The 69996-nt window shown below is 44.7% G+C and overlaps 6 protein-coding genes across 9 annotated transcripts; 2 read left to right on the forward strand and 4 right to left on the reverse strand.

Annotated features, from left to right (window-relative positions):
* Positions 1-8275: 8275 nt before the first annotated feature.
* LOC106595893 (mitochondrial import inner membrane translocase subunit Tim29) lies at positions 8276-10957 on the reverse strand. The gene is given in 3 exon segments (XM_045716069.1): positions 8276-9815; positions 9817-10047; positions 10566-10957. Coding segments are annotated over 3 exon segments (978 nt in total). The 5' UTR covers positions 10671-10957; the 3' UTR covers positions 8276-9173.
* A 105-nt stretch (positions 10958-11062) lies between these two features.
* Positions 11063-15358, forward strand: LOC106595894 (protein YIPF1). 2 transcript variants are annotated; one of them, XM_045715428.1, is made up of 9 exons: positions 11063-11358; positions 11696-11761; positions 11934-12082; positions 12214-12294; positions 12450-12537; positions 12738-12854; positions 13042-13208; positions 13468-13650; positions 13988-15358. In XM_045715428.1, exons 2-9 carry the CDS (start codon positions 11731-11733, stop codon positions 14075-14077), a joined length of 906 nt encoding a protein of 301 aa, XP_045571384.1. In that variant the 5' UTR covers positions 11063-11358; positions 11696-11730; the 3' UTR covers positions 14078-15358. The 2 variants fall into 2 exon arrangements, with proteins under 2 accessions (XP_045571384.1, XP_045571385.1); XM_045715429.1 differs by lacking the exon at positions 11063-11358 and having other exon boundaries at positions 11740-11761; positions 11936-12082.
* Positions 15359-16043: 685 nt separating this feature from the next.
* LOC106601713 (coactivator-associated arginine methyltransferase 1) lies at positions 16044-30716 on the reverse strand. 2 transcript variants are annotated; one of them, XM_045715426.1, is made up of 16 exons: positions 30485-30716; positions 27896-28021; positions 27432-27538; positions 27170-27274; positions 26891-27001; positions 25369-25546; positions 25067-25157; positions 24787-24868; positions 23853-23938; positions 23111-23200; positions 22597-22734; positions 19115-19204; positions 18889-19001; positions 18371-18448; positions 18183-18251; positions 16044-17795 (listed from the first exon to the last, which is right to left on the reverse strand). In XM_045715426.1, exons 1-16 carry the CDS (start codon positions 30624-30626, stop codon positions 17638-17640), a joined length of 1764 nt encoding a protein of 587 aa, XP_045571382.1. In that variant the 5' UTR covers positions 30627-30716; the 3' UTR covers positions 16044-17637. The 2 variants fall into 2 exon arrangements, with proteins under 2 accessions (XP_045571382.1, XP_045571383.1); XM_045715427.1 differs by having other exon boundaries at positions 27896-28018; positions 30485-30694.
* A 782-nt stretch (positions 30717-31498) lies between these two features.
* On the reverse strand, positions 31499-43717 carry LOC106601714 (guanine nucleotide-binding protein G(I)/G(S)/G(O) subunit gamma-5). The gene is made up of 3 exons (XM_014194063.2): positions 43190-43717; positions 33667-33793; positions 31499-33350 (listed from the first exon to the last, which is right to left on the reverse strand). Exons 1-2 carry the CDS (start codon positions 43280-43282, stop codon positions 33668-33670), a joined length of 219 nt encoding a protein of 72 aa, XP_014049538.2. The 5' UTR covers positions 43283-43717; the 3' UTR covers positions 31499-33350; position 33667.
* A 320-nt stretch (positions 43718-44037) lies between these two features.
* LOC106601715 (ATP-dependent Clp protease proteolytic subunit, mitochondrial) lies at positions 44038-49409 on the forward strand. Its single transcript, XM_045715430.1, has 7 exons — positions 44038-44169; positions 44702-44803; positions 44998-45069; positions 45860-45956; positions 46515-46702; positions 46967-47072; positions 48413-49409. Exons 1-7 carry the CDS (start codon positions 44158-44160, stop codon positions 48622-48624), a joined length of 789 nt encoding a protein of 262 aa, XP_045571386.1. The 5' UTR covers positions 44038-44157; the 3' UTR covers positions 48625-49409.
* Positions 49410-51321: 1912 nt separating this feature from the next.
* Positions 51322-59048, reverse strand: LOC106601716 (aldehyde dehydrogenase family 3 member B1). Of its 2 annotated transcripts, none has more exons than XM_014194065.2 (10): positions 58832-59048; positions 57892-58055; positions 57196-57309; positions 56923-57043; positions 56610-56695; positions 56370-56451; positions 55783-56175; positions 55395-55561; positions 55124-55223; positions 51322-55020 (listed from the first exon to the last, which is right to left on the reverse strand). In XM_014194065.2, exons 2-10 carry the CDS (start codon positions 58051-58053, stop codon positions 54821-54823), a joined length of 1425 nt encoding a protein of 474 aa, XP_014049540.1. In that variant the 5' UTR covers positions 58054-58055; positions 58832-59048; the 3' UTR covers positions 51322-54820. The 2 variants fall into 2 exon arrangements, with proteins under 2 accessions (XP_014049540.1, XP_045571387.1); XM_045715431.1 differs by lacking the exon at positions 58832-59048 and adding an exon at positions 58732-58750.
* Positions 59049-69996: the final 10948 nt, after the last annotated feature.

Consider the following 69996-nt stretch of genomic DNA (forward strand, 5'->3'; position numbering starts at 1 on the left):
CCTGGCAGTGCCTTCTGATGGAGATAATCAAAGGTAAGGGGATATTTACAATGTTATTATCGATATTAGATGATGCTAACTGTATAGCATAGCCTATTGTTCTTAGCATAGCACCCCGTTTATTGCAAAATGTGATTTCCCAGTAAAGTTATTTTGAGATCTGGCCATTCGGTAGCAATTACGAGATGATAATATATTATTCTTTGAATGACAATATTATAATTTACCAATGTTTTCGAATAGTAATTTTGTTATGTTCACCGGAAGCATTTCAGAGAAGAAAAAAATCTGAATTTCACGCTACTGTAAAATGCTGTTTTTGGATATAAATATGAACTTGATGGAACAAAAAATGCATGTATTGTATAACATAATGTCCTAGGAGTGTCATCTGATGGAGATTGTCAAAGGTTGGTGCATAATTTTAGCTGGTTTCTGCTTTTGGTGACGCCTGACCTTGAATTGAAACTGGATGTTTGTACTTTTGTGGCTATGTACTGTCCTAACATAATCTAACTTTATGCTTTTGCCGTAAAGCCTCTTTGAAAATCGAACAATGTGGTTAGATTAAGGAGATGTTTATCTTTTAAATTGTGTAAAATAGTTGATTGTTTGAGAAATTGAAATTATTCGATTTTTGATGTTTTGAATTTCCAGCCTTGTTAGCAATCCCGTCTCGGGGTTCATTGCTAACCTGTAGCCCCAACAGGTTAAACCCTTTACAATGGAGATCTGTGAAGTTGTTGCATGTGTTGTATATGTTACAAATTACAATTTGTACAATATGCTACGAATTGCAATTCGTACAATACGTTATGAATTACCGTTGTTTTGGCAAACATTAGCTAGGTGGCTTGGGGTTAAGGTTAGCTAATATGCTAAGTAGTTGAAAAGTAGCTCAAAAGTAGTAAGTAGTTGCAGTGGCATGTATTCATTGATTCCAATGGAAACCAGGCTGTAATATTCATATGTGAATACATACTGAATTATAATTGGATGCATTTTACCGCCGTATCATACTGTGCGGTGATTGGTTAAGACCACCCAGACGGTTAGGTCATGGGCAGTTGATCGTGGTTGGAGATAGGCTAACATGTAGTTGTAACTAGTTAATAAAGAGTTATGTTAAGAAACATCCTGTGGTTCTGCGTTTTATTATTTTGTACAAAGCGTACAAAACAAGACATGGTGTCAGAGTAAATGGTCTTAAAAGATGGATTTTTCTGGAGTTCCTTCACCTCGAATGGACTGGGAGTCTACAAACTTACCCGATGCATGGCGTAAGTACAAACAGCATGTGGAGCTAATGTTCACGGGTCCTCTGAAGGAAAGAGGAGAAGAGGAAAAATGTAGCTACCTGCTCCTCTGGATCGGTGAAAAAGGGAGAGATATTTACAACAGATGGACACTTACCGAGGCGGAATCAAAGGTACTGAAAACATACTACGATCGTTTTGAAGCATATGTTTTGCCGAAGACTAATACAATTTTCGCTAGGTACAAATTCCATGAGAAAGTACAGGGAGCTAGCGAGTCTTTTGAACAGTTTGTGACTGAGCTGCGTCTGCTTGTGAAAGACTGTGATTATGCAAACAAGGATGAGATGGTCAGGGACCGTATTGTATTTGGAATACACTCACCGCGAGTGAGAGAGAAACTTTTGAACGTTGGGTCTGAGCTAACGCTGGACAAAGCTATCGACATAGCCAGATCTCACGAGCTAGCACAGGCTCAGATGAAAACCATTTCGCGCGGCAGCACGAGCGCATCACGTGAACAAGCAGTGCACGCAGTCAGGCAGACATCAAAGCACACCTCCGGTGCCCAGAGAGAGCGTTTCAGAACGGAGAGAGACATAACTCCAAAACAGAGCGACACAGACTCAAAACGCCCCAAAACATGTGGATATTGTGGATACAAAGTGCATGGCGAACAAGGAAATTGCCCAGCTAAAGGCAAACAGTGTACTAAATGTGGTAAATGGAATCACTTTGCAAAAGTGTGCAGAGCTTACCGTGGAAAAACAGTACACACAGTGAGTGAAGATGAAATGTCAATCAAAGAGTCAAATGATGATGAACTGTTTATTGATTCAGTGACACAGAAAAGTCACATATCAGAGACAGAGCATGCCTTTGCTGACATTGAGATAGGAACACAAGGCACAAAGCTAAAGTTCAAACTAGACACTGGTGCACAAGTAAACATTATTCCTCTGAATAAGTACCGCAGCTTGACATCTGAGTGCGAGTTACAGCCCACCATGCGCAGACTGACTGGTTATGGTGGTGAACAGCTCCCAGTAAAAGGCACATGCACTTTCAAATGCAAATACAAAGAAAGTGACATGATGTTGGACTTTTACGTTGTTGACACTAGAGCACCTGCAGTGCTAGGTCTTAAAGCATGTTTAGACATGGACCTCATCAAGCTAGTTTTATCAGTAACAGCACCAGTAGAGACAGAAAATGTACTGGAGGAGTTTGCTGATGTCTTTACAGGAATAGGATTATTCCCAGGAGAATGTACCATTCACCTTGACCCAGACGCAACCCCTGTGGTCTACCCACCGAGAAAGATTCCCCTTGCTCTCCATGCCCGTCTGAAGAAAGAGTTGGAGAGCATGGAGCAATCTGACATAGTCACCAAGGTTACAGAACCGACTGATTGGGTAAACGCGTTAGTGGTGGTGGAGAAACCACGCACAGGCAAGCTCCGAGTATGCCTCGACCCAAGAGACTTGAACAAGGCTATCAAACGGCCCCATTACCCTTTACCGACGCTAGATGGTATCACGCACAAGCTAGCGGGAGCACGCTACTTCAGTGTCATGGACGCTAGATCAGGCTACTGGGCTATCAAGCTCACAGAAGAGTCATCTAAGCTCACAACATTCAACACACCGTTTGGACGCTACAGGTTCCGTCGCCTGCCTTTTGGGATTATCTCAGCCCAAGACGAGTTTCAGCGAAAGATTGACGAAGTATATGAAGGCCTCGACGGAGTTGTGGCAATTGTGGACGACATCCTTGTTTATGGTCGAACCAAAGAGGAGCACGACCGAAACCTCCGCGCGATGCTGCAAAGGTCCCGCGAGAGAGGAGTCCGGCTCAACCCCGAGAAGAGCACAGTCAGCGCTACAGAGGTCAGCTACTTCGGACATCTTCTCACAGCGAATGGAATCAAGCCAGATCCACAGAAGATCTCAGCCATAAAAGAAATGGAGCCACCAAAGAACCGTGCAGAGCTGGAAACAGTGCTTGGCATGGTCAACTACTTAGCCAAGTTCGCACCCAGCCTCTCCAATGCTAATGCACCCCTGCGTCAACTGCTAAAGCAGTCCAGTGAGTTTCTTTGGGACAAGCAACACGACATTGCTTTCCAGAATGTGAAAGACTTGATCACGAGAGGACCAGGACCAATCCTTGCCTACTACGACCCAAACAAAGAGCTCAGACTCCAAGTGGACGCGTCGAAGTATGGACTAGGTGCAGTGCTACTGCAAGAAGGAAAGCCCATCGGCTACGCTTCCAAATCTCTCACAGACTGTGAAATCAACTACGCCCAAATCGAAAAGGAGCTCTATGCCATTCTGTTCGGATGTAAACGTTTCCATCAGTACGTATATGGACGAGAAGTCATTGTGGAATCCGACCACAAGCCCCTTGAGTCAATCATGAGGAAACCACTAGCTGCAGCCCCGCCAAGGCTACAGAGAATGATCCTTCAACTACAAAAATACGACTTCACAATCACTCACCGTCCAGGCAAAGACATCCCTGTCGCAGACACACTCTCCAGGAAGTTTCTTACCTACAAGGACAGCAGCCTCAGTGAGGGCATGGACATGCAAGTGCACACTGTGTACAGCAACTTACCAGTTAGTGACACGAAACTGAAGGAGATCCAAGCTGAAACAGACAAGGACTCACAACTCACACAGCTGAGGAAAGTCATACAGGATGGATGGCCTGAGGAGAGGAGAAAATGCCCTCAGAGCGTCTCAGAATTCTGGAACCATCGTGATGAACTATCACAGATCAACTGAATCATTTTCAAAGGAGAGAAAATCATTATTCCTACCAGTCTCAGAGAAGAGATTTTGACAAAGATCCATGCTGGACATATGGGCATGGAAAAGTGCAAACAGAGAGCACGGGACATTTTGTTTTGGCCTGGAATGTGCAAACAAATAGAGGACATTGTTGGTAGATGCACCATCTGTCTTGAAAGACGCCCCTCAAACACCAAAGAGCCAATGTTACCTCACTGTATCCCAGACCGACCCTGGCAGGTTGTGGCAACCGATCTGTTCACCTGGAACAACGAGGACTACATCGTAACAGTGGACTACTACAGCAGATACTTCGAACTCGACAAGCTTCACAGCACCACATCTGCAGCTGTGATACACAAGCTGAAAGCAGCCTTTGCCAGGCATGGCATTGTAGAGACTTTAATATCTGACAATGGGCCCTGTTACAAATCAAATGAGTTTGAATCCTTCACAAAAGCATGGGAGTTCACACGTCACCACAAGCCCACATTGCCCTCAAAGTAATGGCCTTGCTGAAAAATCTGTGCAGATTGCTAAATCACTCATGGACAAAGCAAAAGCAGACAAGAGAGACCCCTACCTCAGTCTCCTTGAATACCGCAACACTCCAGTTGACAATTTCAAATCACCAGCCCAGCTGTTGATGAGCCGCAGACTTCGCTCAACCCTTCCCAGCACCAACCTGCAGCTGCAACCTGAGGTTGTCAGCTACAAGGAAATGCATGAAAAACGTGCACAGAGACAACAACAACAAAAGCGATACTACGACAGGTCAGCTAGACCACTGCCACCACTGATCGACGGAGAGTCAGTTAGAATCCAGGAGCATGGCCTCTGGAAACCAGCAGTCGTCATCCAGCCAGCTGACACTGAACGTTCATATCACGTCCGCACAGCAGAAGGAGCAGTGTACCGCCGCAATCGTCCTCAGTTACTGAACACAAAAGAACAACACACTGATGAGATGAACTGTTCCCCTGAAAGAGAACGTGATGGACTAAACACACACACAGCACAACATACACCACACTTACCTGCAACACCACAAGAGCTGTTGACTGACACAGAAGCATGCTCAACATCATATCGCACAAGGTCAGGAAGAGAGGTCAAGCCCAGAGCTCTCCTTGACCTATGAAATGTCAAAGGGTGTAGGCGGATCGCTGCCCTAAAAGAGTTCCAGACTGTAAACTTGTTATTGAAAGTTGACTTGACATGCTTTGGTATTGTATTTGTTTGAAATGTTAAGATGTAATTTCTACAGTGAAGCTGAGTTGCTGAGAATCCCTTGTTTGAAAAGTAACAGTATGTTGGATCATTGTTTCAGAGTCTATGTTGGTTCAGTTGGTGTAGTATGCAATATAAATGGTTACTTACCTTGAGTTCAAACTACAGAGCATGTATCCAAAAGAAAAGCTTAGAATATGTAAAACATTTGTATTTTGTTTAAAAGAAGGGGGATGTAATATTCATATGTGAATACATACTGAATTATAATTGGATGCATTTTACCGCCGTATCATACTGTGCGGTGATTGGTTAAGACCACCCAGACGGTTAGGTCATGGGCAGTTGATCGTGGTTGGAGATAGGCTAACATGTAGTTGTAACTAGTTAATAAAGAGTTATGTTAAGAAACATCCTGTGGTTCTGCGTTTTATTATTTTGTACAAAGCGTACAAAACAAGACACAGGCTTTCCCCAAAAATGTACCAAAAGAACTCTACATATACAAATGAATCTTTCTGTGTTTCATACATTTCCTTCAATTCGCAAGAGGCTGAATGTATCTCACCGGAGAAAGTATCCGAGCAGGCGAAACAGCGCGTCTCTGTATGTGTAGGCCATCTATCTGATGCTGTTTGGTCCAAGAGTATGACATTGTTGCCGCCCATAGCATTGAATGCAAGGGAAGGGAGCGAGCATTTGGCTTCCCTTGATTAAAAAAATGATAAAATAATAGCCTATCAGCTTTGAGCTAAACTGAGTGAGCTCAAATGTGAATGGTCCTGGAGCACCAAAAAAAAAGTGTCAAGAGAAGCCAGTTTGGATTTGGCTTCACTCCTATCAAATCGTGTCTAGAGCACACGTCATTGACAGAAAACAACGTGAATTGTTGCATCTCGTTGTGTTGTCCTCTGGAGGCTAGCTAGCTAAAATTGTCCCTTTCCATCCAAGGCTAAAATTAGCCATGGATGGAAAGAGGGATTTGGACTTGTGGTTTTACTTAATTCTCCGTACTGGCCAATGATTATAATGGTGATTCTGATCCAACCATTAATTCATACCTTGTCTGAGAGGATGGAAGTTCAATATGTAGCTAGATGTAGAAGGTTAATGTTAACTAGCTAATGTTGCCCATGAAAGGAAGTTAAGCTAGCGAGCAAACATTTTTGCCATTTTACCTTTTGTCTTATGTAACCATACCAAACGTAACATATCATACTAATGAGTGTCCCAGACTTTCCGTTACTATGTTATGTCCAGTCTATGAGACCAGCCTGATTGACCAGCAGTGGTCATCTGCTGATAGACCACACAAACTGACAATGACCACACTGACCCGTGGTAGAGAGAATGACCATCGGCAGTCAATGGATCAGCAGTCAATAGATTGTAGACTGGTATTATCACTGCCTATACTGACTTGACCATAGAAATAGAATCTCATTCTAGTTCTGTGGACTTGAGACACATAAACAGAGTGTATGAGTACCTGCATCCATCCCAAAACAAGACTGTTTGGTTTGAGTAATTTGTATTATTCATGAGCATTAGGATCGACAAGGGGTTTTGAACCATAAAATATTAATCCTTCAACTAAGGCAGTTTTGATCCAGAACACTTGTCTCTCATTGGTGACATTCGACCGTCATCAACAGTGGTTTGTAAATGACAATTGTTTCACCTTTTGACCCCTTTGGGCTCCAGAGTGGCGCAGCGATCTAAGGCACTGCATCTCAGTGCTAGAGGCGTCACTGCAGTCCCTGGTTTGAATCCAGGCGGGATCACATCCGGATGTGATTGGGAGTCCCATAGGGCGGCGCACAATTGGCACAGCATCATCTGGGTTTGGCCGGGGTAGGCCGTCATTGTAAATAAGAATTTGTTCTTAACTGACTTGCCTAGTTAAATAAATAAAAAATAAGGTCCGTTTCAGGTTAGTCATTGGTTCCATCCTGGGGTTGGGTTACGAAGAATCTGAACATCAGGGGTGGAGATCCAAAGGGGGGCCAGCCTCAGGGCAGTCAGTCAGAGGCCCTCAGTCACCTTTTGAAACTCTTACTCTGATAACTGCTGCCATTGTTAGTGTGTATGCTTTGCAAGATGCCATCATCCAGATACAATAATGTTGCTGAGCTGTTCAGAGATATCATGCACATCTGGCATGCGCTGAGTGAGATGTAGGCTATGTGTATATGTCTAGACATGTTTGAATATGTTTGAGAGTCTAGTTCTGTTTGAGAGTCTAGTTCTGTTTGATCATGTTTGAGAATCTAGTTCTTTTTGAGCATGTTTGAGAGTCTAGTTGTTTGTGTGAGAGACTATTAGTCCACCTTGACTCGTGTTGCAGACCTCAATAGCTCCCTGTCCCTGTGTGAATGGCCCCTGATCAGGATGAATGATCCTGTCCTACAGATCAGATGGTGATCAGTAACTGGAGCCAAAGCAGGATCAGTGTCAAGACAACAGCAGGATCAATAACAGACATGAACAGAGAGAGAAGAGAGATGGAGTGAAAGAGAGAGATAGAAGGGTATGAGAGAGATTAATCTGGAGAGGATTTTTCCACAAAATGAGTTAAGCTCCACAATGATAGGGGAGGTTGGTCAAAGGCAATACAATTAACGGAATAATTACTCTCAAACATTAGGAAGAAAGGATGCCCATTCTATCTGCCTGAAGGGCAGCACAGCAATACACAGCTTCTATAATCCCAGGAAGAGGCGGCGGAAAAAACACTGATTGACTTACGTCAGGGAGACAAACACTCACTTCTTATGGAAGAAGTCACACATTGAGAATTAATGCTACTGTGACAATAGTCCTGAGGAGGAAAGTATTGAAAAACAGTCTGGACTGGAGGAAGCAAACATGGCTACCCGTTCTACTTAAATTGAATATCTTGGTATATTCTTCCCTGGATAGTGCCTCTGCTTTGTCTAAGATCAAATCATGGGGAGGTTTTCAGAGTAAATGATCATCACAAAACTCAAATTCATTACAATAGTACTTTAATTTGACAGTAATTCATAAACGATAAATCCAGACCATTTAGAGGAGGCTTATTGTATTGTTAAAGATGTGCGCCGGAACTTTGGCGACTTCTAAGTATTTTTTAAACCTACCGCTTTGGGCTGGATGTGTCAATGTGTAGTTCATACATGTATAATCTATGAGCAGAATTACTGTTTCACCTCAATTAACCACGAAATCTCTAGTTTGAAAGCAACTGTTTTTCTGGAAGCTGTGCGTCGCCATTTTCCTACATTTTTCCCCACCTGGGCCAACCCCCTAACAATTCTAGTTCTAGCTAATGAGCTTCAGCCCCTCGCCATTTGAGTGACAGCTAACAAGATGCACACACAGCAGAGCGAGAGCAATGACATGGTGCACATATGTGACGTAGTACGCAATTTCCGGGGACCACTTTTAGCTCGTGAGCTCTACTTTCAGAACTACTGGCTAAAATGAATTCAAAAGTGCCAGAGAATATCAAGTTAGTTGAAGTTTGTAGTGGCTATTTAGAGAATCTCTTTAACAGGTTTCTGACCATGGGATCAATTATCATATCTCAGTATAGAGCACTATATACCAAATAAGTATCATTAGTAAACTGTTAAGAGAAATGTATTTTATAAAGGAGACCCTTTATCATCATGTCATGTGTAGCTATAGTCCAGAGTGTTAATAGGCTTGGGCGCTATATAACACGTTACACAGTGCAGAAGGTACTCTTATACACATCTCTCATACCATCTTGTCAACATTAAATAAATATGTCCATTCAGAGATTCTTGTTCAGCCATCTCATTATGTGTCCACCAGTCATTGTCCTGCTAGTGTGAGTCCATTGGTCCATGACACATTAGGTCTTTGCTTGAGCTTGTGTCTGCTACTCCTGTGTCTCCGTCTCAGTCTCTGTCAGCTCCTGTGGTTCTGGGTCAGGTAGCTCCTGTGGTTCTGGGTCAGGTAGCTCCTGTGGTTCTGGGTAAGGTAGCTCCTGTGGTTCTGGGTCAGGTAGCTCCTGTGGTTCTGGGTCAGGTAGCTCCTGTGGTTCTGGGTCAGGTAGCTCCTGTGGTTGAGCTACAATGCCTGTCTTTATTTTTATTGTTTCTACAAGATCTAAACTGCCCATCTTTATCTGTTCTACAATGCCTCCCTCCTCCTCTACGGCTGCCGATGCCTTTTCCTTCTCCTCATTCTCCTCCGTCTTCAGAGGCATCCATGACTCTTTGTGCAGCCTCTCGTTATTCTCCACCCCCTGGACACCAGGGGGCACTGTGGTGGCCATAGCAGGCGGCAGGTGCTTGAACTCTTCGTCGTTCACATCATAGTCCTTCATCTTATGGTCCAGGATCCACCAGCGACCCGCGAAGCCAACGTCCAGTACCCACGTGTGGAGCTCCCTCCAGCGGACAGAGAGGTTGGAGCACTGGGCCTCGTAAAGACTGGCGTCTGGGTTGTAATCGGCGAAATAGGTGAGTGAGACCATTCCCAGGCTGAGGTGATGTAACCTTCCCTCGTTACGAAGCTTCGAGCTTCGCCAGCTTCTGCATGTACCCATCCGATGTTCCACTGCGTATCCACGGCGTCAGGAGCCCGAGCTGATTGGCTGTATCCAGGACGGTGGTCTCAAAGGAGGCGCCGTCGGGATTTGTGTAGACGCAGGTGCCGGCTCCACCCAGAAGGCTGAGATAGATGGAAGCTTTGATTGGCCTCTCCCACGCGCCCACCACAATCTCACGACATACCACTAAACCACACACCTGATGGAGAGGGGAGAGAGAATTGTGAGAAAAAGACAGACAGCATTCACACGAGATAAGATAGATGGTTTACTAAAACAAAATCAAAACAGACTGCCACAATATCCCTAGACATGGTAGATAGGCATGCACACAATTATAATGTTTTGTGTGCCAACATTGTATTGCATTGCATATCCAAGCTGACAGGGATTGTCTCAGAGAGTCACAGCAATAACCTGTCACGTGCCTTCCTCCACCCTGTGATTGCAAGCAGGGGCAACTGTGAAGGATCAAAAGCTAACAATGCCTTTACATAGACGTGTATGAAGTACATTTTCAAATCTTACTAGTGTAAAAGCCACAACGTGATACAGTTTGTTTGAAGCTAATGTCACATAATCTGATAACCTCAGGGGAAATGTTTCATGTCTCATCTCCAACACCTTACTTCATAGAAAGATCATGAATTCGTTCAGGTTTGTAAAGGCGTGGTGGGCTAACAAGGCAACCAAGAAATATAGCGATTTCTTACCCTATTTGCTATTTTTCAACCTCTCCCATCGGGTGCCACTGACGGGTGCTGCTCCTGCTTCTGCTACAGAGGTGGAGCACCATCTCCTGAGCACCCACGAGGCAGCCATGTTCGTCGGACAGAAGCCGATCGTTCCGGAAGTTCACATTCGGACTGGCACGGACCCGAAAAACACAGCGGGCTTCTTGATACATTAATTTCCAATGTGAAAAAAATGAATTTATTGAGACAAAATGGCATATCAGTGAAAAGTTGTATTGTTATTATTTTTCCCGTAAAAAAACAAATATCCAATATCCAGTTCTGCTTAAAAAGAATGTCATAAAATCCCTGTAATCCCTGTAATCCCTTATAAACTAATAAATCTCATGTAAGTACAAATGTTTTTTTACATTCGGAAACCACCCATATTACAAAGAAAACGCTCACACTTGGCGCGCCGCATTATCTTACGTCTGTACCTGGTCACGTGAACACGATGATCCGTCTTGAGCCAACACAGGATCCGTTGTGTACATAAGGTGACGTGGAACAGGCGAGTGATAATGTGAATTTAGTGCATCATAGTTGAAATGAACACCATTAGCTAGCTAGTTTATTCCGACATCCAACGCAGTACACATTTTTATTTTATTGTATTTAACTATGTGCTGCTGTTAGGTGAGTTGATATTGAGATATAAAGCGAGAAAACAGTGCTAGCTCGACAGCTGTCAGGCTAGCGAGGTGGTCGTGTCAGCACTGCTAACATAGCTGACTGGCTCGCATTGCAGATACAACAGAACCTGCGACAAACAGGTAAGTCTCGGATCACGACGGCCAACACATGACTATAAATCTGAAGCTAGCTAGCTAGAGTTACAGTAAATTATAGGCATAAACATGACACAGACTGCTAGCCTGCCAAACAGATCAACACAATCTGTAATTTGTCAGATAAAAAAATTGCACCTGCATATTCGATGTCGCATGCCTACACATGATGCTGTTACGTATGCTTTAGAAGGCAGCCAACAAAGAGAACATCTTGTCCATATGTAGCAAAAGCTAGCTGGGTACCCTATCCGGGAGAAGAACACAGACTGTTGCCATATGTCAGACAACAGTTAAAGTACATTTTCTCGTCTCCTTCCAGGTCTTGCATGAGGTGGTCATCTTTCCAGAGTTACTATGGCGAGTCCAGATGATCTGAAGTTCCAAGGTGAGGCTCATGGAGTGGCTCCCATCCTCTCTCTGTTTATCCTCTTTCACCTCCTCTTCACTCTTCCCCTCTCTCCTTGTCTCTACATCTCTCACTGCCACTGTCCCGCACCTCCTCTCTCTCTGTCCCTCCCTCATTCCCTCACTCTAACCTCTGTCTTCTTCTCCTCTAGAGTTTGAGGAGGCCACTGACCTGCTGTTAGCAGACCCTGGGGCCTCCACCCTCAGTATGTCTGGCTCCAGCAGTACGGCCCCGGCCGGTGCCACTGGGGACATCAAACTGGACATGTCCGATGATGAGGGACAGGAGGAGAGTTCAGAGGTCAGGATGATGAATGAGTCCAATCATATCGCTCCATTGATAATCTTTAATTTTGCCATTGTAATGACGTTTGCCCAAACAGCCAAAAACCAAGCAATATGGGGACAACTGATTGGCATTACTGTTTACAGCTCCTAAGAGGGGAGAAACAAACTAGCGGCTTCTGGACCTTTGAGTACTACCAGTCATTCTTCAATGTGGATACAATGCAGGTACAATATGCTTGAAATGACACAGTATAATCTGCACTCATGAGACTGGCCTATATGTTGCTGTTTAACATCAGCCATAGAGAAACCGTAAATGTAGTGGTGTTAGTTGCTGTACAATGTCCATTGGTTGACTGACTTCCTGTCATGGGATGCAGGTGCTGGACAGGGTCAAGGGGTCAGTGATGCCTTTACCAGGACGGAACTTCATCAAACATACCCTCCAGTCGAGTCCGGATTTATACGGTAATGGGACACAAATCACCACTATAGCTTAGATACAATTGTTCCTAGATAGTTAGATCTGAATTAGAATGGACCTTAGAATGTTAACTTTTATTGCCGTAAAACTGGAAGACAGTTTGCCAAACTCTGCATATCTTAGGTTGTAATGTGAACCACCTCTAACCAGACTAACCTTACCTTTTGGTCCCCCATATGTCCAGGTCCCTTCTGGATCTGCGTGACGCTGGTGTTCTCTCTGGCCATCAGTGGAAACCTGTCCACCTTTCTGAACTCTCTGGGGAGCACCCATTACCACTACAGACCCCAGTTCCACAGAGGTATGGTACCTGGGGGTTACAGCTTGGCTCCTTCTCAATGGTTTCATGTGAGATTTGCTATATAGACATAAAAAAAGGGGATTGTTGACTTATCTTTAAGTTTCAGCACAGAGGCCTTTTTCAAGACCATGTTATATTACATGCAAAAAGCAGTGTTGATGTTTCTTGCTTTTTCTCACTCCCTCAGTGACGATAGCTGCAGTAGTGATCTTCCTGTATGCCTGGCTGGTGCCCCTGGGTGTATGGGGTTTCCTGACCTGGAGGCAGAGGGAGGAGAGGCAGCAGAGTGGTTACTCCTTCCTGGAGACGGTGTGTGTCTACGGCTACTCCCTCTTCATCTACATCCCCACCTCAGTGAGTCAGCAGACACACACTAGTGAATGTCTGGGTCGTATTCAGCTAGCAAAACATTCATCCCCCTAGCTAAATGTTTTGCAATGGAAAATGAAGTTCAGATGGTACCTACTTTACAGTTTCATAGTTTTATGTTTTTGTGCCTAGTGAATATGACCCTGTTCATCATAGTATATTTCTATCTGATTGGGACCCAATCTGAACCAATTAATGCAGAACATTTTATTCTCAAGCAACAAACCAATCACCTCCCTCTCAGGTGTTGTGGATCTTACCATTCGAATGGCTCCGATGGCTCCTCATCCTGGTCGCCATGGTGATCTCTGGGTCGGTCCTGGTGCTCACCTTCTGGCCCGTCGTCCGCGATGACACCAAGGTGACTGCTTTTGCCACCGTGGCAACAATCGTCGTTCTCCATGCGCTGCTATCAATTGGCTGCAAGGTAAGAGCCCACTATAAGAGTGCTATGGGTAGAAGTTACCTAGCCCCATCCTCCTAGGCCCTGTTCAAATACTTTGAAGAAGCAGTAATCATGGTCTTGACATGAATATAGAAAGTAGAGTCCTCATTTCACTTATCCAGGGAAGGATGGACTTTAAAAATGTTTGAACCAGGCCCTAATCATAATCTAAATGGTAATGTCTCAGCTGTATGCCCCTCAGGGGAAATGTTTCATGTCTCATCTCCATCACCCTACTTCATAGTCTATGGCTAGCTATAAACCTCATAGTTCTTTGTTAAATCACGTTAAGGTTCTAACCCTTTATGCTGTCTTTCAGATGTATTTCTTCCAGACAGCGACTCACACACCAGTTCCTACACTCGCACCCAACCACACAGCAGCAATATTTACCAACAAGACCCACTGACCAAGAGGAACCAGAGGGAGGGAGATGTGTCCCAACACTTAATGCCCTCTTCTCATAGTCAATGTTTGAGACCACTGGGGAATCTGAAAGGACTAGATAAAAGGTTTAGGCTTTTGTTACCTACTCTGAGCATTGGAATAGTAGCTAGCTGGCTAACTGCCAAACGGATGATAGCGATCTCGCCATTGACTAACTACATCGTTGTCATGTGAGTAGGACGATATGAGTCAAGGGAAACGTTGGATGAAATCAGAGTTTACGACCCCCGTGTGGACGTTGTTTTGTGTTTTCAGCTCAGTGGGTCACACATGATCCAGTCCTTTCAGATCAGAGAAGGAGATGTAGCAAAGTAGGGCCTGCATACTCTGATGCTCTAACCAATAATAAGCATACACAGAGGACCGACAAGTGGTCAGAAAGGTATCCATAACGTTGGAGGTTCTGGGTGTGTGAGCCCTACTCTAGTACATTATGGACTTAACTGGACCAGCAGCCCATTAAAAGTGCTGTGCAATTGATTACATATGTTATCACAAAGAGAAGGGACAAGGATAGAGGCCTATGAGTATAAACAAATTATGGGGATTGCATTGGGGGAAATGTCTTGCTTATTCTGCACTTGTATATTGCAATACATCAATATTTATCATGGAGAAGTTGGGTGCACCTCAATAGTCGGAAGAGACTTCCTCTTATCTCTACTTTTATCTGCACTAAAAAAAAACAGGCAAGGAGGAAGCATATGAGATCTGCTCTACCCAGCTCAGTTCTGTCATGTCAGTGCAGATCAAGGAAAGGAATTCTTTAGACTTGAACTCCTCAGCTGCAGTCTGATCTTGAGATGCACCTATTGAAGGGAAATGCTGTATGAATGTTTAACTAATACTGGGGTGGCCAACCTTGTGCATGCTTTTGTTCCAGCCAAGCAAAAACACCCGACTCTACCGATCAGTCTACAATCAAACCTTTTGATGAGTTGGATCAACAGGTATGTTACAGCTTGGCTGGAACCAAGGCCTACTACACCCATGTCAGCCCTCTGTGGGTGAGATTGTACACCTCCGAACTGTGAGATTGAAAAGGGTTGTTCTAGAACTCAAACCACTTCTATGACCTGGAACATGTGTAGTACTGTGCTGACTAATGTATCCACACTTTTTCTTTTTGTAAATTAAGGAAAGGGTTTGTCAGTGTATTTAATTATTTCCTGTGTTGCCTTTTTTATTTCCTCTTTGTTTAGACTTCTGGGTTTGTGTGAATAAACTGTCATTCTAGTCTGAATTGCTTCGTCTTCTTGGTGTTGACTACAGCCTGAGGGCTGTGTCTTGGCAGGCTTTTGTTCCAGTCCAGCACATCTGATTTAATTAGTTGGTAGGTACTGGGCTGGGACAAAGGCCTGCACAACTAGGGGCTGGAGATGAAGGCTGCGAAATATCCACCATTTCATATGAGGAAGTTGAGAGATCCCAGGTATGCAGCATTGGTTCCAGCCCTCAAGTTGTCAGTGCTCTGCTTACTGTACATGGATTCTTGTTTGTCCTGAAGCCTCAGAGGTGCTAGCCAAGCAATGATCCCTGAGATTTATGGGACAGCCGAGCACTCCAGAGGTAGTTGCTTTGTGTGCGCTTGGACATTAATTGGGCACGTCAATGTCTGCTGACCATGTAGGCTCATAGTGTAAGGCACAGGATTTGACTTACCCTCAAGGTGACGTTATAAAATCAGATTTCATTAGTCGTCCCTAACTGCTGGTTTTGGTTAGGAAAATCTGATCCTAGATCTGTGGCAATTTCTTACCTTGAGCAATAAAAACAATGAACAGGAGACGGCAGTCTTCCTGATGCACTTTCCATCAATTGAGTTCACAGAGAAACTAGTGTTTGAATGCTAAGCTAGCAACTATCACAACATTGGTGTTAAAATTCTAACTGTAATATCAAGTTAATTATAAGACCTGATCCAAAGATTTTTTGGGGACTTCTCCACCAACATTTAATTTACTCCTTTTATACTTGTTTTTTGTTTGTTGCTTTTCTGTGAAAGAAATAAAGACAACTGAAAAGTTAACCCTACAAACTAGCAAGACATTTTCTCTTCATAAAACTTGCTAAATCAAAAAAATGTAATTAAACTCAGTCCACAAATTGTGACTGGAAGCAATGCATACAATGTCCATTAAGTCTTTGTCTGAAGGTTGGGCAATCGACTTGCCCGGGAAAGGAGGGAGGAGAGGTTTAGATATGTTAGAGTCTGGATATCATAGGTAGTGAGGAGGGAAAAAGGTGACTCCCAAACTCCCCACCTCAGTCTGAACGGCAGTCTCAAAATGAAGGAAAGGAATCGGGGGAAGAATGTAAACTAGGATACAGCTGCTCCAACGGCCGACATCAGTGTCCTTGGTCCATACTGTCAGTTCATCCTGCTTCCACCAATACCATCGGCTCACTGCAACCCTGATTGGCTATGAAGGGGAGTGGGGGGCCGGGTCTGCTGCTGTGTTCTCGAAGCTTATTGGCTTTGGACAACACACCTCACAAGTAAATCGGAGGTGAGGTTCTAACAGAGTTCCAGAGTTGGTGTTCGTCAAGATCTCCTACACACTGACATCGAGGCTACGTCTCAAATGACACCCTAGTCCCTATACAGTGCACTTCATTTGTCCATGTGGCTCTAGTCAAAAAGTAGAGCACTGTATATGGAATAGGGTGTCCTTTTGAGATAGCCTAGGTCTACTGGGCTAAAGACTACCACTATGGATGACCAGACAAACACCTTGGGGGAGGAGCTAGCTATCGCTCTGGAATGGGGCCGTTTAAGGAGAGAGGCTCTACAGGCAGGTGGAGAAGTGCCTCTATGAAAACAAAATGGCGTCAGTGAGGGGTGTTCAACTGTACAGGAAAGCCCCGTCCTTTCAGTGCAGATCTGTAGTGGGGGACATCCAATCCAGCGATAAGGGGAGGGGGGATAGCGACTGGCTGTAGTGGATGGGGTTGGGTATTTGTTTGGTGGATGAGGGGGGCATCACACTGGTACTAGGGGAGGTGGAATGTCCAAAAGGGAGGGAGGGAACCCAGATAAAGGAGATGATACCTGCTGTACAGTCGTGCAATGAGTTATTCTTTGCAACAAAAGTCTCTGTGTTCAATGTGTGTGTGTAGGTGTACATGTGTCTGTAAAGCATAAAAAGGTCCAGTCAAACAAAGTTCAGTTCAGCTCTCCATTCAGAAAAACTGCCAATTCTTTGTGCTGATCAGTCTGTCAGTTGAACGTAGAGGTGCTGCCACCCTCTGGCTGGACTGGTGATATCATAGCAGCTGCTGCACGATGAGAGGGAGGGAGGGAGACGGGGAACAGCTCTCAAAACGGAGACAGCGGCGGGGAGGGACGGATATGAGAGAATAACTCCAGTGATAGAGAGATGGACAGTAAAGGAGAAAGAAAGGTGCTGAAGGGACAACACGACAGCACTGGTTTTGGTATTCTGGTTCTGGCTGTGGTCGGTCGGGGGGAGGTGCTAGTAGAGGTCATGCAGGGGTTCGGAGGTGAAGGGTGACGAGGTCTTAACTCCCATAATGCATGGTGTTGCTAGGGATGGCCATGGGAGAGGCCATGGAGATGGCGGGTCCCCCCATGGTGAACTGGTTGGTGACGGGATAATTCTGCTGCTGCTGGTTAGAGCTGCTGCTGCTGCTAGGACCTGATTGGCCAGTAGAAGCTCCTGGAGAGATGGGGGGGAAAGAGTGAGGGGGAGAAAATGGGAGAGAGAGGGAAAGAGTTATCACCTTCCCTTGATTGGTTGTGGACCAACTATGTCACACTTCAGAATCCATCCACTCCATTTACACAAATGATAGGCGTTCAGAAACTTGACCTGGTGTAGTTTAGTGCAGGGTTTCCCAAACTCTGTCCTGCCCCCCCCCCCCGCCCGGGTGCACGTTTTGGTTTTTGCTCTAGCACTACACAGCTGATTCAAATAATCAAAGCTTGATGAGGAGTTCATTCTTTAAAATCAGCTGTGTAGTGCAAGGGCAAAAATAAAAACGTGCACTTGGGGGGGGCAGGACCGGGTTTGGGAAACCCTTGTATAGTGTATAAAGAGACGTACCCTGGACGATTCCGGTGCTCATGATGGAACCCATCCTGGAGTGGGTGTGATTCACTATCCCTGTGTTCACTGAGGGCAGGAACAGAGGAAATAGTGAGACTGTGTATTAACGCACACACAAACGTGCAAACACATACAGTCAGTCACACGGTCTGTGCTTGTCTGTCAGTCAGTCCGTAGTATCCTACCGAGGGGGATGAGGTTGTTGTGGGACACCGTCGAGCCGCTGCCCATGACCGTACTGAGGTCATAGGCTGTAGGCATCCCTGAGAGAGAGAGAGAGATGAAAGGATGAGACGGGGAAGAGAGTGAGATGGGGAGGAGAGAGAATGAGAGAGATGGAGAGAGAAGGAGCGAAATGGGAGAAAAGCACAGGAGAAGCATAAGCATCCTTTCTCTCTCACACACCGTTTTCCCCTCAGAGAGAGCATGCATCCCCCGCCTATCAGCTGCTCTGTTAGCCTGCTCTATTCTGTGATATCCCTACAGTTTAGTAAGACATTTGGTCATGATGTTGTATGGATGCCTTTCGCCTGATGATGCTATCATGGGTCAGATTGTGTGTGTATCGTCTGTGTGTTTACCTGTCACAGCATTGTTCTGCCTCATGCAGTGTGTGTGTGTGGGTTCTGCCCCGTGCAGTGTGTGTGGGTATGTCCTCTGTGTGTGTGTCCTCTACCGGTGTCCTCTATGTGTGTGTATTTACCTGACACAGCCATGCCCTGGCTCATGCTGTAGGCCCCCCCAGTGTTCCACATGGTCTCAGAGGGGGAGGTGTAGTGCGACCCAGGAGGGGGGGTGGGGGTGCTGCCTGTGTACCTACAAAAACACACACATACACAACAACATACACGCCATGAGAGGGAGCTCCCCTTCCCCCCCTCGTTATCCTGAATGGCACAGGCCGAGGGCAGCGGAACAGACTAACTCACCTGAAAAAGGGGTTCTTCAAGTCCAGGAGGTTGCTGGACTTGGAGCCTGTCTGGTCCACCTGGGCAACAATACTGATGTCGTAGCTTTGTCTGTGAGGAGGGAAGAGAGCCGGGGATTGGTATGGGAGGAGGTGAGAAGGGAGGTGGATAGATTAACACAGACCAACACAGACAGACAGAGAAGCACAGATTCAGAAAGCACACATCTGTAACACACATATATACAGTGCTTTCGGAAGGTATTCAGACCCCTTGACGTTTTCCACATTTTGTTACACAGATTTTTTTTTATTTTTATCCCTCAATCTAAACACAATACCCCATAATGACAAAGCAAAAACAAGTTTGTAGACATTTTTCCTGATTTATATACAATTTAAAAAAACTGAAATATGACATTTACATAAGTATTCAAATCCTTTACTAAGTACTTTGTTGAAGCACCTTTGGCAGCAATTATAGCCTAAAGTCTTCTTGGGTAGGACACTACAAGCGTGGCACACCTGTATTTGGGGTGTTTCTCCCTTCTCTGCAGATCCTCTCAAGCTCTGTCAGGTTGGATGGGGAGCGTTGCTGCACAGCAGACCACCATAGTCCCTGTTCCCAAGAACACTTAAGGTAACCTGCCTAAATGACTAGCAACCCGTAGCCCTTACGTCTGTAGCCATGAAGTGCTTTGAAAGGCTAGTCATGGCTCACATCAATACCATTAACCCCACTCCAATTTGCATACTGCACCAAAAGATCCACAGATGATGCAATCTCTATTGCACTCCACACTGCCCAGTCCCACCCAGACAAAAGGAACACCTATGTGAGAATGCTATTCATTGACTACATCTCAGCGTTCAACACCATAGTGCCCTCAAAGCTCATCACTAAGCTCAGGACCCTGGGACTAAATAAACACCTCTCTGCAACTGGATCTTGGACTTCCTTATGGGCCACCCCCAGGTGGTAAGGGCAGGTGACAACACATCCGCCACGCTGATCCTCAACATGGGGGCCCCTCAGGGGTGCATGCTTGTCATGGGTCCTCAGATCCTCAAAAAGGTTCTACAAGCTGCCAGCTGCACCATCGAGAGCATCCTGACGGGTTGCATCACTGCCTGGTATGGCACTGCTTGGCCTCCGACCGCAAGGCACTACAGAGGGTAGTGCGTACGGCCCAGTACATCACTGGTGCCAAGCTTCCTGCCACCCAGGATCTCTATACCAGGCGGTTTCAGCGGAAGGCCCTAAAAATTGTAAAAGACTCCAGCCACCCTACTCAGACTGTTTTCTCTGCTACCGCACGGCAAGCGGTCCCGGAGCGCCAAGTCTAGGTCCAAGAGGCTTCTAAACAGCTTCTACCCCTAAGCCATAAGACTCCTGAACATCTAATCAAATGGCTACCTAGACTATTTGCATTGCCAACCCCCCCCCTACACTGCTGCTACTCTCTGTTATTATCTATGCATAGTCACTTTAATAACTCTACCTACATGTACATATTACTTCAATTACCTTGACGTAGGTGCCCCCACACATTGACTCTGTACTGGTACCCCCCGTATATAGCAATTGTTATTTACTGCTGCTCTTTAATTATTAGTTATTCTTATGTCATACTTTTTTAAAATTGGTATTTTCTTAAAACTGCATTGTTGGTTAAGGACTTGTAAGTATGCATTTCACAGTTTCACAATTTGATATGATTTTCTTGTCTCTCCAGACATGTTTGATCGGGTTAAAGTCCGGACTCTGGCTGGGCCACTCAAGGACATTGAGACTTGTCCCGAAGCCACGCCTGCGTTGTCTTGGCTGTGTGCTTAAGAGTCTGAGTGCTCTAGAGCTGGTTTTCATCAAGGATCTCTCTGAACTTTGCTTTGTTCATTTTTACCTCGATCCTGACTAGTCTCCCAGTCACTGCCTCTGAAAAACATCCCCACAGCATGATGCTGCCACCGCCATGCTTTACCGTAGGGATGGTGCCAGGTTTCATCCAGATGTGACACTTGGCATTCGGGCCAAAGAGTTCAATCTTGGTTTCATCAGACCAGAGAATTTTGTTTCTCATGGTCTGAGAGTCCTTTAGGTGCTTTTTGGCAAACTCCAAGCAGGCTGTCATGTGCATTTTAATGAGGAGTGGCTTCCATCTGGCCACAACTATTAAGGCCGGATTGGTGCAGTGCTGCAGAGATGGTTGTCCTTCTGGAAGGTTCTCCCATCTCTACAGATGAACTCTGGAGCTCTGTCAGAGTGACCATCGGGTTCTTGGTCACCACCCTGACCCAGGCCCTTCTCCCCCGATTGCTCAGCTTGGCTGGGAGGCCAGCTCCAGTCTTGGTGGTTCCAAACTTCTTCCATTTAAGAATGATGGAGGCCATTGTGTTCTTGGGGACCTTCAATAGTGCAGAAATGTTTTGGTACCCTTCCCCAGATCTGTGCCTCGACACAATCCTGTCTCGGAGCTCTACAGACAATTCCTTCAACCTCATGGCTTGGTTTTTGCTTTGACATGCATTGTCAACTGTCTGATCTTATATAGACAGGTGTGTTCCTTTCCAAATCATGTCCAATCAATTGAATTTACCACAGGTGGCCTCCAATTTAAGTTGTAGAAACAGCTCAAGGATGATCAATGGAAACAGGGTGCATCTGAGCTCAATTTCGAGTCTCATAGCAAAGGGTCTGAATACTTACGTAAATAAGGTAAGTTTATGTATTTTTTTAAATAAATTTGCAAACACTTCAACAAACTTGTTTTCACTTTGTCATTATGGGCTGGTGTGTGTAAATTGCTGAGATGTTTTTTTATTTAATACATTTTAGGCTATAACCTAACAAAATTTAGAAAAAGTCAAGGGATCTGAATAGTTTCCGAAGGCACTGGGTAGCTCCAAAAGTATTGGGGCATCTCAATTCTCCAAAAGTACTGGGGCAGTGAGACATTTTGTTGTTTTGATACATGAGGTTGCAGACGCACAAATATCATCCACGACCCCCCACCCCACCAAATGCTAACCTTCCCTGTTATTGTAGTGGTGAGAGGTTAGCATGAGGTTACACTAACTTCCTCACTCATCATTATTTACGATTCATTCAGGATTATATGTAACCATGGTAGCATCCACAGTATTTAGAAACATTATATTGTTATTTACAATAAAAGTGACAATTCATTATTTACCATTAATTTCAATTGGGCACAAAATAATTGGAAACAATTTCTAAACTGTTCACCCGATATGGATGAAAATACCCTGAAATTAAAGCTGACAGTCTGCACTTTATCCCCATAGTCATTGTATGAGGCAATGTTTTAAAATAATTGTTGCTGTCCCAATACTTTTGGAGCTCACTGTATATCACCTACACACACATTCAGTCAGATGTGTCATAATATAACAAGTCTGGGCCTAGAGGTGAATGACAACACACTAACACCAAAGCCTCCCATCCCCAACAGACCCCCAGTAAATCCCTCTACAGTCACTCACCTCTTGTTGGCGATGAGCAGTGCTGTGCCGGAGAGTGTGTCTCCTGCCTTGGTGAAGAGGGGTGACTGGAGCAGACAGCGGACCTGGTACCAGTGGGTCAGGGGCTCTGTGGGGGCTGTAGAGAGCCACACTGTCACCCTGCAGAGAGAGGGGGGGGGGGTTAGAGGTCAGGATACTTGAAGGTTCAATCAGCGTCATCCTACTACAGTACAAGCATGGTCAGATATTCAGTAGGAACAGACATTTACAACTTATTGTGAAATGTTTCTATAGTGAATGTATTGTACAATATTGTATTGCTTTTAAGTTGCACCCGCTTTCTGTCTTTGTGTTTATAACAATGTCTGTGAGAAAAAAAAGGGGAAAAAAACAAGTGATGAAAGAAAAAGGAAATTGACGGTGTAGCTACAGTCAGCATCCATATGGGTCAAGAGTCCTGGAATCAAGTGATCAAATTCTACTCCTGACCACACACACACTTCTGCCCTGGTTAAGGCAGCTCAGGCCGACTTACATTGATCCCATGAACGCTACGTCAAACCAGAAGGCCAGGCCGTGCACCAGCCCTGAGTGCATCATATGGAACTTAAAGGGAATCTCTATCCTGAAAGAGAGAGCGAGAGAGAAAGGAAGAGAGAGGGAAAGAGAGAAAAGAGTGGGATAAGTGTTAGTCTAGTTAAAGGGGCAATCAGCTGTTGCTACATCAATTTTTTGGGACTAATAAATTAATGATATATACCCACTGAGTCTTGAAGAATATAATTTATAAATGCCTCATGAGCTTAGTTCAACTGTCACACTCCATCAGAACCCAAAATATAAGTTTGTTTTACTCCAATGTTTGTAAACAAAGTAAATGTAAACAATATATATAATCAAAACATGGTTAAAACTATAATTCTCATATCATGGATGGTCAGTCCTTGCATCCATAGCTCAGTCTATGAATTTGAGAGTGGTTCCATTTCTCCAGCCCCATCCCTCCGCTTTTTACAGAAAGGGTGGGGAATTCGCTTTGTTATCGTTCCTACTAAGAGTCTTGCTGCTTTAAGGTTATTTTTACACACTAGAAGGAATTATGTAGTATTTTTGCTGATGTAGGAAATTCAAAATCAGAAGTAGCCCCATATTAGAGAAGTAGGACATCCCCACATTCAGTAACATGTATCTACGCATCTCAATTCTCAACTCAATCTATGAATAACAATTCAATAATAAATATGAGGGAATAACACACACAGACAGCGCACACAGACCTGTACAAATCCTCCTCTTTGGCCTCCAGGAAGTTAACTGTGTATTTGACAGACTTGGCCATCAAGATACGGATATCAAATGTGTCCTGAGAGGGGGAGGGAAAGAAAAAGGAGGAAGGAGAGAGACGGGAAAGAGGGAAGCAAGAGTATCCAGGTAAGTCCCAGTGAGGTTGAAATGTTTTACGGCAGCATTGGCTAGAGTGGGTACGAAGACAGTCTATGCCTTAATTGAATGATCTAGAACAGAGGCTGTACCCAGAACCAGGCACTCCGGCCGGGCCTGGCTCTCCCAGCAGAGTAACAGAGGAGCAGGCACGGAGGAGGCCTACCCAGATGACTACCGCTGGAAAATGATGTGTGTGTGGTATGTCGCTGTGTGTGATAAAAGGGTTGAGATGAATTCAATGAATACCCCTTATGAGCAGTGATAGTACTGTTGAAACCTCACTGTTGGTTCTGTGGTGTTAGACTGGGGGAGCTGAACTGGGCGAAAACATTGGGATCCTCAACTCAGACCGCATCCAACTTATTTATCCCAGCTGTCATAACACACACAGTGTGACGGTGGTATCTTCTACCACAAACACACACTCCCATACAGTCAATCTCCTATCCTGCATCAGCGTTTGCCCATAAACACACACACCTCATGTACCACCCTTAGACATAAACAAACACACAGGCCAGTCCGTACTATGCAACCCAATTTTCCACAAACAGCTCGTCCCCACATAACCCCTGACTAAACATCCCTCCCATAAACATTTCCTAGTTAACCGACCCCCCTGCACCCCAATCATCTTGGGGGGGGGGTCGGTTAACTAGGAAATGTTTGGGGGGGGGGAAATCGCTTTAATCGACATGGTGGGAGGTGCAGGCAATGTCAGAAGATAGGTGTTCAAGAGGCTGACATATAATTGAGAATTCTACGTACCACAATGGGCTGGCGAAAGTACTCGTCCACCGCTGCGCCTCGCAGGGCTGAGAGGTCCACACCATGGAAGGAAGGCTGGTACCTGAATGAGGGAGTGAGAGAATCATTATCATCAACTCAATCCCATCAACTACAGCAGCCCAATGAAAAGTGACTGATATCTCCGTACATTCACTGCTTCCACTCCGAGCTTCTTCTCTTGCCATTTCCCCCTCCGTCCCTCCAACCCCATCCTTCCTCCTACTCTCCCTGTTTCTCTCCTCCCTCCCCTCCTACTCACCAGAAGTTGGCCTTGGTGAACTGCTCCATGTAGAGCTGTTCGTCTGTGAATGGGGCCAGGTGCACGTCACCGATGGTGGGGAACATTTTACCTGCGACACACATGAAGTCAGTTAATGATGGTACAATCACCAGTGGCTAGTCATGATGAATCTGTCTCTCAGTTTTAAAATGTAAACTTTAATATTATTTACTGCTTGGGATTCAAAATATTCGTCAGACCTTTTGACATGTTCTCCCTTTCTCCTTCCCTCCCACTCTACCCCTTTCTATGCTCTCCCTCCAACCTTCCCTCTGTCTCACCGCTAGGCTTGAGGAACTTCTTGGCGTGGAGGTAGCTCTCTAGCATCCTCTCGTTGAAGAGCATGTAGCCCATGGGCTCTGAGATGATGATGTCCACCTGCTCAGGTAGCGTAACCTCCTCTACTTTACCAGGGATCACCACCACACGGTCCCCCAGACGGTTAGTGTTCACCAGGACCTAGTGGAAGGGACACCAGAGGATTAGTGTTCACCAGGACCTAGTGGAAGGGACACCAGAGGATTAGTGTTCACCAGGACCTAGTGGAAGGGACACCAGAGGATTAGAGTTCACCAGGACCTAGTGGAAGGGACACCAGAGGATTAGTGTTCACCAGGACCTAGTGGAAGGGACACCAGAGGATTAGTGTTCACCAGGACCTAGTGGAAGGGACACCAGAGGATTAGTGTTCACCAGGACCTAGTGGAAGGGACACCAGAGGATTAGTGTTCACCAGGACCTAGTGGAAGGGACACCAGAGGATTAGTGTTCACCAGGACCTAGTGGAGGGGACACCAGAGGGTTAGTGTTCACCAGGACCTAGTGGAAGGGACACCAGAGGATTAGTGTTCACCAGGACCTAGTGGAAGGGACACCAGAGGATTAGTGTTCACCAGGACCTAGTGGAGGGGACACCAGAGGATTAGTGTTCACCAGGACCTAGTGGAAGGGACACCAGAGGATTAGTGTTCACCAGGACCTAGTGGAAGGGACACCAGAGGATTAGTGTTCACCAGGACCTAGTGGAAGGGACACCAGAGGATTAGTGTTCACCAGGACCTAGTGGAAGGGACACCAGAGGATTAGTGTTCACCAGGACCTAGTGGAGGGGACACCAGAGGATTAGTGTTCACCAGGACCTAGTGGAAGGGACACCAGAGGATTAGTGTTCACCAGGACCTAGTGGAAGGGACACCAGAGGATTAGTGTTCACCAGGACCTAGTGGAGGGGACACCAGAGGGTTAGTGTTCACCAGGACCTAGTGGAAGGGACACCAGAGGATTAGTGTTCACCAGGACCTAGTGGAAGGGACACCAGAGGATTAGTGTTCACCAGGACCTAGTGGAAGGGACACCAGAGGATTAGTGTTCACCAGGACCTAGTGGAAGGGACACCAGAGGATTAGTGTTCACCAGGACCTAGTGGAGGGGACACCAGAGGAGTAGAGTTCACCCGGACCTAATTGAAGGGACACCAGAGGGTTAGAGTTCACCCGGACCTAGTGGAGGGGATGCCAGAGGGTTAGAGTTCCTCCGGATCTAGTGGAGGGGACACCAGAGGGTTAGTGTGTGTGTGTATTAGAGTGACACTGATACATCTGCCAGACTTATGGCTACATAGCATGTCAAAACGAGGATAGGGTTAGAGCAGGGGTGGCAAACTTTTCAGCATGAGGGCTGTTGAAATTCAACAGAGGACTGCACAGATTAGTTTGTCAAAATCAATTTGCGGGACAGAAAAAGTGCAGTTAATTGAAAATATATAGGTCACTTAATTTCAACATAGTTTAGTGTGTCTGTTACCTCTGCGTGCTGGGCCATGGTGCTGGCCTCCACAGCGTAGACCTTCCTGGCCCCAGCCTGAGCAGCAAAGAACGACAGAATCCCTGAACCACAGCCCACATCCAACACCACCTAGAGAGAGAGAGGGGAATGGATCCTAATTCATCCCTGATAAAGACATCAATGAAATACAACAGTGTCTACTGCCCAAACCAATTAAACAACAGTTTAGTTTCAAATACAGCAAAGGACTCAATTCAGAACAAGCTATATTTAAGTCCCAGGACAGTGCATCAGGACCTTGTCCTTGAAGTCTGTGTGGTTCTGGAGGATGGCCCTCTGATAGGTTCCTGTCCTGACGTAGTCCTGCATCATGTTCTGCTGCTGGGAGAGGTAGCCATAGAACTGGAGGAGCGAAGGAGAGAGAGAGAACAAGGGAGAGAAAGGAAAATAAAGAGACAGAACAGATTATTTTTCATGAGGTGTTTTAATATTGTCACTGAACTAATAAAGGTTGGAATAAATAAATTATTGCAATGCATGGCAGATTCTGCGTGTGCACCTGGAAGTACTGTACTGCGGATGATTCCTCTGTCCTGTCGCTGAAGACCGACTGCTCTCCACTGTGGCCGCGGCAGTTCTTCAGGAGGTTATAGAACGATGAGAACTCTGAGTAGATAGTCATAATAGGTTATAAGCAGGACAAATCAGACATAAGTTATAAACGGTCCTAAGCCAGTCATAATGGGGAGAACTCCAACGCACGGTAATAACCAATTATAACAGTTCACAAGGATGACAGAGGCAAGACAAGTATGAGAAACAATAAGAATCTCTTTATGAGGACAGGAACATGTGCACTAGGACAGGGAGTCAAAGACACAGACACATAGGAGACAGAGGGTCAATGACAGAGACAGATATAGCCTACTGGGAGGCAGTCAAAGACAGACGGAAAAAACAGACAGACAAACAATGACAGCATTCTCTGAGAAAGAGCGCCGGTGGTTGCCGGGGGTTAGCTACCTGCAGGTGAGGTGAACTGTAGCAGGACGCTGTTGCAGCCCAGCGTGATGATGAACGACTGTTTCCCCACGCGACTGCACTCTGTGTCCCGGGAGACCGAACACTTGAACACGCATGTCTCCTCTGCTGTGGGAGGAGTCATACATTAGTTAGGGCCCGGCAACACGCCTACAACAGGTCATTCATGGAATAAGCGTGGCACAGGAGTACGTGGCTTACCGTACGCCACACAACATGAAGAACAACATGCTAACAGAACTGGCCTGATCACACACAGCGCTTTATTGACTAAGTATTAAAGCATCTCAACCATAGCAGCAAGCAAAGAGCTATTTTTAACCTCCTTTAGCCAGGGAAAGTGCGTAATTTCTTCTGTTGAAGCTATTTCACACACACTCCTGGATGATTAAGATCACATGGTTTTAAAGACTGGATATGTGAAAGCAATATATTGGCAAGGTAGGTCTAGTGCTGTGCCCGCATGGCAGTGAGATAATCTATGGGTTAATCTAGCAGTTGTGATGGGATGCAGCATGTTTTATTAACAGACCAAACTAGCTATTGACACTGGATTAACCCGCGATAAATATGAGAGCGGGAGTGTGTGTGTTGCTTAACAAGTGTGTGTTCGATGTAAGGGCTGAGAGATAGAGTGCATGCTTTAAAATATGTAGGCTACAACCATCTCTCTCCACTAGACGTTGCCTGTCTATGTGGGAAATGACAATGACAGATGGGGGACAAGGACTCACTATAGACATGTTACAGATATGTAACAACCAGATGATAGCCATGTCAATGTTCTAACTGGTTAATGTTAGGTCATAATAGACACTTGTCAAAGTGAAGAGCAAAACTGTGATATTTTTGCTGGGCCAAGGCATTGCCCCTCACAGACAAGATGTAAATAGGGGCGGCAGCGTAGCCTAGTGGTTAGAGCGTTGAACTAGTAACCGTTCGAATCCCCGAGCTGACAATGTACAAATCTGTAGTTCTGCCCCTGAACAAGGCAGTTAAGTTAACCTGCTGTTCCTAGGCCGTCATTGAAAATAAGAATTTGTTCTTAACTGACTTGCCTAGTTAAATAATGGTAAAATAAAATAAAACGATTGTGTGGCAAGACACTGAGGTTATTTTTCCAAGTGGAAAACATAAAATTGGTCAGATGACTTGAGACTATGTAGCAATTCAATCGGGAGTTCATTCCTGCCTGGTGTGGAAACGTTTATCTTCCATCATGGGAATGTTGGAAGAGGAAACGGCTGTTGGGCCTATGGACCGGACCAAGCAATCACACACATCATACAACTTTGATAGGACACCTTGAAAAACACCCTGCCACACACACATTTCCACTTTCCCCACAGCCCAAGCTTGACTGTATCAAAACAAGGGACATCACGGCTTCTTGGAAGGGACATCCATCTGTGCCTCACAGTGTAACAAAAGCTGCAAGCGCTCAGCGCGAGCACACAAGAGAACGACAGGGGAGAAGGGAGGTGGGGGACTAGCTGGCTATTGTTCAGAGGAGAACAAAGATGAATAACTAATACGAGCCTGGTTTAGCTCATCGAAACACAACGACTCATATTTAGACTGTTTTTTAAACGATTTCGTTTGTCGATATTTATTCACTCAGCTAGGCATCTACAGTAGATTAGATAACCATAAAGTAGCACGCGCGAGCCACCGGGGTTAGCTTGCTTGTTTGCACCGCTACTAGCATGATCTGTGCGCAAAGACGACGACGTTCCAAAACAAAACACACTTTTAAGATACCCATCTCAAAGGGTCAAATGTTATCTTGCTTTATCATAACTACTTAACTAGCTAATAAAGAGGGCAATGCTCATATGACGCAGTTGGTTTTAACTGTTAGAACTATGTGGCATTAAGGGCAAACCATTGCGTAGTGTGGCTGATAGCTTATTGGGGGAAAAATGAAAGAGCATGTTAACATGTCAATTAGCTTTGGCTATCTGCGTCAATGTGTAGCGAACTGGCTAGCGTGCTCAGCCGTGGGGCAGGATAGTGCATCATTGAAAAGCAATCTAGCGCTAAATTGTTAGCAAGTTGATATTAGTAAACAAGGGTAGATGGGTATCTAATGTGCTTGGTCACACTTAGCTTGCTGTCCAGGAAACGTCTCGTGTGAGCTAAAACAGACTACTTCGCATTAAATAAATACTTTAAAGAATATTCCCCAAGACAAATAGATATGTAAGAAAAAACGTGGTCCACAAGCCACGAAATGAGCGCAGTAAGCTTGCTAAAGCTAACCACCTATAGTTAGCTAAGCTACCAACAGTGTGCGCTGTCGTGGTGCTGGAGAAGTAACGTTAGCTAACTAAGTTATGTTAGCTAGCTAGCTAATAGCGATAAGCGAAAACAACAGTCCCCATTACGTTAGATTCTATAGGTGGAACCAGTCGGTTTTGAAGTGGAACCCCCACACGCACACACGTGCAAGACCAGGCACTCTCATCGGTTAGCTAGATAGCTTTTTAGCATTTAGCTCTGGCTAACCAGGAGTTAACCAGGAGCCCAGGCCGAACCGGGCTATGGAAGAGCTGTCTCAAGTCAACTCACCGTTGGAGAGGTTGATCAGGGCCGCGTCCTGTGTGGCTTTCACCTCCAGTCTTAGGGGCTGCTGCTCGGAGTGACGCTGTATTTCTCCGTTTGCGTCTCCAATAGAGAGGAGCCGCACGCCGGGAAACACCGACACCGCCATCTTCGATCTGTGGGAAGAGACAGCTCACTGTGGCGCTCACATCCAGCGTTGGACGTGCAGTCACGACAGGAAACGGGATACACGCAGCTTTACCGCCACTCTGTGGCCGAGAGGCAAACTGCTTAGTGCAAATACAGTAGACTTTGCACTGACTTCTGTTGTCACTGCTATACACTGTTTCAGCATAGACAGTATAGTTAGTTGGGCAAAGAGAGAAATAGGGGATCTTGAATACTCGTTTGAATTAAATAAAAATGTCAGACTGTCAGCCAGGCTGCGTTTCGTATCCTGGTCTGTTAAATCTGGGTGAATAATATTGGTTCTGCTGTGTAACATGTCATGCAGCAAGTACCAAAACCTACAACTTTGGGCAGTGGCTAAATACAGTTTATCTGGCAGATTATTGGCAAATATGCACTGGTATTTCTTGAGCAGCATTCTATGTGACAGGGATGAGTAAGTCTGGTCCACGGGGGCCTGAGTTTATGTCTGCTGGCTTTTGTTCTCTCCAAATCAGCATCTGATTTATAAACCAGGTATGGCATCAGTGGATTAATTAAGAGCCAGGCGAAAAAGAAAAGCCGCAGACACTCAGGTCCCCGCAGGACAGGAGTTGCCTACCACTGATACTCTTGTGTGTTCTGGCCAGTCAGCTTCAGGGGGCCACTCTTAACAAACTCCTTGATAAAACATTACATTTACATTTTAGCAGATGCTCTTATCCAGAGCGACTTACAGTAGTGAATGCATACATTTCATACATTTTTTCTCCGTACTGGTCCCCCGTGGGAATCGAACCCACAACCCTGGCGTTGCAAAAACCATGCTCTACCAACTGAGCCACACGGGACCACATGAGACTCAAGGAGATGTTCAAAGTGAAATTCTACATTTATTAAATTATTCAGTCAATACATGTCACGGTACCATTCTAAGACAAATACACACACAAAAAAAACGTTAAGGCACAAGAGAATGACAGTGTTTTCCACATGTATGAATCCTTCCACCAGAGCATTTCAGTGACTAATATTTGTAAAAATAGGTGCTCTGGTTTCCCCATGTATTATTGACACTGTAGTTCTCAAAAGTTATCTCTTCACTTTATTATAACGTCAGAGGAATTCAGAGCTCAGTCTCTGTCACCATAGTGAAAAGAGCTTGCGTTCCTCCATCTCCTTTCCTGCATGGCCACTGTTTTGAAAGGACTTGGTAGGCAAGACTAATAGTACTTTGAAAATCTGTTGGCCTAGTCCTTTTGCCTATCAGTGGTCATGTCAGAGGACATTATTGAAGACATATTTCTGGGTATTGGAACATGTTGAAGGGCTATTCTCCAGTTTTTAGCAACACTTCATGTTGTAATAAGAACACAGTATGGTTCCTAAACATTACTCATTCTCTGGTGTTGTTTTTCAACTCCTTCAGGTCCTCTTTAAGTGTTTCTGATTAATCAAGTGGGAAAGTAAATGCAGATTTAGGCCTCAACAGGTCTCGTGTATATATCGGGGCATTTAAATTACCAGAAATTTGGCACATACTAAGGCACATTAGTTTGAAGCAGTACGCAAAGAGTAAAAGGTAAAAGGGGTGGGGAACCCTACAAATGACTTTAAACCATTTATAATGTGTCCTTACTTTAACTTCGAGGCACCAATGGAGTAGCAGTCTCTTTCCACTGAGTGTCCTGATATCAGGCTTATTTATAATGATGATACACAGCAACTATAATTATCTATAGTGTCAGTACAGTAATCCTAATATTCTTGTTATGATCCTTCATATCGTTATTCTGATGTTGACTGAGCAACACCACAAAATCAGCATTGAAACAGATCTTTTGCATGACCTGAGTTTGAGATCTCTATATGCCAACACCCATAAGAAACCTCTAACATCTTCTCTGAGTCACTCTTTTCAAGACATAGTAACACCATTTTCTTTTTAATTACATTTTGCATCACAGTGGTTTAACTGTCAACTGAGGATCTTAACAGTGTAGTCGAGTGTTTAACACATGAGAATGCACGCAAAATTTCTGTCAAAAGACTCAATTCTCTTGAGACGCTCATGGAGTCACCACACTTTTAGCAGAGAATCATAAATTACACTTATCGAAATGCTTCACAATTTCACCTGACAAAAATCACAGTGACAGTGTTAAGGCGAGTTTGTGTGGAACCTTTGCATTGTGTTTGCAACCAATTGAGCACCATTTTGAAAAACAAGCTCTGAGATCAAACTCGGGTGTAATATCTTGTAGTGTGTTGAACATACCTTCACAACAATGATACGGTAGGCTATACTCATGTAATGGCATTGGGTCAACCACTTTAAAAGACTCACCAACAACAATGTGTAAAACCTAATACAGTTCAATTTCACTTTGAGTAAAAGAAAAGTAACAAAAGGTAGAGACTACAGGGAGAATTGGGGTTGAGAGTGCCATATTTATACTTTGAGGAGTGCTTTCATTCTAATGATCTCAACACACAAAGGACTGCAAATGTTATCCTTATTGAGCTGTAGAAATCCAGAACAGAACACATGTCAAAACTCACTCAGCATAGGGTTAATAATGCTTGTGATTGTGTTCTGGCATTGAGGTCTTCAGTGACTGGACGTGGTGGGGAAGGGTGTAGGAGACGCCGAGGGGCTTGGAGAAGAAAGGCATCCTTGGGGAATGTTCAGACGTGTTTTATGAGCTGCCATCATCACCATCGCCTGCAGTGAGAAAGCATAGAGTCCAATCAGATCAATGGCACAGCAGGTAGATGAGATATGGCTGCTATTGGTTACGCTCTCTTTGTAACAATCAAAGCCAGAAGGGTCAAAGGTTAGCAAACAGAGAGAGAAAAGGAGAGTGAGGAACAGGTAGAGAGGAAGGTAGAGAAAGAAAGCTGGACAGAAAGAGACAGAGAGAGAGAGTGTGTGTCTGTGTGTCCATGCACGTCTGTGTGTGAAAGAAAGAGACAGAAGAGAGAGAGATAGAGAGGGAGTTAATTGAAGCCTACTCTACCACATCAGACTGTCATCTCACCTCAGAAGAGGGCGCAGGACTTGGGGGGTCTGAAGGGGTTGTCGCTGGAGGGCACCCCCATGAAGAGAGGGTCTTTATGGGCGTTCTGCAGGCAGAAGGTCTTCAGGTCCGCTGCTGCCTGGGACACCTGAGAGTGGAAACAGAGAGACACTGTTTTCTATAAAGAAGTTCCAAGTAAATTGAGCTCAATCCTGCTCTACTTAACTTCTACTTGCTTTAACTCAGCTTTTCAAGAGAGACCTGGTCCACGCATCAATAAATAGAGGGGCCAACACTCTGCCACAATACTCCTACTGATACACAGTTTAATGAACCGACAGTAATATGCTCCAAGCTCACACTGTGAGAGAAACTGAGCAATGATCAGCTATTTTCCTAAAGTCCCTACCTAGGACTTGACAATAGCATAATGATCTGGTACTTTACTAGAGGGTTGTTTCATGGGTGAAGTCTATAACAGTTGTCATAACATTGTAATAACATTGTCCCCATTAACACAAGATGGCACTTTAGGACCAAGTCACAAATGGGCTATGCATTGAGTTTATTATTTATCTAGTTAGTTGATAATATGGTATAAATACCATCGAAATACCATCGATTTGATACCATCGATCACCACATTCTTTTGGAGAGATTGGAAATCCAAATTGGTCTACACAGACAAGTTCTGGCCTGGTTTAGATCTTATCTGTCGGAAAGATATCAGTTTGTCTCTGTGAATGGTTTGTCCTCTGACAAATCAACTGTACATTTCGGTGTTCCTCAAGGTTCCGTTTTAGGACCACTATTGTTTTCACTATATATTTTACCTCTTGGGGATGTCATTAGAAAACATAATGTTAAATTTCACTGCTATGCGGACTACACACAGCTGTACATTTCAATGAAACATGGTGAAGCCCCAAAATTGCCCTCGCTAGAAGCCTGTGTTTCAGACATAAGGAAGTGGATGGCTGCAAATGTTCTACTTTTAAACTCGGACAAAACTGAGATGCTTGTTCTAGGTCCCAAGAAACAAAGAGATCTTCTGTTGAATCTGACAATTAATCTTGATGGTTGTACAGTCGTCTCAAATAAAACTGTGAAGGACCTCGGCGTTACTCTGGACCCTGATCTCTCTTTTGAAGAACATATCAAGACTGTTTCAAGGACAGCTTTTTTCCATCTACGTAACATTGCAAAAATCAGAAACCTTCTGTCCAAAAATGATGCAGAAAAATTAATCCATGCTTTTGTTACTTCTAGGTTGGACTACTGTGTCGTGTCTTTGGGGGTACCATTAAACTGAAGATATGTTTATCAATTAGCTCCCTGTAATTATTATCACGCGATTAAAAAAAAAGTTCATCTCAACTACCGTATTACATGACTGCAAGGAGGAGGGAAGTTGCTTATTCACAGAGACAGCTGGCTCGAAATCATGAAAAGAATGGTCAATCAGGTTGGCTGATGGAATGTGTCGAGATATCGTACTATCTCCGTGGATCGGATTTTGTACCAAGAGGTTTCTAAACGTCTTTTTCTCGAGGGGTGCTTTCGACAGATACCCCTCGTGAAGGACTGCGTTGCAGCTAGCGTTAGGGGGAGACGGTGTGGTAAGTGGAGAAGGCACTGTGGCCTGTGACCATACCTGGTTGGTTTTCCAATCCATCAATGGGAGTAACCGATCCATCAAGTCTGCTCCAAGTAGCAGGGTTACAGTTTCGAGGCTGGTAACATACACAGGGTGAACGAGCGATACGTCCTGGAAGTGTAGTTTCAGCATGACTCTCAATGTGAGAGGCGAGGTAGTCTGAGTGACCCCTCGAAGTTTAGTGTCGCATCGTTCCACTTTTAACCAACGTTTAGTTGGCTTCAAAGCCCTTTTGAGATCATCAAACAATGTTTGAGAGATGAGTGATATTGTCGCACCCGAATCAATTAGCGCATGACAAGCTAAGCAGTCCTCCAGGACTGTTTCCAGGTATGGCCGTTTAGATTCGTGGTTAGTGGACATATTCCCCACAAAGTGGAGTGGTCGTTCGCAACGACGTGATGTGCCATGTCTGTTCAAGATGGAAGCAGATTGACTTTTCTGATTTTGAGTGGGCTTGGCTTTAATGAAGCGTTTGACCTTTTTCTTCGCAACTTTTGTATCAGAGTCTATAGACAGAGCCCGGGGGCTTGTTTCTTGATCAAGCGGGCTCTGGATAGGGTCTTGAATGAGAGCGGGAGAAATTTGAACTTTAACGTCCATGCTATGGGTGTTAATTCCTGCGGACCTGGTGTCCGGTAATTCCCCATCTAGTCCTTGTGACTTATCTTTTACCCTTTTCCCAAATTGTTCTCGCTTAAGTTCTTCCCGTAGTGGGACTTCTGGAGAACATTGGTCTACGTTTTGGTCGTCCTTCAACCCTTTGTTACCCTTGTGCTCTGACACTTTTTGTGGGTTGGGTGCAGGAACGTAGCGAACGGGTCGATTGTAGCGGTAGTCATGTTGATGGCTACGTACTTTACAGTTATTTCGACCGCGGAGGTTATTGGAATCATGGTTTCGTGGTAGAAACTGTTGTTGTGCGTCATCTCTAGACGCTCCAATACCTGATAATGCACCCTCTAACTGGAGTGAGTGCTCCTGGTTAAACTTCAAAACTGAGTGGTCAGGGCTCTTAGCGTTGTGAACTTTTGATGCCTCAAAAGCTGTGCTTGCAAGCTCTCTGAGTTGTAAGATAGGCAAGCCAACGTGGGCTGCAGGGCCCAAGTAGGTAATGAAGGTGGGATACATGTTCGACAGAAACATTTGTTTGAATGGTAACAGCTCTTCCATTCCTGTTTCTGTGAGTAGGCCAAAGTAAGCTGAACGAAGCCTATGATAGAAAGCTTGTGGGTGTTCGTTCCGAGCTTGTTTGATGGTGTTAGCCAGTGAGCTATCGTGTTTGCGAGTCGCAGAACCACTGAATTCTAATTTCAAAGCTGTGGCAAGTTTAGCATAGTCATTTAGCACGTGTTGCTGTTGTAGATGAATGAACCTCGTCACGTGTCTATTCGATGTTCGCTTCAACAGGTAAACCCTGTCAGAACCCGTAGCGTTCGGGTAGCCACCCAACGCGTCCTCTATGTCAGCTAGGAACGTCTCAGTATCGTTTGGCTGACCTGGAACGGGGTCAAAGGTGGGGAAATTCTTGACGAGTTTGTCAAGGTATTCTGCGCCAAGCGGGCGGAGAGGGTTGGCTTCATCCTGTGGAGAAATTGGGGCCGAAAGGCCAAGAGAAGAAGCCAAGCCTTGTTGTTGTTGGCCAAGAGGCGCCATATTACTCAGTGCCGAAGGGCCAAGAGGAGAAGACTGAGGGACACATGAGGGAGGCAAGGTCTGAAACCTATTGTCTTCACTCCTGTGAGTACAGGGCTCCGGTTGCTTGGATGGGAAGTCGCGCTGTAGAGCGTGACCATTCTGGATTTCCTCCAGATGGTACCTAAGGGTGGAATTCTGCTGCATTGCAGAGTCCACTTGAGTGCTTAGAGTACTGATTTTGGACACGTGAGTGTCACACCTGCTCCTTTCGGTCTCAAACTTATCTGTCATGGTTTGCAGATAGAGGTCTTGAGTACGGAGCGAGAGATTCAGTGATGAGATTTCCTCTGCTTGCTTAGAAATCAATATTTCCAACCTCATCACCTGAGTTCTCTCATCATTCATTTGGTCAGCGACTTCAATAAGTTCTGCTGATTTATCATCCAACTTTGTCATTGTGTTCATTAACTGATCGTCTTTGGTCTGCAGCGCTTTGAGGAGCACCGTGTTATTTTGAGTAACATTCAACAAAACAGCATGCATGTTGTCAAGTTGAGCGCTCCTGTTTGTAGATAACTCTTCAGATTTATCTAGTTTGGCGTGGACATCATTGTATTTAGTTTTGGCTAAATCGAGTTGTTCCTGTAGCATATGATTTTGTTCCTGTAGAAAACGATTTTGTTGAAGAGCTTGTGCTTGTTCATCGTCGTACGTTTTTGCAATGACATTTAATTGTTCAGTTTTCGAACGCAGTTCCATAGCTAGCAGAATTTTTCCCTTTTCTGCATTTGTGATTGGTTTCCCGGTTCTCTTCACCTGTCCCTTTATGTCTACCGTTACCTGCTCGTGCTTCAGCTGTGCACTGCGGTATTGGACAGATGGCAATCTCGGATGGCAAGACATCAGAGCTAGACTGGAGAGAACCTTTACGAGGCCTGCGCCCGATGGTTGATTTTGGAAAACATTGTTGTCTGCTTTTCCACTAATGGCATAATTAGGGTTGTTATCGCAACACACACACACACAGAGATCAATCCAGTTACGGGTGGAGGTTCACTAATTAGCAGGCGAGTGGGAACCACCCCCTCTGATAGCTTGCACATTATTAGAACATTTGAAAGGAAAAAATTGTTTTTCCTAATTTTCCAAAATTTGGTTTTGGAATGTGGAAAACTGCAAAGACGATTTTAATCTATTTATAGACGTTAATGAACCATCAGTACTGTACAGTACTGTGGAAGTTGGACGTGAATGAATTTGCAAAAGCAAATTGAATTAATCAATGCCAATGATTAGTCCTACCTGGGTAGGCTATCTGGGTATTAACTTTGAATTACCTGAGAGGTTGCTTCATCAAGGTTAACATGCAAAGTTTAAGTTGTCTCATTTAGTTGGAAGAACCTAGAAAGGTATGTTCGACAATTTAACTAAATAAATTGAATGAGATGATAATCCATACAATCTCCATTGATTGGATATCATAAGTGTAAACCGTAGTTCAAATGTTGGGACCCTTCACCACTAGGGTACGCACCTCCCTGGGGCTGAGCGTCAGTAATGGGTTTGGTGAATGTGCTTTGCTAAAGCAGATTTTACTGATTAATCTATTTATGATATATCAAACCTGTATAGGCTATCTGGGAATTAACTTTGAATTACCTGAGAGGTTGCTTCATCAAAGTTAAGTTTGGAAAAAGTTAATCATGTCTCATTGTAGACGCCCAATCAATTTTGGATATTATTTGAAAGATCCACTTGAAAAGGTAAATCTGGCAATTTCACTTGTTAGTTAAATTGAATGAGACGTGCTCCACGTTTGAATTTCCCCTAGAGATGTACTGGCAATTCTTCACCACCAGGGTGCAGAATGCTGAAATTTAAACGGAAGTACAAAGGTCGGACTTCAGTCGCGCTAGCGGAGAAATTTTAAACGTGTTACGGTGGAGGGTAAAATGTTCCCTCTCTGTTAGCTTACCCGTAATTCTAAGCTATTGCTACTTGGTTCAGGAGTATCCTTCCAAGCACCAAAATAGGATCCTTTCCCTTATGGAAAGGGTGGGTTTTCTAGTGACGTCTCACCTTAACCCCATTCAACATATTCTGCTAGCGTTTATGTTGACCGGAGCGACACGGTACTTAACTACAAATACGCATACGGTCTGCCCACAGTCTTAGTGCGGTAGGCAAATTATTCGGCTCGGTTCCCGGACAGTTAACTTCTAATTTCTAACCTTACTCTAGAAGTTCATATTTACCGACAGAAATACTACCGTTTGGCCTAACGGACTAAATCTGGAATTTAAATCCTCACTGCTATCGACATAAGACCGGAGCTACTCTAAATAGCTTCTCTCAATGGAAAATGCACAATCACTTTGTTTACATAGCAGGCTGTTTGTACAATTCTGTTTGCACAATTGATATATAGAATTTCACAGCAAAGTCCAATTCTATCTTAGATTCCTCGCACGGGGGCTCCAATATGTCGTGTCTTTGGGGGTACCATTAAACTGAAGATATGTTTATCAATTAGCTCCCTGTAATTATTATCACGCGATTAAACTGATTAATCGTTTAATTGTAATTAACTAGGAGGTCGGGGCACCAAGGAGAATATTCAGATTACAAAGCTATAATTTTCCTAATATAACTTTCCTGTACTATAATATTATATTCTATTATAGTATAGGTCGATTATCTTCTAAGTTTAAATGGTGTATTTACCTCTAGTCCAGTCTCATTCCAAAACGTAAATTGTATCTGCACGAACACAGTCTTTACTAAAATCATCCATACATCAATTGTCTTAAAATCATTTATTTACTACACTAAGTAATTAACAGAAAAACATACAAACAGTAATTATCGTCAACAAAGGATTGGTATCGGAATGTGCCCTTGTGGGCTAAACAGGCTGGTCGGCCTGTTGAACAATGGGTCATAAATGGTCAGCTGAGAAGTTTACACAGAGTTCATTAACAATTGACAATTGAAGGCTCACTCATTCGGGAACAATTGCAATCAATATATATATTTACGCTCAGTGTGTCGTTCTGATTCTTGTTGGAGAGTAGTTCTGTTGGGGAGTTTTGTCCGCGTTCTCTCTCTCTCTCTCTCTCGATTAGAATGGATCTTTCAGAGCGACATTCATTAATGTCGTCATAGAATGGTGGTTTCGTTGGTCTTCGCGTTCGATGATATAATTTACTTAGCTGCAGACTAATAATTAATATCAAAGACTTGTTCTTATTCTGTCGGTATCAATAGTCTAAAAGTTAACCACGTGGTATGGTTCACTTTCAGTAGAGGAATTGGAAGGTACAACCTATTAGCCAACGGAGTGTAGGCCTGGTCTGGAGAAATGTAAATCAGGGAGTGTTTTATAGTGCCCATCGAACAGGCTGGTCAAATGACGCCTGGTCCTGTATATGTCCCTGGGGCGTGCCTATGACTGAGTTAGATTTGGTTACAGAAATACAATTCTATCACATTACATCAGTACATAGCATCTCAATGTCTTACAAAAGCTTTATCCTTATCAATACATTCCATACACCCATATGAGGCAAGTCTTAAACTGAGTCTATTATATAAACAGTTTTATGGTAATATGGCTATATTGTCTCTTCTGAGTATCACAAAATGGTACCGAGCGGATCAGTTCGTAGCTGGGTTCTTCACCAATCTTCCATACCTTCTCCAGCACACCCATGTCGCTCGGTTCTCCAATTCTATGAGTTGGAAGAATTTCCTTTGTCTCTCTATGAAACATGGGGTAGGAGATTCTCCTCAGAGGGTTTTTTACAACCCTGGGTTGGGGGGAAGGTAGGTTGGGTGATGGTACGAAGGGGAGGGGGTCAACTGTCCTTCCTGTACCCAAAGAGGCCAACGTCATGACAACTGCAATGCTCTACTTTCTGGCTACCCGGATAAAGCACTAAATAAACTTCAGTTAGTGCTAAATACGACTGCTAGAATCCTGACTACAACCAAAAAATGTGATCATATTACTCCAGTGCTAGCCTCCCTACACTGGCTTCCTGTTAAGGCAAGGGCTGATTTCAAGGTTTTACTGCGAACCTACAAAGCATTACATGGGTTTGCTCCTACCTATCTTTCTGATTTGGTCCTGCCGTACATACCTACACGTACGCTACGGTCACAAGACGCAGGCCTCCTAATTGTCCCTAGAATTCCTAAGCAAACAGCTGGAGGCAGGGCTTTCTCCTATAGAGCTCAATTTTTATGGAATGGTCTGCCTACCCATGTGAGAGATGCAGACTCGGTCTCAACCTTTAAGTCTTTACTGAAGACTCATCTCTTCAGTAGGTCCTATGATTGAGTGTAGTGTGGCCCAGGAGTGTGAAAGTGAACGGAAAGGCTCTGGAGCAACGCACCGCCCTTGCTGTCTCTGCCTGGCCGGTTCCCCTCTCACCACTGGGATTCTCTGCCTCTAACCCTATTACAGGGGCTGAGTCACTGGCTTATTGGTGTTCTTCCATGCCGTCCCTAGGAGGGGTGCGTCACTTGAGTGGGTTGAGTCACTGACGTGGTCTTCCTGTCTGGGTTGGTGCCCCCCCTTGGGTTGTGCCGTGGCGGAGATCTTTGTGGGCTATACTCGGCCTTGTCTCAGGATGGTAAGTTGGTGGTTGAAGTTATCCCTCTAGTGGTGTGGGGGCTGTGCTTTGGCAAAGTGGGTGGGGTTATATCCTTCCTGTTGGCCCTGTCCGGGGGTATCATCGGATGGGGCCACAGTGTCTCCTGAACCCTCCTGTCTCAGCCTCCAGTATTTATGCTGCAGTAGTTTATGTGTCGGGGGGCTAGGGTCAGTCTGTTATATCTGGAGTATTTCTCCTGTCTTATCCGGTGTCCTGTGTGAATTTAAATATGCTCTCTCTAATTCTTTCTTTCTCTCGGAAGACCTGAGCCCTAAGACCATGCCTCAGGACTACCTGGCATGATGACTCCTTGCTGTCCCCAGTCCACCTGGCCGTGCTGCTGCTCCAGTTTCAACTTTTCTGCCTGCGGCTATGGAACCCTGACCTGTTCACCGGACGTGCTACCTGTCCCAGACCTGCTGTTTTCAACTCTCTAGAGACAGCAGGAGCGGTAGAGATACTCTCAATGATCGGCTATGAAAAGCCAACTGACATTTACTCTTGAGGTGCTGACTTGTTGCACCCTCGACAACTACTGTGATTATTATTATTTGACCATGCTGGTCATTTATGAACATTTGAACATCGTGGCCATGTTCTGTTATAATCTCCACCCGGCACAGCCAGAAGAGGACTGGCCACCCCTCATAGCCTGGTTCCTCTCTGGGTTTCTTCCTAGGTTTTGGCCTTTCTAGGGAGTTTTTCCTAGCCACCGTGCTTCTACACCTGCATTGCTTGCTGTTTGGGGTTTTAGGCTGGGTTTCTGTACAGCACTTTGAGATATCAGCTGATGTAAGAAGGGCTATATAAATACATTTGATTTGATATAAACTTATTTCATAGGCTATAGATAAAATACTATATTTGTCCTGCATTCTCATATGCCCTTCAAAGCACAGCATGCTTGAGTGCTCCAGGGTGGTTTAAGGTCTGCGGACTAATCTGGCTTTCTCCTCTAAAAGGAGTAATTTGGTCAACAATCGCACTACTGTCACAGCCACAATCAACAAAGGCCACCAGTGTGCTGCACCATTCGCGGAAACTAGCCTACGAGCAGTTTGCTTTCTCCGGACAACATAGTCTACAGCAGGAAATCTTCACATTTCACATGATTAACTTTAGAGCACAATTAACAGCAAATCGTTCACTTCTAAATATATCATAAATACATCCATTCAAAACGGCGTTAAACTAAGTGAAGAGCTGAGGAGTAGCCTAGACTTGCCATAACACTTATGCATACAGCAAAACTAGAACCGCATTATAATCTTACGTTTTTCTTTCGGTAACATGACAGGTGAAAGGCGGCGCTCGATCGAGCACGTCAATTTACAGGCTACTCCTTAGGTCTACTGGACAGCGCTGCAGTTAGTTACAATTCTGCAAACAGATGGCATAGTTCCAATGGAACAGCATTTTGAAACATATGGCCTGGAAGTAACAAAATAACGCGATGCTTCCCATAAAATAGTCCAACTTAACACAATATTTAGCTTTTCAATAGTTACCAAAGGGCCATGTTGACAAGTCAGCCAGTCACACCCAATGCAGAACAGTTTTTAATCAGTCTTTCTGAATGTAATTTATTTACCTTGATCCTGCGAACACTCGCCTCTAGCCGAAGTTGTTTTACCACCTTCTGAGCGATAACCAAGTTGCTGCTGTTTGCGCTGTTATTCGACATGTCTGCGAGGTCTGTCCAAGTGAAAGTGTCCGGCTATCACTTGAAAGAACGATATTTTCTGTTGAGGCCGCTGCGACTCAAGTGCTCCCCCCTCTCTGAAAAAACGCACCTCTTTTTTTGCGCAATGTTCTCCCCACTGCTTTCAGAATTGCCCCCAATTAAAGATGGTTATCAGTAGAGGCACTTATGTGTACATGTAAGAAAAACAACAACAACATAATAATAATAGATCAGTCAGGTAAACAAATGAATGGGCTCTTTTCGGAAAATTAAATGTTCCTTTGGGTTTTATATTGTGTCGCCAATAATACACTGGTTTCTAGGCCTACAGTAGGCTATGGTGAAGTAAATCAAAGGAAACGTATCTTATTAGAATGGTCTTGGCTCTCTATTGTATAAAGATACCTTTTCTAAACAACCCCAGAACCACGAGGATATCATTAGCGAAATACAGTCTCGTCATGTGCTCCTTTTTTAAAATGCTTATTTAAAGAGACCCCCACCTACAATGTCACGAGTTTTGGCTCTTCAACACACATCTGTCTTTTAATGACATTTCATTTTAAGCTTTATTCATCACATTATTATTCAATAGTATAATTATTTATATAACAAGTAGGCGTTTGTATTTAAATAATAGTTGGTATCTGAAAATGATCAAGGCAACGATAAGCAATACTGTAGTATTATGTTAGTGGATTTTTCTTGTGCACCATTGCCATCTAGCGCCCACATATTCGAGCCTGTAAACACAAACTCGTCACATGACAGAGAAATATTGCTCAACGACTTTAGGAACAGATCGACGCTCAAAGTAGAATTGTTTCCGGTTAAATTGGGGTCAAACAGGGGATTGAACGTTACAAGACATCACAATGCTTATACGAGTAAGTATTGGAGATAAAGAGTGAAACATAATTTGGAAATGCATCGTTTGTGTTGTAAGCTATATAGATTACAATGTGCAAATGTTTATTTGCTGTCTCAGCGGTGCATTCTCGACTCAGATGAACAGTATGCATCATGCACCTGCGACGATTAAATAGCCAGTGAGCTAGCTGGCTAGCCACACTTGTGTAACTTGACCAAAATTGTGTAGCTAACCTAACTCATTCCCATCTCGCTAAATTTAATTATAATTGTTTAAAGGAAAACCTCTGTCAACATTTCCCTAACTGTTAATGTGAAATCATGAGTAACTGTAGCATTTTCTAGTGTGTGTGTAATGTTCAGAGATGATGTAAGATCATAATACATTTGAAAGCTTTGTCTTGAACACACTTCAAGGGGCCAGAGTGGAAAAAAATAACCATGCTATCTCTGAATGTAACTTTTACATATTATTGAAATAACCTGCCCAACACTTAGGTTAAGATCTTAGAGACAAATGTTAACTCTTTCTCTCTATCCCCCTCTTAGAGGGTGTTACAATGTGGAGTGACAGCTTTAAAGTCACGCAGGACCATTCACCACAGTGCTCAATGGAGGAGTCCTCTCATACCTATTGTTGTGGAGCAGACGGTAAGAATTGGAACCCCAACAGAGTTCTATTTAGAACTGCAACATTTCTATGCAACTTGATTCACTCTTGGTTTGGAACAGTTTAGTTAGTAGTTTTCCCCTGTCAGTTCCTGGTCCTAGCTAGTCTAGCTGCTTTCCCTTGTTCAAAGGTCTTCCTCTTTCTTTCCCTAATTCTTTTCCCTTGTCTTTCTCAGGGTCGAGGAGAGCGGGCGTATGACATCTACTCTCGTCTTCTGAGGGAGAGGATCATCTGTGTAATGGGGCCGGTAAGTCTCACTGTGTATCACTGTCTGTGTAATGGGGCCGGTAAGTCTCACTGTGTATCACTGTCTGTGTAATGGGGCCGGTAAGTCTCACTGTGTATCACTGTCAGTATAATGGGGCCGGTAATTCTAGCTGTGTGTCGCTGTTTGTGTAATAGGGCCGGTAAGTGTAGTTGTGTGTCACTGTCTAATGTGGCCGGTAATTCTAGCTGTGTGTCGGTGTAATGGGGCCAATAAGTCTCGCTGTGTGTCACAGGCTTACCGGCCCCATTACACAGACAGTGACACACAAATAGACTTACTGGCCCTATTACAGACAGTGACACACAGATAGGCTTACCGGCCCCATTACACAGATAATCTGTGTGTCACTCTCTGTAATAGGGCCGGTAAGTCTGTGTGTGTAATAGTTTGGGATTCAAAACCTACACAAGGAGACATTGGGTATGTTTACATGCACACTAATAATTCGATATGAAACTGATTATGGCAGTAAAGGTTGCTAGATCAAATCCCTGAGCTGACAAGGTAAAAATCTGTTGTTCTAGCCCTGAACAAGGCAGTTAACCCACTGTTCCTAGGCCGTCATTGTAAATAAGAATTTGTTCTTAAGACTTGCCTCGTTAAATAAAAGGTAAGAAAAAAAAAAAATGTATACAACTTACTCTGCTTATCGGCGCAAGGTCATAATCGAAGTAAGCCCACACCGATTAAAACATCTGGATTTCTGAGTCTGCATTTGCAGTTAAGATTCATTTGTTAATCTCTCTCCTCTCCCCTTGCCTTTTTTCAGATTGATGACTCTGTGGCCAGTCTGGTTATTGCTCAACTACTCTTTCTGCAGTCAGAGAGCAACAATAAACCCATCCACATGTACATCAACAGTCCTGGTAAGAGAATAGAGGGGAACCTCCCACAAAATTGGTGGAAGAACAGATGGTGGTGGCAGGGGATGGTTGGCGAGATAGGGATGGTTACTTGATTAAAAAGCACGTTTCTTGGAGGGGAAAGAGACAGAGAGAACACAAGTGTCAGATGGATCCGATGACAGTAATAGAAGATAAAGGGTGCAGTCAGAAACTATTTTTACCTTAACCTAATGAAGTTCATTTGAAGTCGACGTTAAAGCTGAGATCCATGATAGGCGCAACAGCCACAGGCGCATTTGTTATTGTTTTGAGGAAATGAGCATCCAGCATTGTGGTAATAAAAATCGTACATACTTGGTTCTATCGTGCGTGCAATGATGTCAGATGGAAAAAAAGTGTTTGTTTGAAGTAACGTCTTTGTTGTAATATCGCAAATGGATATGTCAGTTTCACCACTATGGATTCCAGCTTTAAGGAGAAATAGAAATGTCTGGGAGAAGAGGAACATCGATGAACTAAATCCAACAAACCGTTAATCCTGGTTCACCATGATGTTCCTATCCTCTTCTTCCCCCCCAGGCGGTGTTGTGACGGCAGGCCTAGCCATCTACGACACCATGCAGTACATCCTCAATCCAATCTCCACGTGGTGTGTAGGCCAGGCCGCCAGCATGGGCAGTCTTCTCCTGGCTTCGGGCACGGCCGGCATGAGGCACTCCCTGCCCAACGCCCGCATCATGGTGCACCAGCCCTCCGGAGGAGCCAGGGTAAGGAGGGAAAGAGGTAATGGGACCAGGGAGGCAGCAGGAATAGGAGCTGGGGGGGGTTAGGTGTTCCGGCAGGTAAGGGGATAAGGGGGGGGTTAGAGAACCTGGTACAACTGTTGGTTGGTTTAGTTTGTGTTGCCATCAAAAGCCAGACCTGTGATTGTCTATAGGCTATTGGGCATGTAAATATGAGTTAAGTATTTTGACACCTCACCTCAGTTGCCTTTACATAACATCTGTCTTCTCTCTCCTGTGTGTTATTAGGGTCAGGCTACAGACATCGCCATTCAGGCTGAGGAGATCATGAAGCTAAAGAAACAGATCAATCAACTCTACGCTAAACACACTGGCCAGCTGTTGACACATATAGGTAAGTAGCTAAGGCATCCAGTTCAGTAGAGTCTGGCTCAGAGGGAAAAGCCTTGAGTAAGCATACAAAAGTTCAAAACAATGTAGACAGACCTGGGTTCAAATACATGTCATTATTTATTCGTTATTAATATACTTTTGTGTATTTTCAAATAATGTGGCCAAATCAGCTACTTCTATTTGAAAGTATTTTCTTATGACTTCCTATAAATAGCCAAAACAAATTTCAAGTACTTATATCAACAGAGTGGCTGTGTGGCCGAATTCTCTGACACCTCTTTTCGGTAGCTAAACAACCGAACCTGGGAATGTGTGGGATTCTCTACTTTACAAACAAGCCCATTGTCAAACTCTGGTTACTGTCTACATGTGCAGAACTTTCAGCTGCACAGAGGTGGAACAGGCAACTCTGGCTAATTTCAATCATGTGCTGTATCAAATCGTGTGGCGTTGCTTGATCATTGAGAAGCTAATGTTGTTTTGCCCCACAATGCAATGTAGACTGCTTCAAAATCAAATTTTGTTTGTCATATGCGCCAAATACAACAGGTGTAGTAGACCTTAACACTTTTTTTTCTTAACCAACAATGCTTTAAGAAGTTAAGTACATTAAAAAAATTAAATAAAAGTAACAAATAAACAGCAGCAGTGAAATAACAATAGCGAGGCTATATACAGGGGGTACCGGTACAGAGTCAATGTGCTTATGTTTGTACCATTTCAATATCCTTAGTTACAACAGAGAAAGTTATAGCCTACATCCTAAATTAGCCAACTATATATTTTTTTTTTGGGGGGGGGTGTTCGTTTAAGTCGCTGCAGGGTTTTTATTTCAGCTGCTCATAAAGATGAGGCAGAGACTAACACAACATGCGCAGAACATGATTCGGTTGTTTAGCTCTGGGGAAAAGGCGTCCAGGGGGGCGGGACGGTTTGATTCAATCGTTTAGCCTTTGAAATAAGACTAATACCCGTATGACCACACAGACCTGGGTTCAAATGCATGAAATTATACTTGTCTTGTTTTCTAATACGTGCCAGTACTTAAGTATTTCCAAACAGATCCCAATATGCAACATTAATATTCCAATAAAAAAATTATTCAAAATGTCTTAAGTAATATTGTCTGATGGAAAATGTACCATAGCCTCTGAGTCCCATATGAATTAGTGACTCCTAACTAAATTCAAGCACTATTTCAAGGTTAAGTGATTTGATGATTGACTCCTTCCTCACTCAAAGCACTTAGAGTGAACTCACCTCAGCCACCACCAATGTGTCGCACATTTTCACCAAAACTCGTAACCGTACAATTATTCCCTTCTGTTTTCTTTCTCCCAGAGGGTGTGATGGAGAGAGATCGTTACATGAGCCCCATTGAGGCACAGGACTTTGGGATCATCGACCGAGTGTTGGTGCATCCTCCCCAGGCGGGCCAGGACGACCCAGAGCTGGTCCAGAAGGAGTCCCCTACCGCCATCTGCCCCTCGCCAGCCTCCCAAACCTCCGCCACCGAGCAGAGCCTCCCCTCCTCATACAAACCCGAACCCTGACCTCAGACTACCAGGAAGCAGTCCCACACCCAATCACAAGCCATCCTCTATCTTCTACCCACCTATAGGCACTTCTGTAGATCGGAATGGATTGGACAGGTGCAAGCAATATGCTGATGTCCTGTAAATCCAAATGTATTCGAGTGGATACTAATATGTGAGAAGTTACAGCGTAGCCTACCAGAGGGCAAAGTGGAGCTATTACTATATTGCTTATACCTGTCCAATCCTTTGATCTACAGAAGTGCTCTGGGTGGATAGGGGCCGGTTTGGAACAGAGGACCTGCATTGTATACCTCTGTGCTGGAGAAACCTCTGGGAGAGGAGACAAAATGCAGCAGTGTTAGAATATTTACATTTAAGAATGATAATTTTTGACTAGTCTCAGATTTGTACTGTCCCCCATAATATGCACACTGTATTTATCACAAACAAAGACTGCAGATCTCTACAGTGAAGGAAACAATATAGCCCTTATTTGTACAAGCCATGACACAATTGTGATGTTGATTATCATGAACTGGAATAAAATACATTATCTTTGAGTTGCACATCCAACCTGGGCCTGTACTCATAAAGCATCTAAGAGTAGGAGTGTTGATCTAGGATCAGTTCCTTCTGTCCATGCAATCTTATTCATTATGACAGACAAGGCAAAACGGATTCTAGATCAGCACTCCTACTCTTAATGCTTTATGAATACAGGCTCCGAATTAAAAACTGATAATTGAATCAACGCATGAATCGAGTCTGTAACAAGTAAAGGTTTTTGATTGTCTCAGTGATAAGATCAACTGAGCCGTTTTCTTTTGCAATATACAGAAGTCGGAAGTTTACATAGACCTTAGCCAAATACATTAACTCAGTTTTTCACAATTCCTGGCATTTAATCCTAGTAAAAATTCCCTGTTTTAGGTCCGTTAGGATCATCACTTTATTTTAAGAATGTGAAAAGTCAGAATAGTGATTTATTTCAGCTTTTATTTCTTTCATCACATTCACAGTGGGTCAGAAGTGTACATAAACAATTTAAAGGCATACTAATTGAGTGTAACTTGGGTCAAACGTTTTGGGTAAGCTTCCCACAATAAGTTGGGTGAATTTTGGCCCATTCCTCCTGACAGAGCTGGGGTAACTGAGTCAGGATTGTAGGCCTCCTTGCTCGCACACGCTTTTTTAGTTCTGCCCACAAATTTTCTATAGGATTGATGTCAGGGCTTTGTGATGGCCACTCCAATACCTTGACTTTGTTGTCCTTAAGCCATTTTGCCACAACTTTAGAAGTATGCTTGGGGTCATTGTCCATTTGGAAGACACATTTGCGACTAAGCTTTAACTTCCTGACTGATGTCTTGAGATGTTGCTTCAATATATCCACATACTTTTCCTACCTCATGATGCCATCAATTTTGTGAAGTGCACAAATCCCTCCTGCAGCAAAGCACCCACACAACATGATGCTGCCACCCCTGTGCTTCACGGTTGGGATGGTGTTCTTCGGCTTGCAAGCTTCCCCCCCTTTTCCTCCAAACATAACGATGGTCATTATGGCCAAATAGTAATATTTTTGTTTCATCAGGCCAGAGGATATTTCTCCAAAAAGTACTCTCTTTGTCCCCATGTGCAGTTGCAAACCTTAGTCTGGCTTTTATGGCAGTTTTGGAGCAGTGGCTTCTTCCTTGCTGAGCGGCCTTTCAGGTTTTACTGTGTATATAGATACTTTTGTACCGGTTTCCTCCAGCATCTTCACAAGGTCCTTTGCTGTTGTTCTGGGATTGATTTGCACTTTTCGCACCAAAGTACGTTCATCTCTAGGAGACAGAACGCGTCTCCTTCCTGAGTGGTATGACGGCTGCGTGGTCCCATGGTGTTTATACTTGCGTACTATTGTTTGTACAGATGGATGTGGTACCTTCAGCCATTTGGAAATTGCTCCCAAGGATGAAGCAGACTTGTGGAAGTCTACAATTGTTTGAGGTCTTGGCTGATTTCTTTTGATTTTCCCATGCTGTCAAAGAGGCACTGAGTTTGAAGGTAGGCCTTGAAATACATCCACAGGTACACCTCCAATTGACTCATGTCAATTAGCCTATCAGAAGCTTCTAAAGCCATGACATCATTTTCTGGAATTTTCCAAGCTGTTTGAAGGCAGAGTCTACTTAGTGTATGTAACTTCTGACCCACTGGAATTGTAATGCAGTGAATAAGTGAAATAATCTGTCTAAACAACCTTTTGGAAAAATGTCTTGTTTCATGCACAAATTAGATGTCCTAACTGACTTGCCAAAACTATAGTTTGTTAACAAGAAATTTGTGGAGTGGTTGAAAAACTAGTTTTAATGACTCCAACCTAAGTGTATGCAAACTTCTGACTTCAACTGTACATGCCACTTGTGTAAGCCTAGAGTGCCTCACTCAGTTCAGATTCTATGATGTGATTTGGGGGATTTTGGAGATAAAGCCTGTCTGATAAGAGTTTCTATGAGTTTTAATCAAGTCATGATGGAAATTGAAAATGTTTAAAGAGTGGGATTTTGTCTCAATGATATTGAAAAGTTTGTCAGTCACCTTACATTCAAAAAGTTGAGTAAAGCACTAATGATGCAATGACTTGCATAAAAAAGCAACATGCTGGGATGAGGGAGAATGGGGCAATAAGAGTACAATTGGCGCTTAAAGTATAAGCCAACAAATATATTAATGTAAAGAAAGGTTTTATTCGTTAATTTCTTTTGAACAAAACTTATAAAATCAAAAAACATCCATCCACCACCGAACATGTCACACAGCATCTAACAAAACCCAGTAAAATTGTTACATAAGACCATTCTGTGAAGAACTATACTAACCCCATGGAAAACAATGGGGGTCTTGTGCAACAATGCTAAAAACCCTTTAGCTCTCCAGACCCTGGAAGAAGCAGGTTAGACCATTGTGATGCAGCAGTGAACACACAGAACTGAAACCACACCCTGGGTGGATTGCAATAGTGGCTCTCCTTCCCTTCAGCTGCAAATATTTGAAAGAACAGGACAGGTGAAAGCCATTGGTATCTACCACATTACTTTCACCTTTCTTCAGTTTTCCAGTTCATGGTAAAGGAGAGGAGATAAGGGAAGGAAGCCAATCAAGACTATTGAGATGTAGCCTGTGTCCCTCCCTTGAATAACCTGGTTAAACCAGAACCACAGGTAGGACCTCTTTTCTGCTGACTCAATGGCCCTATCCAAGTACAGCCAAACCAAACAGGCCCACTGAAACTGACTTGTGACAAAGTTAATGGAGAGGGCACACTGCAGCGCACAAGCCAAGCAATCCATAGGTTGTGATAGCAAAAAGGAGTAAGCCTATACAACAACTATCTCAGTCACTTCTATTTCAAAATCTGGGGTTTGTAAGTTGGCCTGCTGGCTGTTGAGAAGCAGTAAGCTAACATGCTCTGCTGCCCCTACGTCCTCCTTGTCATGGAGGGGGAAATGTTGTGTTGTACACTAAAGATATGGTGGGCATGTTCAAACTATGCATTCCATGCCTCAAGTGTAATTTCATGTTCTTTTTTCAGGAGGGGTGTTAGCCTAACATGCAGCTGTCATGTTGTACACAGAAAACATGATCGACATGTTCGTACAAACTTTGTGGTCTGTTGTAACAGTTCAAACACACGTAAGAGATAAAGGCAGTCAAAATAGCAATTATTTTCTCATCATTGCAAACATTGGCTAGTTCTTTTTTCAGCAACTTGCTACAATATGGCAGCATAACTATGCAAATTATAATCAAATATAATTAATACAAATATAAAACAACATGTATAGTGTTGGTCCCATGTTTCATGAGATGAAATAAATGATCCCCAAATCTTTCCATTCGCACAAAAAGCTTATTGCTCTCAAATTTGTTTACATCCCTGTTGGTGAACATTTATTCTTTGCCAAGATAATCCATCTGACAGGTGTGGCATATCAAGAAGCTGATTAAACAGCATGATCATTACACAGGTGCACCTTGTGCTGGGGACAATAAAAGGCCACTCTAAATGTGCAGTTGTAATCACAACACATTGCCACAGATGTCTCAAGTTGAGGGAACATGCAATTGACATGCTGACTGCAGGAATATCCACCAGAGCGGTTGCCAGAAAATGTAATGTTAATTTATTTACCATAAACCGCCTCCAACGTCATTTTAGAGAATTTGGCAGTACATCCAACCGGCCTCACAACCGCACGTGTAACCAGCCCAGGACCGACTGCCGATAAACTGCAGAGTATTTGTCAACAATACAGCCCTTTTGTGGGGAAAAAAACTCATTCTGATGGGCTGGGCCTGGCTCCGAAGTGGGTGGGCATATGCCCTCCAGTCATGTGAAAGCCATAGATTAAGGTTTAAGGAATTTATTTCAATTGACTGATTTCCTTATATGAACTGTAAATCAGTAAAATCGTTTAAATTGTTGCGTTTATATTTTTGTTCAGTATAGTAGGCAGTAGTTGACAAATGATATGAGATAATTGCGCACGGGCACCACAGAACGAACTCGCCCATTGTCAGACTCAGGTTACCGGTCCGGATTCACATGCTTGGGCTGCCTAGAATGTTAGGCTGCCTAGAGGTGGAACCGCTAGGTAGCCTACTCATGCTGTAATTGCATGATAATTGAAAAGCGAAATACCAGTTAGTAGGAAAACACAGAGAGTTCCTATGCAAAACTCAGGTGGGGAGTTGCATTATTTTTCAGGAACTTTACTACTGTACTTCTCCTGTATTCTCCCACAGTACTACTACAATATGGCAGTAACTATAAAGATTAGCCTAATCAGGGGTACTCAAGTACTATTTGATGAGGTCCAGTCACACATTTCCGAGGTGGTCCGGATGGATAATGTAATTTATCGATGTAGTAACAAACCCCCACCTCACAACCCATGCGACCCCAATCTGTTCACACCCATCTTGAAAATGTTGCAGTTTTATAGCTAATTTCCTGCAATTCTACACATTCTGCATGTGGCAAATATTATTTTTGCTGTTTTAAAGCAAATGTTCTGCAATTCTTTCATGTTTTGTGTGTTTATATGATACCAGGGATCGAAGCCCGACCGATCCGGTCCACTAGTTGAGTATGGGTGGGCCTACATCACACAAAACGCTTGTTATTTAATGAGTCCTGCTTGTGCAACTAAAATATCTGTTACAACCGAGAAGGTTGTATAGCCTTCAATAAATATTTTGGGGAATGTTCGATCAAATTGCAGCAGTTTTTATTTTAGCTGTTCAGAAACATAAGGCAGAGATAGGCACCATCATCATAGTTCAGAAGAGGGTGAGTAAAGAGAGAAACATAAAGGAAGGGGAGTGTGAGCAGCAGTTACGTAGTGTGCGTAAAATAACATGTGCAAAACGTGATCCGGATTCTTAGCGGACAGGGCAGGCAACATATACACAGCCAAGGCCCCACAAAAAAGAAGGCAAGTGTGCTAGGCAGTGCGTACAGCACTGCCCAACATGGAGTTGGTAGCTAATTTGAATATCCAAGTGTTTGTGCATCTCATTGGCTGAGTTGGCATGTCAGCTTTTTTTTTTACCAGTATACACCCAACCACTGTTTCCAATCAGGGCACAGAGAAAAGCTGGTTTTTAACATCCTTAACTATATATTTTTAGAATTTTAGGTCAATTATTTCATAGAAATCTGGAACACTGGACCGATACTTTAAAGGCCCAGTGCAGTCCAAAAAAATAGATTTCTGTGTTTTATACATTTCCACACTATGATGTTGGAATAATACTGTGAAAAATTATAATACCCATTTAGTGTAAGAGCAGTTTAAAAAGACTGCCTGAAATGTCAGCCCGTTTAGGTGGAAAGGGACTCTTGGAAAGCCTGGTGACAACTCCAGGCGCTAAATGAGTTAATAGACCAATAAGAGATTCAAACCTCTCTGCCAACAACAGCTAGTTTTCCTCTCCCCACCCAGACCACTCCCAGACAGTCCTAGCCAAATTCTTGCTTGAGAAATTGCTCTTTGCTAAGAAGACGTTACTTGTTGGTCATTTTAATTGAAAACAGTCACAGTAAGGTACTTAATTGTTACCCAAAAATGATTTGACATTGAGATAAAAACGGCTGCATTGGACCTTTAAGAAAAGCCCATCGGCTTTGGAAGTACAGTCAGGCACGCACCGGGTGCCATTCTCACATGACTGAGCAGCCTCCCCAGCTGTTCTTCTTGAAGGTGGTGGCCCAGCGTAACCAGCCCAGGTTGTAGTCGCTGTAGGGCGGGTAGCGCAGGACGTTGACCCTCTCCAGCAACCAGCTCCGGTTCATACAGCCCCGTCTGTGGCTGAATGTCTCAAAGCCCCAGCGGCCGTGGTAGCTACCCATCCCACTGGCACCTGGAGGGTAGAGGAAGATGAAAGGGCACCATGATCAGATCCATGTCTAGTGATTTTCTTCTGATAATGACTACATCATTTACGTTGTCAGACACACACTTACCTACTCCTCCAAAGGGCAGGCCTGGCAAGGCCATGTGTACTATACCATCATTGCCGCAGAAACCACCACTACTGGTGTTGTTCAACACTGTGGTCACCACCTGACAGCGAGAGGGGAGGAATGTGCATTTATTCCATAAGAGTGGAGCCACAGAGAACTACATATACAACTTTAAACTATAGCTCTGTGGAGGACGCCACCATGACTATAACATAAGAAAATAGATATGAGAAGAAACATCTATGTGCTGTAATGTAGGTCATGGTCTTACCGAGGTCTCGTCAGAGAAGACGTAGAGGGCCAGGGGTTTCTCTTGGCGGTTGATGTAGTCTATGCCCTCCTCCAGAGACTCTATGGTTAGGATGGGCAGGATGGGGCCAAAGATCTCCTCCTGCATTAGAGCATCAGACTCCTGCACGTCCACCAACACTGTGGGAGCTAGAAACACCACTTGATCAGCAAGAATTTGCTTCTATATGCATGATTAGTTACTCATATTTGAAATTAAAGCCACTTTAACAGCAAGGCTACCACCTTAACCTATTTCAACATAATCTTTCAACTTGCATTCACACCCACAAGGTGGCAGCAGTATACAAACCAAACTCAACACCACTGCCTTCATCTCATCATCCTTTCATGTACCCCCCCAAACTCACCAATATACCTGTCCTCCTCGCGGCTCTCCCCTCCGATCACCACCTTCCCCTTGGACTTCTCCAGCATGTCCATCAGGCGTCTCCAGTGGCGTGGGGTGACTATACGCCCCATGTCCAGGCTCGCTCCGGGGTCCGGCCCGTAGAAGGTCCGCAGGGTCTCCCGGAGAGCGGGCAGCAGGGCGTCCCGGGTCTGGGCTGTGCAGAGGACGTAGTCGGGTGCCACACAGCTCTGGCCAGTGTTGAAGAACTTGGACCAGCACAGGCGCTTGGCGGCCTTCTGGATGTCAATATGGCCGTAAATGAAGCAGGGGCTCTTGCCACCCAGCTCCAGGGTGACGGGGGTCAGGTGAGGCGCCGCCGCTAGAAGGATGGAGCGGGCCACCACCTGGGAACCTGGGGAGGAGATGGGGAAGGGTGAAGGCAAAGGAAGAGAAGGAAAGGGTATGCAAGAGTGTGATAGAGGTGATATGGCAAAGGTGAGATAAAAGGGGCATAAGGCCAACATTTTTAAACACAAAACATACTAAAAAGAGGGATTGAGCTAATACATATTCTTGGTCTAAGGAGTCCTCTCTGTTAGGCTTCACCTGTGTAGAAGATGTGGTCAAATTTATTCTTCAGCAATGACTTGGTGTCCTCTGCTCCACCACATAGTACTGCATAGCAGTCCTACAATAGTCAGATGGCAAAACTCAAAACATTAAAAACAAACAATAAGTGGGCAGGTATAGAGCAAATATGGCACTGTTGGCCTGCATTACATTGATGATCCACAACAGGTAACAGAAGCAGGGGGATATGAAAGCACATATAGGTGTGTGTACTACCTGAGACAGGTATTTGGGGATGAGTTCTGCCAGGAGTTGCTCGGTGGCCTGACAGATCTCTGACGGCTTCAGAATGGCACAGTTTCCTGGTTCACGACATCATGGAATAAATATGTAATCGTCACAAAAATCAAACCTAATCAATAATGAAATGCTAAGAGAGTCAGCATTCACTTTACACATACACACATTACTGACAAGGCAACATTGGTGGTGGATGTAAAATGCTTTGAGCTACTGTAAAAACGCTATAAATCCAATCCATTACTATTAACAAAGCCTCTAGGTATACAAAGGCATGATAGATGTGTACCTGCAGCAATTGCAGCAACCAAAGGTAAGAGAATAAGATGGAGAGGGTAGTTCCACGCCCCGATGATTAAAACTACCCCCAAGGGTTCCCTGCGTATGAAACAGTCATCCATCCTAGTGGCCTAAAACAGGATGTAGAGGGGAAAGTAGATGGTTGGACAATTATTACATAAGTCAGTAAAGAAATATTCCAATTGTGTGTGTTTACATGTTGAGACATAGTAAAAGGTGGTAGAGTCAAACAGTTGACAGTGAATGTTGATGGAATCCGTACCAGATTCTTGCCAATGTTGTATTCCGGCTGCATCCAGGTCCTGAGGTTTTCCATGGCGAAGTACAGGTCATTCAGGGTTATCTGAATCTCTGACAGGACCGACTCAAACTTGGGCTGAGGGGGGAGAGAGATGGGAGAAGGTGAAATGATCGAGGGAGAGAGGGAAATGGACAACAAGATATCTAAGGTGAAGAAAAAGGGACAGGGAAAGAGGATGAGGTGAAAGAGAGAGAGAGGAAATAATGAGGTGGAGAGAGGGAGGCAGAGGACATGCAGAGTGCACAGCAGTCTGCGCCCTGTCTGAGTGCACAGCAGTCTGCGCCCTGTCTGAGTGCACAGCAGTCTGCGCCCTGTCTGAGTGCACAGCAGTCTGCGCCCTGTCTGAGTGCACAGCAGTCTGCGCCCTGTCTGAGTGCACAGCAGTCTGCGCCCTGTCTGAGTGCACAGCAGTCTGCGCCCTGTCTGAGTGCACAGCAGTCTGCGCCCTGTCTGAGTGCACAGCAGTCTGCGCCCTGTCTGAGTGCACAGCAGTCTGCGCCCTGTCTGAGTGTACAGCAGTCTACGCCGTGTCTGAGTGCATAGCAGTCTACGCCGTGTCTGAGTGCATAGCAGTCTACGCCGTGTCTGAGTGCATAGCCGTCTACGCCGTGTCTGAGTGTATAGCCGTCTACGCCGTGTCTGAGTGTATGCTAGTACCTTATGGAGGTCCTTGTGGAGAGCATCTTGTATCAGCTGCTCGTTTTCTTCTACCAGGGAGAGAAGGTTCTGGAGCTGGGTCATACGGAACTGCTCTGGAAAGGTCACGCCTGACCGGAACGAAGCCCTCAACCGGTCAATCACCTCACTCTGGCTGGCCATCTCTGTCCATTCAACAGACAGACACACAAAATGAGTTAGCGGATAATAATCACCTGGTAAAATAGGATTGAGACACCACACAACCAAAAATAACCAGTGATGAGAGAAGAGCCTGGCTATTGGACATTCATTTGGCCAATAGTAATATAGAGTTGTAAATTCCAGACATCAATGGCTGCTGGTTTGTGGAATCTTGGCCATTGTCTGACTAAATTTCAGTGGTCTTTTAAAAACGGCCACATGAAGTAGCCTTGAGCACTGTTTTATATTTTCAGTCAAGATACGTTTGTTGCGCATTGAGAACACGTGAATCCAGGGGTGTATTCATTAAGTATTTTAACAGAAACCTTCAAAAAGAAGACAAAATGACTAAATAAACGGCCCGTTATATGGGCTATAAAAAGGTGGAAAATTAGGCATTGCTGCAAGTTATTCATGGTTGGTTGCTCACAGCTGTGTTACGGGTAATTTGAATGAACGCAACAAAACCTTCCATAATTATGTGAAAGCGTGGGCGGGGTGTCAATAGTGACAAGCATGGATGATGCAACTTTAACGATTTAAGCTAGAGACTATCAAATTGTTACATATTAAAACAGTTTACGTCGGAAACCCTCTTTGTTAGGATACTGCACAAGCTGCACTCTTTTCAGGATGGATGAAGTTGTGAAGTCCTACCTGAATTTTCCCGTAAATAGATGCTGCGAATGAATAAAAATAAACTGAAACCTAACAAAAAGTTAGTCGGAATTTGAGGAAATAAAAAATTAAAACGCACCTGATTCTGCCCAAAGGTAGCCTAAATGGTCGTATGTTGCCCTGTCGAGACACTCTTAGACCTGTCTCTGAACTCAGATAAGTCACATTCCAACTTGCCGGTGGCTTTGAGTTATGGGAACCCGAAGAAAGTGGCGCATTTCCGGGTGCCAGTGGTTTTCCTACCAACGCGGCTAGTTTATCTGGAAAGCAGAATAGACTTTTGGTAGAACTTGAAAAACAAGCCTGTAAACCTGTCTGGGGGCTGAAGAGAAACATGGGTATCCATAGACTAAAGGCCCTTCAAATTAAAACCTGGACCTAAAGCCAGTTACGCTGCTTTGTTTCTCATTCTATCCCCTCTAATCAGGGAATGATTAAGACCTGGGACACCAAGTGGGAGAAATTAATTAACAGGTAGAACAAAAAACAGTAGTAGGCTAATCCAGACCTCATTGGGTAATATTTGAATATCCCTGGTATAGGCCTATAGTGCAATGAAATTATGTTTGCAGTTTTTGCCCATAATAATATTCTGTAGCCTAGTATTAGACCACAGCACAAAGCTTGACTTGTCTTTCCTCTGTAATACCTACTATTAGGCTTGGGCTACTTGCCACTGCTATATTTCAAGTTCAATGGGAATCAAATTCAGGTTCAAGTGGGCAGACTGTCTTAGTAGCCATAGACTAGCCTACTGAATATAATGCATTGCGTATATTTATGTATAGAGCATTATCTTGCGAGCAGCATTATTTAATTGTATGAATAGGAGATGTATACTCAAGAAGATATATAAATGTAACATGCAACAATATAAAAGATTTTATGGAGTTACAGTTCATAGAAGGAAATCATTTAATTGAAATTAATTCATTAGGTCCTTATCTATGGATTTCACGCAACTAGGCTGGGTTCAGCCATGGGTGGTCCTGTGAGGGCATAGGTCTTGTTTCAGCTGAGGAGAAACTGCATTTTTGCATAAGCCAGCTGGTGGCTGGTAACCATACGTTTAAACGATATATACACGATTTGCATTTGGTTTGAATAAATGGTGAGATGGATCAAAGTATCAAACAATTGAATCACTATTTAATTCATATTATAGACATTGTCAACAGCAGTAGTACTTAAATTATTTAATATTGTCAGTCATTCACTGCCACTCATCACACATGATCATGGTTTGTGTTGGTAATATATACTGCTCAAAAAAATAAAGACACTTAAACAACACAATGTAACTCCAAGTCAGTCACACTTCTGTGAAATCAAACTGTCCACTTAGGAAGCAACACTGATTGACAATAAATTTAACATGCTGTTGTGCAAATGGAATAGACAACAGGTGGAAATTATAGGCAATTAGCAAGACACCCCCAATAAAGGAGTGGTTCTGCAGGTGGTGACCACAGACCACTTCTCAGTTCCTATGCTTCCTGGCTGATGTTTTGGTCACTTTTGAATGCTGGCGGTGCTTCCACTCTAGTGGTAGCATGAGACGGAGTCTACAACCCACACAAGTGGCTCAGGTAGTGCAGCTCATCCAGGATGGCACATCAATGCGAGCTGTGGCAAGAAGGTTTGCTGTGTCTGTCAGCGTAGTGTCCAGAGCATGGAGGTGCTACCAGGAGACAGGCCAGTACATCATGAGATGTGGAGGAGGCCGTAGGAGGGCAACAACCAAGCAGAAGGACCGCTACCTCCGCCTTTGTGCAAGGAGGAGCAGGAGGAGCACTGCCAGAGCCCTGCAAAATGACTTCCAGCAGGCCACAAATGTGCATGTGTCTGCTCAAACGGTCAGAAACAGACTCCATGAGGGTGGTATGAGGGCGCGACGTCCACAGGTGGGGGTTGTGCTTACAGCCCAACACCATGCAGGACGTTTGGCATTTGCCAGAGAACAACAAGATTGGCAAATTCGCCACTGGCGCCCTGTGCTCTTCACAGATGAAAGCAGGTTCACACCGAGCACATGTGACAGACGTGACAGAGTCTGGAGACGCCGTGGAGAACGTTCTGCTGCCTGCAACATCCTCCAGCATGACCGGTTTGGTGGTGGGTCAGTCATGGTGTGGGGTGGCATTTCTTTGGGGGGCCGCACAGCCCTCCATGTGCTCGCCAGATGTAGCCTGACTGCCATTAGGTACCGAGATGAGATCCTCAGACCCCTTGTGAGACCATATGCTGGTGCGGTTGGCCCTGGGTTCCTCCTAATGCAAGACAATGCTAGACCTCATGTGGCTGGAGTGTGTCAGCAGTTCCTGCAAGAGGAAGGCATTGATGCTATGGACCGCCCGTTCCCCAGACCTGAATCCAATTGAGCACATCTGGGACATCATGTCTCGCTCCATCCACCAACGCCACGTTGCACCACAGACTGTCCAGGAGTTTGCGGATGCTTTAGTCCAGGTCTGGGAGGAGATCCCTCAGGAGACCATCCGCCACCTCATCAGGAGCATGCCCAGGCGTTGTAGGGAGGTCATACAGGCACGTGGAGGCCACACACACTACTGAGCCTCATTTTGACTTGTTTTAAGGACATTACATCAAAGTTGGATCAGCCTGTAGTGTGGTTTTCCACTTTAATTTTGAGTGTGACTCCAAATCCAGACCTCCATGGGTTGATAAATTGGATTTCCATTGATTATTTGTGTGATTTTGTTGTCAGCACATTCAACTATGTAAAGAAAAAAGTATTCAATAAGATTATTTCATTCATTCAGATCTAGGATGTGTTATTTTAGTGTTCCCTTTATTTTTTGAGCAGTGTATATAACAAACTTTTCAAGAATTGCATAAAACAATGAGTTCTTAACTAAAATAACAAATTGCTCTTTGTGGTTTCTTATAGCTTTTCCTGGCACCTCCCCCTAAATACTTTAGTATGTGTTGCTTACTGAACTTGTTTATAGGGGAGAGAGTTTAAGAATGTGTTTTTATCAGGCGTATCTATCAAAATGAGCATTGGTCACAGTAGTTCAAAGCTACCCAAGCATGACTTCTGCCCCAGTATGCACCTGCACTCTGGTAAAGGTATTTCCCTGATATAGCATCTTGATTAACCCTAAAAAGGACCAATTTATCATTGTGAAAGTGCAGTAACACGTTTAAAAACAACACACAACAGTGATGCATAGAAAATGTCAAATTATGATTTGAAAAAGTCATTGAGTGACGTTTAGCCATGTATTGGTTTGGTGACAGTTGCTGACCATTGGACATTGAAACAACGGGAACACATTTCAGGGTACAGTACTTCAGGATGTGAATTGTTCATTCTTTTTTTATTAACTTGTTTTGTGTGTTTAAAAAAAATACATTTGTAAGGTATTTTCTGACTTTATTGAACAGATAGAGAGAGAGGATGACAGTGATGAAAGATAGCGGTTGTGTCAAAGGGCAGTAGTCCAGATTCAAAACTATGCCTAAAACGTATAAGACAACATACACCAATTTCTTACAGGGGCCACTTGTATGAATGTGTTTGATATTATTGTGAGAAAAACGGCCACATGAAGTAGCCTTGAGCACTGTTTTATATTTTCAGTCAAGATACGTTTGTTGCGCATTGAGAACACATGAATCCAGGGGTGTATTCATTAAGTATTTTAACAGAAACCTTTTACCATTTAAGAACGGAACGGGAGGGACCTAGAAGAATGTATCCAATATGAATTCTCATTTTCGTTGCAAAATAGGCGTAATGAATAGGCCTGCACCCAGGGCACGGTTTCATCATTAGAACCACCTGGCTCAGGTCAAGTGTAGAAAATGCTAAAAGGCAGGCTAAGAAGTTAAGATTACAAAATAAACGGCCCGTTATTAAATGTGCTATAAAAAGGTGAAAATTAGGCCTTGCTGCAAGTTATTCATGGTTGGTTGCTCACAACTGTGTGTTACGGGTCATTTGAATGAACGAGGCAAAACCTTCCATAATTATGAGAAAGCGTGGGCGGGGTGTCAATAGTGACAGGCATGGATGATGCAACTTTAACGATTTAAGCTAGAGACTATCAAATTGTTACATATTAAAACAGTTTACATCGGAAACCCTCTTTGTTTTTGCTGACAGTTCCATCTGAAAATGATCACTGCACTTCCATAAGAATATTATGCTGTCTGGATCATCTCTTGTATTTATCTCAACTCACACAATATTTCCCCTTGCTTCTAGCCTTGCATTTAGTTTGTTATAGCGTGGGTTAATATAAGCCTAGCTGTCTGCCTATCAGACCTCTGAAGATTTCATTCACTTTTAAAATGCAAATTCCTCTGTAGAGAGAATTTTCACGTTCCCCTGCTCAGACGTTGCATGCATCAACCAATGGTTGTGTGCCACGTCATCGACTGTGTCATCGACTGACAGATTTCCATAGAGATCCTACTAAATGACTCGTTCCTAATTCTATATAGATTTCTATAACATACAATGTGGTTAGCTGATAGGTAAAATACCTATCCAGGTTTTGTAATATTCAAAAGGCGTCAGCAACGCCTGGGCTATCACTTCGGGCCGAACAACGTCAGTTACCTTTGACTGTATTTAACACATAGTACGGCCTCTTGTACCTTACTGCTTAATTACATCATCTATACACATGTATAAAGAAACAAGGCCAAGTACAGGCTGTGTGAGGTGTTAAATCTCATTAAGCAGTGTTCATTCATGACAGAAAGTATAAATGTAAAATGGCCTCTTTTTGTTTATTATTGATTTTTCTTAACTGCCTCATTGGAAACATGTCCTTTGAAAACTACTATATTGTTTTTGTCACCCATGACCTTAATGGAAACACTTTTCAATACATTATTTCCTTGACAAATGGATGTCTCTACAGTATATAACATTTAAATTAACCCACAATTAAATGAAATCATGAAGGTTATCAATATTTTGAAAATCATCATGTTCCCCACAGTTCCTCCAGTCCTTGAGTCAGTTATGTGTGTGGTGAGTAGGGCCTGGAGGTTCTTCTAAGTGACCTGATGAGGAAAACCTCTGTTCCTGGTGAGGTCATGTGATAAAGGACAACTCCTGGCCCTACCTATGAGCCATAAATTGACCACTGACCTCATTTATCAGCCCATCCCCCATGACGTCATGATGTAAATCCAGATCCCTCAGAGTTCACATATACTTATGTTCTGCTGCTGACTTGTTGTCTTGTGTGGAGCAGCTGAGTTCATATTTCCACCCTTAGTATGACGGGAAAACTCTCCCTCCTTCTGCTCTCTCTCTGTCTGCCCTGTTAGTTTTGCTGTACTTAATCAGCTGTTCTTAGGGAAATACGTGAACATGGACAATGGATTTTTTAAATCCTCTTATCTTGCCTTCCTTCAATTTTCTGATTTCCTTCTTTTTTCTCTAGCACTTTATTTTCTTTCTCTCTCTCCATCTGGTTTCAATAGCTAGAGTCGGGAGTCCATTCACTCCAGTCCAGTCCAGAAAAAGCCTGGAGAAACTCTGCCTCTCCTGTAAGGGATCTGCGTATACCTTTAGTAGCTACAACACACGTTTGGATAAGACAACCTGCAGGGAAAGCATTGGAATGGATAGTTTACTCTGGATTAGGCCTAGGTAACCATGAACTTTTAGCATGGTTACCTAGGCCTGGAAACGCCTAAAGATAATTCCAACAGCATTATGTGTCATAATCGTGTATGTAGGTGGCAGGGAAGTCAGGCGCAGGAGAAACAAAATTGGTTAAACTGGAGTATTTAATGCCAAAAACAAACTCCAAAACCAATGTACAAAATAACATGGGTAAAATAACCCGTCGCACACCGAAGCAAAATGCACACGCAACATAACATCACAAACGATCACCGACAAGAACATGAGGGGAAACAGAGGGTTAAATACACAACATGTAATTAATGGGATTGGAAACAGGTGTGTAGGAAGACAAGACAAAACCAATGGAAAATGAAAAACTGATCAATGATGGCTAGAAGCCCGTGACGTCGACCGCCGAGCACCACCCGAGGAAGGAGGGGCATCAACTTCAGCAGAAGTCGTGACAGTACCCTCCCACCCCCTGACGCGCAGCTCCAGCAGCGCGTCGACACCGGCCTCGGGGACGACCCGGAGGACGAGGTGCAGGGCGATCCGGATGGAGACGATGGAACTCCATCGTCCACCGGAACCCAGCATCTCTCCTCCAGACCGTACCCCTCCCAGTCCATGAAGTACTGAAGGCCCCTCGCCCGACGTCTCGAATCCAGGATGGATCGAACGGAGTACGCCTGGGCCCCCTCAATGTCCAGAGGGGGCGGAGGAACCTCCCGCACCTCAGCCTCCTGGAGCGGGCCAGCCACCACTGGCCTGAGGAGAGACACATGGAACGAGGGGTTAATACGATAGTAGGGGGGAAGCTATAACCTATAACATACCTCATTCACTCTCCTCAGGACTTTAAACGGCCCCACAAACTGCGGACCCAGCAGGGCAGGTTTCTGGTCGAGAGCCAGACCCTGTCTCCCGGTGCGAACACCGGGGCCTCACTGCGGTGACGGTCTGCGCCAACTTTCTGCCGCCGCACAGTGCGCTGAAGCCGGACATGAGTGGCATCCCAGGTTTCCTCCGAGCCTCGGTCTGACTCTGATGCCAAGGGGCCAGAACCGGCTGATACCCCAACACACACTGAAAGGGAGAGATGTTAGTGGAGGAGTGGCGGAGGGAGTTCTGCCCAGGGCACAAACTCCACCCACTTCCCCGGCCGGTCCTGGCAATAAGACCTCAGAAACCTACCCACATCCTGGTTAACTCTCTCTACCTGCCCGTTACTCTCAGGGTGAAAACCCGAGGTAAGGCTGACGGAGACCCCCAGACGTTCCATGAACGCCTTCCAGACCCTTGAAGTGAACTGGGGACCCCGATCAGACACTATCCTCAGGCACCCCGTAGTCCCGAAAGACGTGTGTAAACAGAGCCTCCGCCGTTTGTAGGGCCGTAGGGAGACCGGGCAAAGGGAGGAGACGACAGGACTTAGAAAAACGATCCACAACGACCAGGATCGTGGTGTTACCTTGTGAAGGTGGAAGATCGGTTATAAAATCCACCGACAAGTGCGACCGTTGTGGAACGGGTAAGGGTTGTAACTTACCCCTGGGTAGGTGTCTAGGAGCCTTGCACTGAGCGCACACTGAGCAGGAGAAAACATAAACCCTCACGTCTTTAGCTAAAGTGGGCCACCAGTACCTCCCACTAAGACAGCGCATCGTCCGAACAATCCCAGGATGACCAGTGGGTGACGTGTGAGCCCAGTAGATCAATCGGTCGCGGACAGCAGACGGAACGTACCGACGCCCAGCTGGACACTCAGGGGGAATGTTCAATGTCCGCGTCCAGCTCCCACACTACCAGTGCTACCAAACAAGAGGCTGGAATTATGGGAGTGGGATCCATGGACCGCTCCTCTGTGTCATACAGCCGGGACAATGCGTCTGCCTAAACGTTCTGGGAACCTGGTCTGTAAGAGAGGGTAAACACAAAACGGGTGAAAAACATGGCCCACCTTGCATGGCGAGGATTTAATCTCCTCGACTCCCGGATGTACTCCAGATTGTGGTGGTCAGTCCAGATGAGAAAAGGGTGTTTAGCCCCCTCAAGCCAATGTCTCTACACCTTCAAAGCCTTGACGACAGCCAACAGCTCCCGGTACCCCACATCATAGTTTCGGTCCGCCGGGCTGAGCTTCTTAGAAAAGAAGGCACAGGGGCGGAGCTTAGATGGCGTACCCGAGCGCTGAGAGAGCACAGCTCCTATCCCAGCCTCAGACGCGTCCACCTCCACTATGAATTGAAAAGACGGATCCGGATGAGCCAACACAGGGACCGAGGTAAACAGAGCCTTCAGTTTCTTAAAAGCCCTGTCCGCCCCAGCCGGCCACTGCAACCGCACCGGACCCCCCTTCAATAGTGAGGTAATGGGAGCAGCCATCTGACCAAAACCCCGGATGAACCTCCGGTTGTAATTGGCAAACCCTAAAAATCGCTGCACCTCCTTCACCGTGGTTGGAGACGGCCAATTACGCACGGCTGCAATGCAGTCACTCTCCATCTCCACTCCTGATGTGGATAGGCGATACCCTAAGAAGGAGACGGACTGTTGAAAGAACAGGCATTTCTCAGCCTTGACATACAGGTCATGCTCCAACAGGCGACCAAGTACTCTGCGCACCAGGGACACATGCTCAGCGCATGTAGCGGAGTATATGTCATCGATATACACCACTACACCCTGCCCGTGTAGGTCCCTGAAAATCTCGTCTACAAAAGATTGGAAGACTGATGGAGCATTCTTCAACCCGTACGGCATGACGAGGTACTCATAATGCCCTGAGGTGGTACTAAATGCTGTCTTCCACTCGTCCCCCTCTCGGATACGCACCAAGTTGTACGCACTCCTGAGATGCAGTTTAGTGAAGAAGCGCTCCCGTGAATTAACTCAATCGCCATGGCAATTAGAGGTAGTGGGTAACTGTATCCCACCGTGATTTTATTTAGACCTCGATAATCAATGCACGGGTGCAGACCTCCATCCTTCTTCTTCACAAAAAATAAACTTGAGGAGACGGGTGAAATGGAGGACCTAATGTACCCCTGACGCAGGGATTCGGAGATATATGTCTCCATAGCCACCGTCTCCGCTTGCGACAGGGGATACACGTAACTCTTGGGAAGTGCAGCGTCTACCATGAGATTTATCGCACAATCCCCCTGTTGATGGGGTGGTAATTGAGTCGCCTTCCTTTTACAGAAGGCGAGAGCCAAATCGGCATAGTCGGGGGGAATGCGCACGGTGGAGACCTGGTCTGGACTTTCAACCGTAGTAGCACCAACGGAAACCCCTACACACCTACCTGAGCACTCTCGCGACCACCCCGTGAGAGCCCTCTGTGGCCAAGAAAAAGTGGGGTTATGACTAGTTAACCAAGGTAGACCCAGCGCCATGGGATACGCAGGGGTGTCAATAAGGAAAATACTAATTTTTTCCTTGTGACCCCCCTGCGTCACCATACTCAAAGGATCTGTGGCCTCCTTGATCAACCCTGACCCAAATGGTTGACTATCTAAGGTGTGAACAGGGAAAGGCACATTCACGGGTACAATGGGGATCCCTAACCTACAAGCAAGAGCTTGATCAATGAAATTCCTAGCCGCGCCTGAATCTACTAGCGCCTTATGCTGGGAACGCGGGGAAATAAATCTGGAAAAGTAACAGACACAAATATATGTGCAACAGAGGGCTCTGGATGAGAATGGTACCTACTCACCTGGGGTGGCGCCAGAGCGCCCTGCTTGTTACCTCGATTCCCAGATGAACCTACCCGGCACCGACCAGCAGTGTGACCTCTGCGGCCACCGATGATGCACGAGCGGGAACCCCCTCCAGTCTCCCTGTGCACCCTCCCTCCCAATTCCATGGGAAGAGGAGAGGGGGTGCGGGAGGATGGAACCACCAGACCCCGATCTGGACGTCCGCGAGCAGCCAGCAGGTTGTCCAGCCGGATGGACAGATCCACCAGCTGGTCGAAGGTGAGGGTGGTGTCTCTGCAGGCCAGCTCCCGACGGACGTCCTCACGCACACTGCAGCAGTAATGGTCGATCAGGGCCCTGGGATTCCATCCCGTACCGGCTGCCAGGGTCCTGAACTCCAGGGCAAAATCCTGGACGCTCCTTGTCTCCTGCCTCAGATGGTAGAGGCGCTCACCCACCGCTCTGCCCTCGGGTGGGTGGTCGAAAACGGCGGGTGAACTCCTCATAATGGTCCAACGCCGCATCTCCTTCTCCACACACAGCACTGGCCCATTCCAGGCCTCTCCCGGTGAGGCACGAGACGAGGGCGAAACTCTTCTCACGGTCAGTTGGAACTGGGTGGACTGTGGCCAGATAAAGTTCTAATTGGAGCAGGAAACCCCGGCAGTTGGCCGCACTTCCGTCGTAACCCCGAGGCAAGGCTAGACTGATGCCACCGGGTTCAGGTTGGCACAGGGCGCTTCGGATACACCCCGGTTGGGCTGGTGGAGGCGCTGGATGAATTCCCTGTCTCTCCCAGCGGTCCATATTCTGGACAACGTGATCCATGGCGGCGCATAGATGGTGTAGCTTCTCCGCATTCTCCTGGATGCGCTCCTCCACCTCTCTGTCCGGGGTATCTTCTCCTGCTGACTTCAATATGCTGGTCGGTGATTCTGTCATAATCGTGTATGTAGGTGGTAGGGAAGTCAGGCGCAGGAGAAACCAAATTGGTTAAACTGGAGTATTTAATGCCAAAAACAAACTCCAAAACCAATGTACAAAATAACGGGTAAAATAACCCTTCGCACACCGAAAAAAAATACACACGCAACAGAACATCACAAACAATCACTAACAAGAACATGAGGGGAAACAGAGGGTTAAATACACAACATGTAATTAATGGGATTGGAAACAGGTGTGTACGAAGACAAGACAAAACCAATGGAAAATGAAAAACTGATCAATGATGGCTAGAAGACCAGTGACGTCGACCGCATCGACTTCGGCAGATGTCGTGACATTATGACTCTGAAGCTGTCTGGTCTGAGAACAGAGGACTCTGCTGTGTATTACAGCCTTCCCTGTAGCTCAGTTGGTAGAGCATGGTGTTTGCAACACCAGGGTTGTGGGTTCGATTCCCACGGGGGGCCAGCACAGAAAAAAAAAATACCAAAAAAAAATAATGTATGAAATTGTATGAAATGTATGCATTCACTACTGTAAGTCGCTCTGGATAAGAGCGTCTGCTAAATGACGTAAATGTATTACTGTGCAAGAGAGACAGTGGTGTGAGTGAGTGGAGGATCTGTACAAAAACGTCTCAGATTTTAGTTTATATTAATGACTTTCATCTGGTATCTAAAAGTATATTTGAAGAGTTTCATTCCAAAACACTGCATATCCATTTTCAGAAATGTTAGTAAATTAGCTTTTATTGTTTAAAGAAATTATGAAAGAGATTGGTGTGTTTTTTCACTATCTAATCATGATATAGCTATCAGAACTACCCACCAACAACGGACCAAGCAGCGGAGGAAGGAGCAGGAGAGGAGCTCTGTGGAGTCGTGGACATGGGAAAAGATTCTGAATGGGGCAGGACCTTGGCACCAGGCTGGGGAGTACCGGCGCCCTAAGGAGGAGCTGGAGGCAGCCAAGGTG

This window comes from Salmo salar, chromosome ssa03 (genome assembly GCF_905237065.1).
Source record: "Salmo salar chromosome ssa03, Ssal_v3.1, whole genome shotgun sequence".
Classification (NCBI taxonomy): Eukaryota; Metazoa; Chordata; class Actinopteri; order Salmoniformes; family Salmonidae; genus Salmo; species Salmo salar.

Bases quoted from the DNA above. Each gene is read 5' to 3' on its own strand.
- LOC106601715 (XM_045715430.1), top strand. The intron at 45,070-45,859 runs GTAAGTCTCACT...GCCTTTTTTCAG, and splicing joins TCATCTGTGTAATGGGGCCG to ATTGATGACTCTGTGGCCAG. The intron at 46,703-46,966 runs GTAAGGAGGGAA...GTGTGTTATTAG, and splicing joins AGCCCTCCGGAGGAGCCAGG to GGTCAGGCTACAGACATCGC.
- LOC106601714 (XM_014194063.2), bottom strand. From the start codon at position 43,282: ATGTCGAATAACAGCGCAAACAGCAGCAACTTGGTTATCGCTCAGAAG. The intron at 33,794-43,189 runs GTAAATAAATTA...TTCCACTCTCAG, and splicing joins CGAGTGTTCGCAGGATCAAG to GTGTCCCAGGCAGCAGCGGA.
- LOC106595894 (XM_045715428.1), top strand. From the start codon at position 11,731: ATGGCGAGTCCAGATGATCTGAAGTTCCAAG. The intron at 12,855-13,041 runs GTATGGTACCTG...TCACTCCCTCAG, and splicing joins CAGACCCCAGTTCCACAGAG to TGACGATAGCTGCAGTAGTG. The intron at 13,651-13,987 runs GTAAGAGCCCAC...GCTGTCTTTCAG, and splicing joins TGCTATCAATTGGCTGCAAG to ATGTATTTCTTCCAGACAGC.
- LOC106601716 (XM_014194065.2), bottom strand. From the start codon at position 58,053: ATGGCCAGCCAGAGTGAGGTGATTGACCGGTTGAGGGCTTCGTTCCGG. The intron at 56,696-56,922 runs GTACACATCTAT...GTCGTGAACCAG, and splicing joins GGTTGCTGCAATTGCTGCAG to GAAACTGTGCCATTCTGAAG. The intron at 55,224-55,394 runs GTAAGACCATGA...TCTCGCTGTCAG, and splicing joins TCTTCTCTGACGAGACCTCG to GTGGTGACCACAGTGTTGAA.
- LOC106601713 (XM_045715426.1), bottom strand. From the start codon at position 30,626: ATGGCGGTGTCGGTGTTTCCCGGCGTGCGGCTCCTCTCTATTGGAGAC. The intron at 23,939-24,786 runs GTACGTAGAATT...TCCCCCTCTCAG, and splicing joins ACTTTCGCCAGCCCATTGTG to GACACATTTGATATCCGTAT. The intron at 17,796-18,182 runs GTACGTCTCTTT...CCATCTCTCCAG, and splicing joins GAGCACCGGAATCGTCCAGG to GAGCTTCTACTGGCCAATCA.